General features: G+C 38.1%; 1 protein-coding gene across 2 annotated transcripts; it reads left to right on the forward strand.

Annotated features, from left to right (window-relative positions):
* Nucleotides 1–225: 225 nt before the first annotated feature.
* Nucleotides 226–38,131, forward strand: TERB2 (telomere repeat binding bouquet formation protein 2). 2 transcript variants are annotated; one of them, XM_058541480.1, is made up of 8 exons: nt 226–343; nt 2,897–3,214; nt 4,003–4,025; nt 4,108–4,232; nt 15,271–15,635; nt 29,188–29,273; nt 34,041–34,129; nt 37,966–38,131. In XM_058541480.1, the coding sequence occupies exons 1-8, from the start codon at nt 233–235 to the stop codon at nt 38,106–38,108; spliced, it is 1,260 nt and encodes a 419-aa protein (XP_058397463.1). In that variant the 5' UTR covers nt 226–232; the 3' UTR covers nt 38,109–38,131. The 2 variants fall into 2 exon arrangements, with proteins under 2 accessions (XP_058397463.1, XP_058397464.1); XM_058541481.1 differs by lacking the exons at nt 226–343; nt 2,897–3,214; nt 4,003–4,025; nt 4,108–4,232; nt 15,271–15,635 and adding exons at nt 21,546–21,979; nt 22,093–22,174; nt 22,924–23,063; nt 25,591–25,652.
* The last annotated feature ends 21,608 nt before the right edge of the window (nt 38,132–59,739 follow it).

The raw sequence follows: 59,739 nt of genomic DNA on the forward strand, positions 1-59,739 counted from the left end.
ATAGAGTTCTGTTACCTTTTTCAAACCCCTGTAGTTCACCCATAAGAGGGTAAAACTAAGTTTTTCTGCTACTTGTAATTGTCTTCACAATTCTTAGAAGAGACAGGAACTATGATACAGGGGACAGGAAAGACTTTTGCAGTAAGAGCTCGCTTTTTTTCCTGACACGCTGGGCTTTGGGGGAGATGTCCTTTATGGCCCTTCATATCCCAAGTCAGTGTGGGTTAATTCTATGTGGTATTCCCAGGAGGAGCTTACCATCCATCAGGGTCAACTGGAGGCAACCCTGAAGGAGCTTCAGTCCCTGAGGAACATGCAGAAAGATGCTATTGCTGCTTACAAGGTGAGGAGCAGGGTAGAGGGGTTATGAGATAGAACTGGAATACACTCTCCTTGTAACTTCAGCTATGTGAGTGGAAAGGGGCCTATACATATATTATCAATACACTACATGGCACCTGGGCTATAGAATTAGAAAACAGACATTGTCATGTAGAAAAGAATATATCAGTGGAGTAGATTCCCAATCGCTGAGCAACAGAGAGAGCAGACTGACCTGTCCCCTAATATACTGATCCTTTTAATGGTTCAATCATTAGGTGATTGTTGCGGGGTTGTGATCTGTCTGGTCTTTCCCTTTATCTATGGCAAGATAAGGAATTTATCAGAAAAATCCACTAAAGATTGCTAAGTCTAAAGAAATACTTTTCTTTCTTTGGGTTTACAACCAGGCTACCTCTGAACCAAGGTCTCTTGAATTGCTGGCTTTCCCATTTGATTTGATCTTTCCTAGCTCCCTCCAAACTAAATAAAACTATTGCCTATACTTTCAACTTCCCAGGAGTGGTAGGACAACATTAACAGTTAGAGACTAGGCAAATCAGTCCCTAGGTTGGGGGGCTACATTAGGAGTTTTTTTTCTTCACTAATTATTCTATGGCGGAAAGTCTTCTCTGGCATTTGGCATCTGGAAAAAGAAATATGTACAGTGAGGGAAAGAAGAAGAATAGGTGGAAATAATGATATCTCCAGAGAATCTTGTTCCTGGTCTAAGAGTTCCTAGTTTAGCTATTACAGTCAACATTCATTCATTCAAAAAATATTTGAGTGGGTCAGGCATTATACCTGACGCTATATTCCATTAATGTGGAAGACAGATGTTAATTAAATAGTCCCGCTAATAACAATAAAATAACAACTGTGATAATTACTATAAATGAAAATATAGGGTGCTATGAGAGCATATAAATGTAGAATCTAATCTAGACTGCAGAAGGTGTGTTCTCTGAAGAAGTCGCATATTAAAAATTGAGAATTGAAGGATGAGTGACTTAGCCAAGTGAAGTGGGTGAGGGGAATATGAAGGAAGTGGGCTGGAGAAGAATATTCTATAAAGAGGAAAGATTATATGGAAAAGTCCTGAGACAGGAAGTTAGTTGCTATGTTAAACAGAGAGCAGGCCAATAAAACTGGATCATGGTGGGCAAGATGGAATTGACAAGGCAGATATGGGCCCAATCATGCAGGCCCTTGTAGATAATGTTAGGATCTTGAACTTCATGCTTTGAATAATGAGAAGCAATTAAAGGGTTTAAACAGGACATGGTTTCATCTCATTTTGAAAATATCAGTCTGGTGGCTGTGTGGAGAATGGATTGGAGAGGGACAATGACAGGATAATGGTTAGAAGGCTGCTGCAATGATCCCAGAGAATGATGATGGTGGCGTGGACTAGACAGGTAGTGAAGATGGAGAGAAATAAACAGCTGCAGCATATGCTTTGGAGATAAAAATAACCCGGATGTGGTGAATAATTAGAGGTGAGGGATGAGTGAAGGTGTGAAATAGACAGTTGGATATAGGAATCTGAAGCTCAGAATTTGATCTAGGCTGGAAATAAGTCAGCATATAGACCGTATTTAAAGCTGTGAAAGGAGAGGATGTTACCTAGAAAGAGAGTGTAGAATGAGAAGGGGAAAGAGCCTGGGACAGAATATCAAGTAACTCTAATACTTAGAGCTTGGTTAGAGGAGACAGAACCAACAAATAAGACTGAGAAATAGTGGTGAACTAGGTAAAAGGAAAACTGGAAAAGTGTGAGGCAGAGGAGAGAGAGAGTTAAGACTATTTTAAGAGTGCAATTATAATGATGGACCATAAAATCCAAGCTGGATAAGAGGGGACATGAAGACAGAAGAAGTTGATGAATAGAAATGGAAGGGTAAATGAATAGAAGGTTTCAATGAGACCCCATAATTGTTGCAATAGGGGTACCTGAGTAAGTGAGCATAAAAAGTTAATTTTGGAGATGGTGCAATTGCTGGGGATGATAAAATCCTCAGTGGGACTAAGAGCATGAGTAGAGAAAGGTGGAAATCACTAGAAGTGAAGAGGACAAGCAACTGAGAAACAGGGATGTCAGATGGCTCACCCATGAGGATGTTGAGGTCATCTAAGAAAAGAGCTGCAAGTGTAGCAGTTATCAACTTCGGTGCTTCAGACATTGCCCATCTCCTGTTTCTTCTGTGTTGTCTTGGCAGCAGGAGTGGCATTCCCCCAGTTCTCATTTCTAGATAAGGACAGTTCTTTTAGCCTCCTTATGGCCCCAGTCTAACAGCATCACTTGGTAGATATTGGTTTGTACTTCTGGGTAGGAGGGTATTATCATTCATTTTAGAATGTTTGATTAACCCCACAGTCTTATTTAATATGGCATTGGTTATCACCTCAGTACTGCAATAAGAACCTAGAGACCACTTTTGACTATTTCATTCTGAACTATTAAACTAGCTCAGAAAGACGGAGTAAGTCTCCCAAAGGGCTCTTTTTTGTATAGTTGAATGTTGACACTCAGCAACCATTTTCATGCATTTTCCTATTATGGTTATTTCCCAAGTTGTGTGAATATTGGTGGTGTGGGCCCCCATCCCCAAGTGCTGGTCTCAGTAATTACCATGGTGATGATCATGGAGGTTTCCAGGAAAACAAGCTACACCTGCAGCAACACGTCTCCTTGGAGTTTCTCAAGCTGCATCAGTTCCTGCACAGCAAAGAAAAGGACATTTTAAATGAGCTCCGAGAAGAGGGAAAAGCCTTGAATGAGGAGATGGAGATGAATCTGAACCAGCTTCAGGAACAGTGTCTCCTAGCCAAGGAGATGTTGGTGAGCATCCAGGCACGGATGGAAAAGCAGAACTCCTTCGACTTTCTCCAAGTGAGACTCCATTTCAACATGACTATGAGGACACTAGATGGGGGAAGAGGGTTGGAAAGGAGGTAGAAGCAGCTTTTCCCCACAAGGAGGGAGAAAAAAAATCTGCTGTAGTGCTTTCAAGATTCTCTGGGAGAAAAAGAGGAGGCTATTTTTGCTTTACACTTAATAGAAAGCCTTACTTTCATTCTCCTAGAAAAGAAGATAAGAAAATGCCATTAATTACAATATGTATTAATATTTTAATATTTCTCCATAAAGAACTTTGAAGCTTTATTTCTCAAAAATAATTATGTTGGAACCTAAGTTCTATTGTTGACTGGCTCTTGGCAATCATAATTTGACCTGTTTGAAAAGCTGTTTGCCAATCTTTGCTACCTGAAGCTTCACCTCTAAAGTGACATTGGTTACCACCTTGGCACTCAGAAGCTTAATTAGCCAGAGTAAGGAAAAGCGGCCTTGGGGCTGGACTATGTACTGTGTTTTTCTCCTGAGACTATGTGTCAGTATAGGTAAAAATAGCTTAACCTTAATTTCTCTCTTGTTCCATGTAAGAAAGAGCTCTAGAAAATCAGAGCAACTTAAGGCCAGTTTATTCTGGGTTAGATGAAGGATGCAGATCAGAAAAGGTGCATGGAGGATGAGAGGAGCTGGTGGCAATGGGATAGGGACCATCTGCACAGGATCCCAGTATTGACGATCTAATTCTGGTGGTGGCCAGTATCACCAAAGGAAATTCTGGAATTGATGAACAGGCATCTAACTTCTCTATTTCTCCGTTCCTCTTCTAGGACATCACACCTTTCTTGGATAGGTAAGTGTTTCTGTATGGTATTAATACCCTTCTTTCAGTCCCTAGAGGATGTCTAAGAATAAATGAATTATGTCACCTGCAGCTTAGAGCAAGGAATGAAGGTGCTGACACCCAGAGAGCTTATCTCCAGAAAGCTGAACCTGGGCCTGTACAAAGGTCCCATCCAGTACATGATGTGGAGGGAAATGCAGTCTACTCTGTCTCCAGGTATCAGTGGGTAGTAGCTATTGGTTCCTGGGGCTCCTAATCTATGTTTTATCTGTGGGACCTCTTCTGTGGCCCTAATTAGTACTTTAGGGTCTGGGACAGAGGGAAGGGTAGAGTTTAGCCAAAGGACTGAATTTCTTCTGGTACCATTACGTCAGAACTTATAACTTTTTACTGGTAAATAGAAAAGAGTCTGATGTTAGAATTACTTCTCAGTCTATGATTTTGCTTGATTGTTCTATCAAATGGACAACCAATTTTTTGTCCTGTTTTGCTAAATCAGTTGTATAAATCCCTGGGGCTTCTCTGCCCTGGAGGAGGAGGTTACTGTACATACTCTTTGTATGTAATAGGGTCTTTACAGGTCCTCTTGTGTTTGATATTTATCACATGAAGTATAACATGTTAGGAGATTGTTTAGAGATCTTCAGTGCTTCAAAAGAAAACCAATAATTTCAACAGATGTGCTTAATAAGGACACTAAGTTTTTGTCATCCTGAAGATACCAAGGCCTGAGCAGGACAAAAGAACACAAATGGCATTTCAAGAACATAAAGTTTGAAATAAAAATCTTTGTAGAAATAAAGTTCTAAGTAAAGTTTTTTATAGAATTCATATAGGCTCATTATTATTATTGTTTGTAGTTACTGATCTAATGAAAATCATAAATCTATCCGTGTTAACAAGTTTTCTGGGTAACTGACATTGAAAAAAATCAGTTTTACTGAAGTATAGTTAACATGAATAAAATTCACCAATTTTAAGTGTATAATTTGATGAGTTTTGACAAATATATATTTATATGTATATGTATATATTCTTATGTAAACATCTCCAAAATCAAAATTTCTATCATCCCCAAAATTTCCTGCATGTCCCTTTGCAGTCAATCCCTTCCTTCTATCCCCAGCCCCTGACACTCACTGGTCTGCATTATTTCACTTTAGTTGTGTCTTTCCTAAAATCTCATCTAAATGGAATCATACATTATGTAGTCTTTTGTGTCTGTTTTTGTTTGCAGGGAAAGATTCACCCTATGCTAACACCTGTGCCAATCTTCCTCCTTTTTTCTCCCCCTACCAAAGCCTGAGTAGATAGTTGTGTATAGTTGTAAGTTCTTCTAGTTCTTCTACGTGAGCCACTGCCACAGCGTGGCTACTGACAGATGAGTGGTGTGGTTCTGCGCCTGGGAACTGAACCGGGCCACCGAAGCAGACGGTGCTGAACTTCAACTGCTAGGCCTGGCTCTGTGTCTGGCTTTTTTCACCTAGCATAATGCTTTTTGAGCTTCAACTGTTGTTGCATGTATCAGTAATCATGTTCTATGGATACTTCACAATTTGCTTATTCATTTATCAATTGATGGACATTTGGGTAGTTTCTAGTTTACGGTTATTGTGAATAAACTTGCCTGAACATTCATTTAGAAATCTTTGTGTTTTAATTTCTTGGGGGTAAATACCTACTGGTGGGATTGCTGCATTGTGTGTTAAGTGTATGCTTAACTGTATAAGAAACTACTACATTTTTCCTCTAAAGTGGCCCTTATTAGCACTTTCGATAGGAATGGCATCTTACATTGCCATCTGCAATGGATGAGAGTCCCAGTTTCTCTACATCCTTGCCAAAACTTGATATTGTCAATCTTAATTTTAACCATTTATTAGATATATGGCAGGTAATGGTTTTGATTTGTATTTCCCTAATGACTAATCCTGAGCATCTTTTCATGTGCTTCTTTGCCATTCATATATTTTTTTGGTTAAGTGTGTTCAATTTTTTGCTCATATTTTCAACTGATTTTTTTTTATTTTTGAGTTTTAAAGGACACAAATGCTTTATCAGACATATGTTTTTCAAATATTTTCTCTCAGTCTGTGGCTTGCCTTTTCATTTTCATAACAGGGTCTATCAAAGAACAAAAGTTTTTGATTTTGATGAAATCCAACTTACCATTTTTTTTCTTTCATGTTTTATTCTTTTTGTGTCCTAAAAAATCTTTCTCTAACCCAAGGCTACAGATTTTTTCCTATACTTTCTTCTAGAAGTTTTATCATTTGAACTCTTATGTTTAAGTCTACTATCCACTTAGAGTTAATTCTTGTTTACAGTGTAAGGTAAGGATCAAGGTTATTTTTTTTCCATATGAATGTCCAATTGTTCCCACATCATTTGTTTAAAAGACTGCTTTTTTACCACTGAAATATCTTAGCACCTTTGTCAAAAATCAACTCTTGGAGCTGACCTGGTGGCATAGTAGTTAAGTTCATGTGCTCTGCTTCAGTGGCCCAAGGTTCATGGGTTCAGATCCTGGGCACGGACCTACACACCACTTATCAAGCCATGCTGCAGCAGCATCCCATATACAAAAATAGAGGAAGATGGGCATAGATGTTAGCTCAGGGCTAATCTTCCTCAGCAAAAAGAGGAAGATTGGCAACAGACGTTAGCCCAGGCCCAATCTTCCTCACCAAAAAAAAAAAACACACACAAAAAAAGAAAGAAAAATCAACTCAAGTCTACTACAGACTCTCAGTTCTGTTCCACTGATCTGTATGTCTACTCTTATACCAACAACACAAGTCTTTATTACCATAGCTTTATGGTAAATCTTGAAATTAGGTACTGTGATTCTTCCTTTCAGTTCAGTAGTTTTGCTTCATGTATTTTTAAGCTCTGTTATCAGGTGAATACACATTTAGGATTGTTACAATCTCTGATGAGTCAATCTCATTATAATTATGAAATGCTCCTCTGTATCCCTGCTAATATTTCTTTTTCTGAATTCTATTTTGTCTAATACCAATATTGCCCCTTTGGCTTTCTTTAGATTAGTATTTGTACAGTGTATCTTTTTCCATCATCTTTTAACTTATTAGTGTTTTTATATTTTAAGTGTGTTTTATGTAGCTAACATGTTATTGTCTTGCTTTTTTATCCAATCTGACAATCTCTCTCTTTTAATTGAGATGTTCTGACCATCAACATTTAATGTTATTATCAGTATGATTGGGTTTAAATCTAGCATCTTGGTATTTGCTTTTATTCATCCCGTCTGTCCTTTGTTCCTTTGTTTCCTCTTTACTTACCTTCTTTTGGATTGAGTGCCTTTTAGTTTTCTCTTTCATCTTCACTACTGAGTTATTATTTGTACTTATTTAATTTTTATTTGTTTTTTACATTTTTGGTTGCTTTAGGATTTTACAGTATGCATATTTAACTTACCCATTCTATCTTCAAATAACAGCCCTTTACGTTTAGTGTAAAAAACTTACAAGAGTATACTTTTACATTCCTCATCCTTTATGCCATTGTTCTCATATATTTTATTTCTACACATTATAAATTCCACATATATTATTATTAATTTTGCTTATACAGTCAATTATCTTCTAAAGAGATTTTTAAAATGAAGAAATATCTTTTATATTCACATATTTACAATTCACATAGTTACAATTTCTGGCACTCTTTATTCCTTTATGTAGATACAAATTGCCATCTGATATAATTTTTCCTACTGCCTAAAGAGCTTCCTTTAATATTTTTTATAGTGCAAGTATGCTAGTGATGAATTATCTCAGCTTTTGTTTGTCTGAAAAAAAATCTTTATTTTATCTCATTTTTTTGAAAGATATTTTCCCTGATATAGAATTCTGGGATGATGGATTTATTTTTCAGTAATTTGAAGATGTCACTCCATTGTTTTCTGACTTGCATAGTTTCTGATGAGATGTCTATTATCATTTTTATCTTTATTTCTCTGTACGTATTATTTCTTATTTCTTTGGTTACTTTTTCCCCCCCCAAGCCCCAGTAGATAGTTGTATGTCACAGCTGCACATCCTTCTAGTTGCTGTATGTGGGACGCGGCCTCAGCATGGCCGGAGAAGCGGTGCGTCAGTGCACGCCTGGGATCCGAACCTGGGCCACCAGCAGCAGAGCGCGCGCACTTAACCGCTAAGCCACGGGGCTGGCCCTCTTTGGTTACTTTTAAGATTTACTTTTTGTCACTTGTTTCCATCAATTTGATTATGCTGGGTCTGGGTGTGATTTTCTTTATATTTATTTATTTCTGTATATTTATTCTGCTTGTGGTTCATTGAGCTTCTTGGATCTAGAGGTTTATAATTTTCATAGAATTTGGAATAATGCCAGCTATTATTTCTTCAAGAATTTTTCACCTACCCTCATTTTCTGGGACTCTAATTTTTCTCCTTCTGGGACTCTAATTTTTACATATGTTAGACCATCTGATATTGTCTCACTTGTTACTGATGCTCAGTATTTTTTAGGCTTTTTTCTCTCTGTGCTTCGTTTTGAATAGTTTCTACTGCTATTCAAGTTTTCTCATCTTTTCTTCTGCACTATCTAATCTCCTGTTAATCCTGTTCAAGATGTTTTTCATTTCAGATACATTTCATTTTTAGAAGTTTCATTTGGGTCTTTTTGTATCTTCCATTTCTCTGCTTACCGTGTTCATGTTTTCCTCAAGCAAATGGAAGATATTTATGATAGCAGTTTTAATGTCTTAGCTAATTCCATCATTGCTATAATTTCTGGGCATGCTTTTATTTCTTGATTTTTCTCCAGACTATGGGTCATGTTTTCCTGCTGCTTTGCATGGCTAGTGATTTTTTTTCTTTTTAATAAACTTTATTTTTAGAACACTTTTATATTTATAGAAAAATTGAGAAAATAGTACAGAAAGTTCTCATATACCTTAAAATTAATGAATGAATATTGATATATTATTATTAACTAAAGCCTACAGTTTCTTTAGATTTCTTCTTTTTTTTTTTCGCTGAGGAAGATTTGCCCTGAGCTAACATCCGCTGCCAATCTTTGTATGTGAGCCACCACCACAGCATGGCCACTAACAGACAAGTGGTGTAAGTCCATGCCTGGGCCGAACCCAGGCCGCTGAAGCGGAGCATGCCAAACTTAACCACTAGGCCATCAGGGCTGGCCCTAGATTTCTTTAGTTTTTACCTAATGTCATTTCTCTATTCCAGGATCCCATCTAAGATTCCACATTACGTTTAGTTGTCATGTTTCTTTAAGCTCTTCTTGGCTGTGACAGTCTCTCAGACTTATCTTGTTTTTGTGACTTTGACAGTGTTGAGGAGTACTGGTCACGTATTTTGTAGGATGCCACATTACTGCAATTTGTCTAATGTTTTTCTCATGATAAGACCCGGGTTATGAGTTATTGAGAGGAAGACCACAGCGTTAAAGTGCCATTTTCATCACATCATATCAGGCATACATACTGTCAACATAATTTATGACGGTTGATGTTGGCTTTAATCACCTAGCTGAGGTAGCGTTTGTAAGTTTTCTTCACTGTAAAGTTACTATCCCCTAGCCTTCCATACTATACATGTTAGAAGGAAGTCACTATGCACAACCCACACTTAAGGAGTGGGGAATTATGCTCCTCCTCCTTAAGGGTGGAGTATCTACATAAATTATTAGCCCATTTTCTAAGGTAATATCATTCTGAGTACTCTGCCTGATGTTCCACATGTTATGACATTTTTCCATTCTGGCTGGAAGGATTGAAAATTATTCCCAGTCTTAGGTGAGCTCTAGGAATTGTTCAACCTACTGCTTTCTGGAGATTCTTTTGCTAGCCCTAATGACTTTCACTGCAGATCAGTACTTAGCCACAGCCTTGAGGGAATTCCTTTGTAGATTTCGAAAGCCTCTGTGCACCGCCCTCCACTGTTACTCTACTCTGCAAATTCTAGCTGTCTTGAGATCACATTGTGTTTTTATTCCTGGACTTTGCCCTGCAAAATCAAACTTCATTTCTAGCAATCATTTAAAGCACAAACTGATTTTTCTTTATTTTTGGTATAATTCTACATCTAAGAAAATAAAATAGGATTTATTTAACATACAGCTATTTTACTAATAATTTAACTGTGGTCAAACCTTTGTAAAATATACTTCATATTTCTTATTTCTAGGACTTTGCTTATTCTGCAGTTTCATATTTTCTCTTCTCCTGCCTTATAACAGAGACTGCTGCTTTAGGGCAGGGGCTGAAATTTTTCTGTAAATGGTTAGACAGTAAATATTTTAGGCTTTGTGGGCTGTATGGTCTTTGTCAAAACTACTTCTTAACTCTGCCATTGTAGTGAAAAAGCAACCATAGATAATATGTAAACGAATGGCCATTGATGTGTTCCAATAAAACTTTATTTACAAAGAAGGCAGGGCCAGCCCAGTGGCGTAGCAGTTAAGTTCGCGTGTTCTGCTTCAGCAGCCTGGGGTTCACGGGTTTGGATCCTGGGTGTGGAACTACTCACCGCTCAGCAAGCCATGCTGAGGTGGTGTACCATATAGAAGAGCTACAACTCTACAACTATGATACACGACTATGTACTGGGGCTTTGGGGAGAAAAAAGAAAGAAAAGAGGAAGATTGGCAACAGATGTTAGCACAGGGCCAATCTTCCTCAAAAAATAAAAAAATAAATAAAAAGAAGAATTATTAAAAAAAGAAAACAAAAAAAAAAGAAGGCAGCTGGCCAGATTTGGCCTGCTGGTTGTAGTTTTACCAATTCCAGTGTAGGGAATCATTCAATTTAAAATATTTTAATACATTTCCTTTAGTTTTGTGTGTATCAGTAATCACCAAAGTTTACTCATTCATTCAACACACTCTTATTGAGGGTCTACTACCTGCTAAGCACTAAGTTGGGCTCCAAGGATATAGAAATAAGAGATGTAGTAGTTTCTGCTCCCAAGAAGGAGAGGCCAGAAGAACAACTTAGAATCTGTAGTAGCCATCTACTGTCATCTTTCAGCCATCTGAAAAATTATTCAGATCTAAGCCAAAAGCATGGGAATGGAAAATAAAGAATAGATTCCAGAGACAGAATTCCAGGAACTGAAATGTACTCGACAGTAATTGGTGGTAAGGGATAGAGAAAGGTGATGTCAAGGATGGAAATGTAGGAAATGCAGATTTTGGAGGGAGCTGATGAGTTCAATGTTGGCCGTGTTGTGTTGAAGAACCTACAGGACAACTAAGTGAATATATTCAAATAGGTAACTATTCTAATTGGAGCTTAGTAGAGAGGCCAGGGCTGGAATAATCAGTATAGAGTGAGGTAGCTGAAGCTATTGATGGAAATGAGATTTCCTAAGGAAAGTGAGAACATACAGTCAAGGAGGGAGCATCTTATAGAGAATACCAAAAGATAAAGGGCAATGAAGCCCCCAAAAGAGATTGAGGAATTCTGGCAAGAGAAATAAGAGGAAAACCAGGAAATGAAGTTGATATGGAATCTAAAGGAAGAGAATGTCAAGGAGAAGGGAGTGGTCATTCAGGCTAAAGGTGAAGATCAATTTAGAAAACAACTAGAAAAGAAATGTTTTCAACAACAATTGGTGGCTTTGGTAAGGGCAATTTCAAAAGAATGGAATGGGTAGAAGTTATATTGTGAAGGGTTCAGGAGTGATTTGGAATGAGGCTGCAGTGAAGTGAATAGATCACTCATTTGAGAAGTTTTACTAAGAAGGGAAGATATGAATTTGGGGAGTAGAGTCAAAGAGGACTTTTAAAAACATACTGAAGGGAAGTAGCCTGTAGAAAGGCAGAAATCAACAGTAAAAGAAAGGGAATAATTAGTGGAAGTAGGGAAGACGGATCTAAAGCAAAAAGAGAGGGCCGGCCCCGTGGCTTAGTGGTTAAGTACGCGCGCTCCGCTACTGGCAGCCTGGGTTTGTATCTCGGGCGCGCACTGACGCACCGCTTCTCCGGCCATGCTGAGGCCGCATCCCACATACAGCAACTAGAAGGATGTGCAGCTACGACATACAACTATCTACTGGGGCTTTGGGGACAAAAAAAAAGGAGGAGGATTGGCAATAGATGTTAGCTCAGAGCCGGTCTTCCTCAGTAAAAAGAGGAGGATTAGCACGGATGTTAGCTCAGGGCTGATCTTCCTCACAAATAAATAAATAAATAAATAAAGCAAAAAGAGGTACTGACTTTCCTGCTTCCTCTGAAACTGGAGAGAAAATAAAGATGGTAGAGGCGAACAATTATGTCAGATGGAGCTTGCAGTATGAGTGGGAAGAATTGAGGGATTCTATAAGATGTACTATAGTTTCTCTGTGAAGCAGTAGATGAAGTCTTCTGCCTGGGAGTTGGAGGGGGAAAGTGGTGGAATAGAGGAGAAAGTTGAAGGTTTGAAATTGCTGTTGTGAATAACTGGAGAGGATTTGATTTGGGAAATGTAGGAGTTCTGGGCAGTGCTGATGGAAATAATGAATTTGTAGTGGTATCTACATGTATAATTTTGTGATTTTCCTCCTGCAGTGGTCAGGAATTGGGATGTGAATTTGAATAGCTGGATAGATCCAGGGTTGGAGAGTTGCACAGCAGGTTCTGCAGATAAGAGGATAAAAGTGTTGAGGTTATTGGCAACAAAGCTACCAATGCTAAACTGTTTAGGGAAGGATTTTAAGCCAGAAAGCAGCTAGATTAGGATAATAAGGAGAAATCAGAGACTAGAGATGTTAACGAAGTCAAGTAATGGTTGTAGGGGGAGATGAGAATAAGTAAGCTCAAAAAATAAGAGAATGGGTTATCTGAGTTTCAGATTTTAGAGAACGAATAGTTCTCAATGACTACATGGTCCAGAATATGGTCATTGACATGGACAGCTGAAATGTAATGGAGTCAAAAGTCACTAGCAGTAAAGTCAAGGACCTGCAGGAATGGAAGAGCAACTATAGCCAAAGGATAGTGAAATCACTTGGGATGATTGGGCTGGTGTTGAGGTAGAGGAGTAAAGTTAACCCAAAGTGCAAGGATTGTAACCAGGAAGTTTGTATGCAATAGCATCAAATGGTAATATGAAACGGAATGACAAGAGTCTTAAATGAAGAGTAATTTTTACGTGAGGATGAGGAGTAGAGTAGGGATCTGGAAGTGGCAGTGGTGGCTACTGGATCTCTGGCATTTGAATTTAGAAAATGAATAGTCATGAACTTTTGGAAGCTGTGTTTTTGGGGGAAGAACCAGTCAGGTTTCTGTTAAAGTAGGGAGGTGATGAGAGAATTCTGTAAACTGAGGATGCAGGAGAGTTAATTAGGGAGGGAGTTCCAAAGGGCAGAGTGGAAAGGGTTGGGTGGGAGCAGTGGGAGGATGAGTGAAGGTAGAGGAAGCCAAGAACAGAATAATGGGGACAACAGTACATTAGAAGATAAATCACTGGAGGGGTCTATATGCTGGATGTTGGCTAAGGATAACAAGAATGTGAGGCATGGTGGAATTAGTTGGTGTGAAGGTTTCAAATGGAACTTTGAAGTTCATTTATTCAACAAATAGTTACTTGTACACCCAGGAACAGTTCTAAATTTTGAAGATATATGAGGAAACGAGACAGATGAAGTCCTTGCTCTCCCAGAGATTACACTCTAGTGGAGGAGATGGACAATGAACAAGTAAATAATTTCACACAGTGATGATCATTGTGGAGAAAATAAAGCAAGGTACACTCAGTAAATAATTATTCATGTGAAAAAATAAAGCAGGAAAAGAGTACAAACAGTGATGGATAGATGAACATACTATTTTAGATACAATGGACAGAGAAGACCTCTCTGAGGAGGTAACTCACCCCTCCTCTCTGTTTTATTGTGGAAATTTCCAAACATACAGAAAAGTTTAAAGAATTTTACAAAGAACATCTCCCTATACCTATCTAGATTCTATCATTAACACTTTACTGAACTTGCATGAACAATGTAAAGGAATGAACCATATAGGGAAAGAGTGGGGACAACTAAAGAAAGTGTAAACACCCTGAAGTATGAATGAGCTTGGTGTATTCAAGGAACAGCCAAAAGGCAAAGGTGGTTGGATTAAAGTAAATGGGGGCGGGGTTGGGGAGTGTGGTAGGGAGATGAGGTTGGAGAGGTGGGTAAATCATGTAGGTCTTGTTTGCTCTTTAAGGATTTTATCTTGGGTGTGATGGGAAACATAAGAGTGTGTTGAGTAGGAGAACTAGATGGTCTCATTCATGTTATGGGTGGAAGAGGTTGCAGATGAGCAAGAGTGAAACAGGACAGTTAAAAAGCTATTGCAGTAGTTCCAGCCCAGAAAATTCTAGAAATTCTTTTTCATACTGCTGCCCACTGATTTTTCTAAACTAATGCTTGTCAAATTACCTGTGATGAAGGACCAGTTTTTAAAATCTCAATTGTCATGGACTGATACATTTATAGAATACAATATACATTAATTACTTGAAAAAGTGGAATTAAAAAAAGAAAGATGACAAAGTGCCAGTTTTTTAATTATGAGATTCAACTGACATAAAATTACTCTGTGAGATTGCTATGAAAGTTTCTAAGACCTTACTCTTAATTTCTGTACTATCTTGTCCCAGCCTGGTAACCATACAGTTTGTGGACCACATTCTGATCAGCAGTGGCATAAACCACTCTAGATCTCAAAAGTCCCATTATCTATTAAACCAAATATTCTCACCATTGTCCTCTAAACTCTGCACCAGTTAGCTCAGTGTTATCTGCCTCTTACAGGCAAGCCGTTACCTTCTCTCCCATACAAGCTACCATTTTTAACCCATTCCTTTTTTGCCTCTTTACCCAAAGCATCATGAATACATCTCATAGATGTTATATCACAACTGAAATACTTACTGTCTTTAGAACGCTTTCCTAGGACAAACTTACCTAATCTCTATCCCTTCAGTGCTTGTTTTTTCTTATATTTACTAGTATAGATTTATATTATTTGTATTGTTTTCTTTTTTAGAGCATGAATTGCTTCAGAGTAAAGTTTGATTTTTACCACAAATATAAAAATATCTAGAATATAGCCACATGGACGCCAGAACAATAAAAAAGTATATAGGTTATTACCTGCCTAACAGTATACATGCATGAGGAGATATAAAGTACTGGTGTCTATGTAAATACTGTCCTTTACTATGGGAATTTGCATTCACCCCTTTTCTCCCATGCCCTGCTTTCTCTTATTTTCTTACCAGGCCTATCTCCTTTAACTCTGGACCCTAAAACAGCTCACCCAAATCTGGTGCTCTCCAAAAACCGAACCAGTGTGTGGCATGGTGACATTAAGCAGGTAATGCCCGATGATCCAGAGAGGTTTGACTCAAGTGTGGCTGTGCTGGGCTCAAAAGGCTTCACATCTGGAAAGTGGTACTGGGAAGTAGAAGTAGCAAAGAAGACAAAATGGACAGTTGGAGTCGTCAGAGAATCCATCATTCGGAAAGGCAGCTGTCCTCTAACTCCTGAGCAAGGATTCTGGCTTTTAAGACTAAGGAACCAAACAGATCTAAAGGCTCTGGATTTGCCTTCTTGCAGTCTGAAACTGACTAACAACCTCGACAAGGTGGGCATATACCTGGATTATGAAGGAGGGCAGGTATCCTTCTACAATGCTAAAACCTTGACCCACATTTACACCTTCGGTAGCACTTTCATGGAGAAAATTTATCCCTACTTCTGCCCTTGCCTTAATGATGGTGGAGAGAATAAAGAACCATTGCATATCTCACATCCACAGTAACTAGTCATACTATTGTATAAATTCAGAGTGTTATTAAAGAGGTATTGAAATAGTTTACCAGTCTCACTGGTTTCTCTTCCCAATTTGTGGGGAACTCTGGAATAATGAAAAGACAATTCACAAATTGAATTCCATTCTCAGTGTCCTAAGTGGATTTCACTGGAGCCTTTCAAGATGTCGTTCTAATTCTCTGGGGTCTTCTATGACACAGGAGCCGCTCTCGTGAGAGTGACATCATGCTGTTGTTACTGGAGCAAACTGCAACTTGAGTTAGTGGTGCTCGGGAACTCTTTTCAGATGTGCCCAGAAATTCTATTATGCTCTCATTATTCTCCAGTAAAATGACTCCTAATAGATGCATTTTCAGATGTGCACTCTTCTTCCTATTTAATTATCTTTTAATATACATTTTGCAACATTTCTTTTCTAGAACTTGTTATTGTAGTTTAAAAAAACTGCTCCAGAGATTTAAAGGAAAAAAAAAAAAAGGAAATGGTCTGGGCTAGTTTATAATCTTGTCTTGAATTCTCTCAAGATACTTGTTAGTATGCTACTAAAAAGTATTCTAATAGTAGAATACTATTTAGTATTCTTGCTTTATCTGTCTATGGGGGGGCACTTGTTTTTCTGTATTCACATACCTTTATGTATTTCCATCTACTTTTGACTATGTCCTTTTCATCATTCCTGCCTATAATTTAAATATCAGTATTTTTCTTCTTGTCCCCTCCAGTATACTCGTCCTCCAGCTTGTTCCTTCTAAGTCTAAAGTTCTTACCATCATTGATCTCAGCAGCACCCTTGATGAACCATCCCTATTTCCTTTCCTTGGAAGAACCATCTAACTGTGCTTCATGCTCTATAACTGACAGGTATTTTTTTGCGGGGGGGAGCGTTTAGGACCTGCAACACTGACCCTCTATAATTACAATTAGCACAGCTCTTTGGCAGGGTCAAAGCCCCCTATCTTATCTGTCATAATGGAAGGATACACACATACCACAGGTAATATTCATGTAGCGTTGGCATATTCAATATACATAGATTTATAGCTGCTGATTTGGGTAAATGGCCATGACATGATTATGGCTATGTTTAAGAAATTACTTTTTTGTTTTTTAATGAATTCACTTCAATCAGAATGTAATGAGGACTTGTTTTGTGCGTGGAACCTTGCTAGACGTTTTGAAGGATAAAAAAGAAGCATAAAAAGAAAAAAATGGTTCATCTAGGGAGATTTAAAAGAAATTCAGATGCTTGGACTCCACCCAAGACCAATTAAATCAAAATATCTAGCAGGTAGGGCCCAGGCATTTGTAGTTTCTAAAAGCTCTCAGATGATTCTAATGTATGGCTAGGGCAGAGAACCACTGAACTAAAGGGACATGTTTCCTTTTTTTAAATCTTTTTTTTTAAATTAAAACTTACAGAAAAATTGCACATTTGTATGATAAACTCCCATATACTCTCCACCTAGATTTGCCAATTATTAACATTTTGCCACATTTTCTTATTCTCTCTCCCCCACATCCACCGCATATGATTTTGTGTGTGTATAATTATTACTAATGTTATTTTTGCTGAACCACTTTAGAGTAAGTTGCAGGCATTATAATTCTTATACCTAAATACTTCAGCAAGTATCTCCTAAGAACCAAGATATTCTCTTACATAATCACAGTACTAAATTATCAAATTCAGAAAATTTAACATCAACACGATACTACTTACTAGCTAATATACAGTCCACATTCAACAAGCAAATATTTCTAATGGTGGGGTTTTTAGGCACTATGGTAAAGAATTTCAAGTAGTATGACAAGGAGTTTGGAGGATAGAAGAGGGCCTAGTTGCTACCTCTTAAGTCATATACGGAGTTCTAGATAACTGAAGTCTAAAGTCTGTCCTTGGGGACAGATAAGTACTACAGAATTTAGAGAAAGGGGAGGTCAATATTCCCCAGAATAGGAGGAGAAAAGTCTATGGAAAAGTTGAGATTAAGTTGAAGATAGTAAAAGATGAGTAGGAATGAACAAAAATTCTAATCTGAATTTGGAAAATATACTTCTTAAAAACGAATTTTTTTTGTGGTGATGGTTGCATAGCTATATAAATATACTAGAAATTAGTAAACTGTACACTTTTAATGGGAATATTTTATGGCATGTAAATTATACCACAATAAAGCTGTTTTTAAAAAAAGGAAAAGAAAAAAATGGATATTATATTCAAATCACCAGGGGAACAAGGAGAGACCGCAGGTGTACACATATTTTCCACTATCTGTCGCTGTCTACCTTAATACTTTCTCCGATATACTACGTCAGCTGTCCAGCATTTGTTTTAACATAGAATGACACAAATTTGTTTTCCCAGGTAATTAGTTATTCTATACTGAATAATTTGAATAATCCTTCTACTTAGAACTCAGATTATAATTAAAGGCAGGAATCCTTCTCATGAATATGAATTATAAAACACCAATATGGACTTCTCTGCTGGAAATAGACTCTGACTGGTATTCACTAAGAAGTGTGACTGAGGCTATCTTATATATTGTTTTATCTCAGGCTACAGGAGATGAGGCTGATAGTAAGAAAAATATCCTTCTATGAAGCAGAAGGTAAAAGAGGCCCCTGTCATTGTGTTAGGATTCACTGAGGTGAGAACCTTAAAGGGGGAATGTTGTGTCATTTTCTTTGACTAACTGGACTTTTAGTATAGCAGTGGTAATATCACTGCACAGTTGTAGAATATAACTGAGACACAGGAGAAGAAAAAGATAGTAAAACTGGATTACCAGGTATTTCCAGGGAAACAGATGCTCTGGATAAATTAATTTTTCAGATGAGTAAAGACGGTTTATTCAAGGCCAAATTTTTGTTTAACTACTTTAGATAAAAATCCTCCTAAGTTGACATACTTTCTTGATTATTTTTTAAAAAATTAAATTGTAGAATACACACAAGTGTTTGTAATGTATATGTACAGTTTAGAGAATAATACAAACAGCAAACACTCATTAATTGACCATCCAGCTTTGGAAATAGAACAGTATCAAAACCTTTGAAGGCCCCTATGTGCCTCTCTCAGCCCTGAGATAATCACTATTCTACATTTTGTATCTGGCTTTTTCCTTTTTGAAAAAAATTCATAGGTATGTTTTTCCAACAAATGTACTATTTAGTTTTTTCTATACTACACATGTATGGATCCCTAAGAATATAGTTTCATTATGCCTGTTTTTTGAACTTTACATGAATAGAATCATGTTGTATGTCTTCCTTGGCTTTTTTAAAATTCAAAATTATGTTGTATTCCATTGTATGAAAATACAATTTAAATATCCAAACTACTGTTAATAGGTAAGTGGTTGTTTCTAGTTTTTTTTTTTTTTGGTTGTTCTTGTTGCTATTAGCAACAATGTTGCCATAAACATTATTGTATATGTGTACTAATAAAGGCAGCAAGAGTTTCTCTGGGTATATATCTAACAAATGCTGGGACATAGCATATGCACATCTCCAAGCAAGTAATGCTGAATTGTTGGTCAAAGTGACTGTGCCGATTTACATGCCCACTAGTAGTGGGAGTTCCCATTAATCCATGTCTTTGTCAATTCAATTTTTACCAGTAAGGTGAGATAATGGTATCTTATTGTAGTTTTAGTTTGCATTTCCCTAATTACCACTGTGGTTGAGCATCTTTTCATAAGTTTATTGGCCATTTAAGTTTCCTCTTCTGTGAAACGCCTATTCAGGTTGTTTGCCCATTTTTCTATTGGGTTATTTGTCTTTCACTGATTCATAGGGTTACTAGTATGTTCTGGATACCAATCCTTTGTTGGTTATTTGCACTGCAAATATCTTCTACTGGTTAATACTTGTGTCTTGTTTAAAAAATTCTTCTCTATTCAGAGGCCAGATAGATATTCTCCTGTGCTTTATTCATATATTTTAAAGTTTTGCCTTTCATAGTTAAGTGCCTAATAGTTGAGTCAACTAGAAAGTAACAAGTATACATTTGCATGCACTTAACATAATTTCAATATATATAAAGCAATAGTTAACAAGAAGAAATTAATAAATCCACACATAAAGTAGGATATTTTAACATGCCTTTTTCAGTAATTGATAGAAGAATCAGACAATATCATTAACTTGACCCGGTGAACATATGTAGAACACTGCACCCAACACCCCAGAACATCCAACAGCCGCAGAACATTCTTTGTAAACACACACAGAACACTGACCATATTCTTCAGTCAGTCAGAAGGAAAATTTCAACAAATTTTAAAAGATTATAGGGGCCGGCCCAGTGGTGCAAGCGGTCAAGTGCATGTGTTCTGCTGCGGCGGCCCGGGATTCGCCGGTTCGGATCCCGGGTGCGCACCGACGCACTGTTTGGCAAGCAATGCTGTGGCGGTGTCCCATATAAAGTGGAGGAAGATGGGCGTGGATGTTAGCCCAGGGCCAGTCTTCCTCAGCAAAAAAAAAGAGGATGATTGGCAGATGTTAGCACAGGGCTGATCTTCCTCATACACAAAAAAATTAAAAATAAATAAATAAATAAAAGATTATAATTACACAGGCCATATTCTTTGACCTCAATGCATTTAAACCACAAATCAATAACAACAAAACTAAATAATCACATGTATTTGGAAATTTTAAAATATTTTAACCCATGGATCAAATAACTCATATTGGAAATCTGAAAATATTTTGAATTGAATGATAACAAAAAATGACATCTCAAAAACTGTGGCACAATTTAAAGAAATTTATACCCTTATATGCACATATTAGAAAAACAAAGGCCGAAAATCAGTCATTTCTTCCAAGAAATTAGAAAAAGAATAGCAATTTAAAACCAAGAAAATTATAAGAGCAGAAATTAATAATATAGAAAAGAAATATATAAAAGTATCAACAAAGCCAGAAGTTTGTTCTTTGAAAAGGCTAATAAAATTGACAAACCTCCAGTGAGACTATGAAATAAAAAGAAGGCACAAATAATATCAAAAATGAAAAAGGAAACATTGCTACAGCGCCTGCAGACATTAAAAAAGATAATAAAAGGTTTTATACCAATAAAACATATAAATACAACTTTATACCATTAAATACAATAAAAATATAAATACAACTTTATACCAATATTTTTGAAATTTTAGATTAAATGGATCAAACAGCAGAAAAATATAGCTTATCAAAACTGATGTAAGGGGGCGGTGGAGGTGAAACTGTAAAAGAAAAACATACTTTTGAGAAAACTGGAAATTTGAACACTGGTAATATTTGTATTACAGAATTATTATTTTTTTAAGTGTGATAATGGTATTGGAGGCAGAGCAACCTGTCAGAAAGTTATGTTATGGTTATGTTTTTTAAAAAGTCCTCATCTTGGGCCAGCCCATGGCTTAGCAGCGGTTAAGTGCGCACACTCCACTACCAGCAGCCTGGGTTCAGACCCCGGGCGCGCACCTACGCACTGCTTCTCTGGCCATGCTGAGGCCGCATCCCACATACAGCAACTAGAAGGATGTGCAACTGTGACATACAACTATCTACTGGGGCTTTGAGGAAAAAAAGGAGGAGGATTGGCAATAGATGTTAGCTCAGAGCCAGTCTTCCTCAGCAAAAAGAGGAGGATTAACATGGATGTTAGCTCAGGGCTGATCTTCCTCACACACACACACACACACACACAAAAGGCCTCATCTTTTAGCAATTCCAGTTGAGACATTAATAGATGAAATGATAAAATCAGTTTTGCTTCAAAATAATAGTCGATGCCACAGAACCTGTGCCCATGCCTGTACAACACAGCACAACAACTTTGTTAATACTTCGAGTTTAAAATTTACAAGCATGATTGACCTTCCTCCCACGTATCAGGAGAAAACTGAGAGGCCTCTCCACTATCCCACGAGTTGGTCTGCCCAGTCTTCCAGTGACCGGATCCGTCTTCCTCCTGCCTCAGGCTTTTCCCGCCCTTTACTCTGAGAACCAATCATCGAGCGCGTCTTCGGACCTGGGACCAATCAGCGATCTCTGCTAGGCCCCCTCCCCCACGTCCTCGAATACAAGGCGGCGCCATGTTTCAAGGGCAGCGGGGTTGGTTCTGCAGCAGCGTCAGCCAGGACCTGAGGCGGTTCTGGGGTAGGAAGCTGGGTGGAAGGGGTGGGTGACGTGGTGAGGGGAGCACCCCTCCTCCTTCTGGTGCCTCGGCCCCAGGCTACTTGCTAGGCTTACCTCTGCTCTTGCCTCCACAGTGGCCGAAGGGGGGACGATCAGTGACCTGAGGGCCGCCGACTTCTTGTTCAGCTGTGATGCGTCCCACCCAGACACGCTGAGGTATTGAAGGCCACCTGGCAGTGCCTCTTGGGTCATGATGAGCCAGGAGTTGGAGATGGAAGTTGCAGTCTACTAATAAATATTGACGATAGGAAGAGACTAGAAACGAGCACGTTTCCAGTGCTAGATGGTGGGGGGCAGGGTAGGGGAAGAGATAACATTTCTCCTCTGCTTTCTGCCACAGTGGCATGGCCTCCTATCTGCTCCTCAAGTCTCTTCCCGAGTTCTAGTCGTGTATTTCCAGCTGTCTCTCCCACAACTCCACGTGGTGCCTTTGAGGCCCCTCATATGAAACCAAATCTGATTGCCCCTCATACTAGCACCAGATCCTGTGTTCTCAAACTTAAAACCTTCGTAGTTTCTCTTGAATAACAACCCCTACCCCCTTGATCAGTCAGTGGCCAAACACCATGGATTGTACCCCTGTAAGTGTTCTTCATACCCACTGCGGCTATCTTAGTACACATCCTAATTACCTCTTGCCAGGACCGTCACAGTACCTTTCTGACAGGTTGCTCTGCCTCCAATCTGTCCGCCTGCGATCCCCCTTCACGTTGTTGTCCGATAACGTTTACAGCTGAGGACTAATCACCACCCTGGCTGCCCCCCTCCCCACCCCCTTACTCCCCAGTCTCCTGATTGTCTTACAGATAATTCTCTCTACTTCCATTCATTTATTCTTTTTTTGGAAAGATTGAATACATTCTTGTTTGTTTCGTAACCTAAAATATTTCCTTTCTTTCTCCTAGAATATATCAGAGCCTTGATTACATAGAAGATAATGCTACAGTTTTTCATGCCTACTATCTCTCTGCAGTAGCCAATGCTGAAATAAAAAACTCGGTGGCTTTGGGTCATTTCGTTCTTCCTCCTGCATGCCTGCAAAAAGGTTAGCAAAGATCATTCATCCAATCCCTTTTAGACAGCCAAGTCCAGCTAGGTCACCCAACTTCACTGATCTTTTTTCTCAATCAGAGATTTTTGTGTTGTATCTTTTAATATAAGTGGAAAAGCAAGGACTTTGGATCGGATTGCCTTAGGTGTATATTCTAGCTTTGTTTATTGTGCATTCATGCATTCACTGAGCTCCTACTGTGTGCCAGGTTTCAACCCAGGTGCTAGAGATTCGGTGGTGAATAAGACAGATGCAGATCTTGCCCTCACAGTGCTCGGTGGCTAGGATCCAACACTTACTACAACACTTGTAACCTTTAGCAACTTCTCCCAAGTTGTTTTGAGGATAAAATGAGGTAATATATTAAGTAGTCTGACATGTCAGCATTCAATAAATGTTCTTTGCTAGTTTTGAATCTCTTCATTATTTTTCTGAAAGTTTTTTCTTAAAGATTCCTCATGATAATAAACCCGTATATTTCTATTGTTCTTTATACTTTTGAAAGTACTTTCACATTAATTATTTCAGTAACTCTGTGAAGTGAAGGGCAAGTAAATAAACTGCTTCTGAGATTGGTTGTTTTAGTTTTCCCTGCTTGGAACACCCTTTCTTATCCTGTTCTGTTCAAATTCTAGCTAGTTTTTATGGGCTAACTTTAAATATTCCATTTTTGTAGGTCTTGCATTATTATCCAATTCTTGATGTATATATCTTGATGTGTATGTGTCCATCCCTAGAAAGACAGACTGAAGCTAGTACAGATTCCCAGTGAGCAGATATTTAAAAAAAAAAAAAAAGCTTGAGAAAGATTTCTATACAAGAGCTTTAGAAACCCCAAAGATTGGGTTCCTTCCATAGTTGATGCCTGGTGAGACCTAGTTATAACTTGTAACAATAAATTGTTCTAAATGGTTATGCAAATAAATTAATGACTAGATAGGAGAATTGATTTATTCAAAAACTGTGCCAATCAGTGAATACCCACCTTCAAGGAACTTATATTGTAGAATGACTGATCTGCTTTTAAATTATCATTCCTATTCTGTCTTTGAGTTTAGCATCTTACATTAAAATGTATTTAAATTTTTAAAAAGTCTGTTTTAAATGAAAATATACTCCTTTTTAAAAATAAAAAGTATACATTATTATCCACCTGGACCAGTATTGTCTAGTAAAGCGTGAGAGACAAATGTGAGCTGCATATTAATTTTTTTTTTTAAAGATTTTATTTATTTATTTTTTCCCCCCAAAGCCCCAGTAGATAGTTGTATGTCATAGCTGCACAGCCTTCTAGTTGCTGTATGTGGGACGCCGCCTCAGCATGGCCGGAGAAGCGGCACGTCGGTCCGCGCCCAGGATCCGAACCCCAGGTCACCAGCAGCCGAGCGCGCGCACTTAACCGCTAAGCCACGGGGACGGCCCAGCTGCATATTAATTTTAAATTTTGTAGTAGCCACATTAAAAAGAATAAAAAGAAATAGGTGAAATTAATTTTAAGAATATATTTTATTTAACCTAATATATTTAAATTTTTACCATTTCAATATATAACCAATATAAAAATTATTGAGATATTTTACATTCTTTTTTTGATACTAAGTCTTTGAAATCTAGTGTTTATTTTTCACTTGCAGCACATCTCAATTTGGACTAGCCACGCATTTCAATATGGTACCCACATGTAGCTAGTCTAGGGGCTACTATATTGGACAGCATAGGTCTAAAGAACTGTTACCTTTTTGTCCTCGAGTAGGGTACTATGGAAATTTTTGAGATCATTGAGTTAGGATGATGACGTGGTCCTTTGACATGCTGAGCATTGTAGAATTCCTTATACTACCATGCCTACTAGACATGTTGCTCTCCCACCCTTCTTTTAGCAAAGTAAATTATTAAATTCTTGAGAACTTCTACTCTAAAAATTCAAGAATTTCATAGCTTTTATTTTGACTGGACAATTGTCTTCTTTGTTAAAGCTTGGCCTAAAGACTCTGACATCTAATGAAGATATATATTCCAGCAGAAAAAGTTTACAACAATGATTCTCATAATGCACTGGAATCATCTGGGGAATTTGTTAGAAATGCAAATTCCTGAGCTCCTCCTCAATAATCTGATTCAATAGGAATCTTCATTTTAATCAAGTATCTTAGGTGCTTTTGATGCAAGCAGAGTAACACTGGCCTAGAAATTTCATACTTCAAGCAAAATTCAGAAAATTCTAGGGGCCGGCCCTGTGGCGCAAGTGATTAAGTGTGCGCCGCAGCGGCCCGGGGTTCGCCCGTTCGGATCCCAGGCGTGCACCGACGCACCGCTTGGCAAGCCATGCTGTGGCGGTGTCCCATATAAAGTGCAGGAAGATGGGCATGGATGTTAGCCCACGGCCAGTCTTCCTCAGCAAAAAGAGGAGGATTGGCAGATGTTAGCTCAGGGCCGATCTTCCTCACAAAAAAAAAAAAAAGAAAATTCTCTAGTAGTTACTTTTTAAAAAATAGTATTGGATTTGTTTTTCTTACCACAGAAATAAGAAGAAAAATTGGTAGTTTTATTTGGGAACAAGACCAACATTTTCTAATAGAAAAGGTAAGATTAAATTAAGGTACTTGATTAGAATCTACAGTTTCAAAAAGTTTTGAAGGCAATGTAATCTTAAAAATGTTTACTTGTGACATGTTAACACCAATGATCCAGATTAAGGAATTTAAAGGGCATGCTTTTATTGAACATTATCTAGTTCAACATTGTTTTTACACTAGTACATTAGTAAAATTGAGATATTTTTGTATGAATAAAATTATTCACATAAAAAACTTGAAAATTTGCTTCTGTCAGTAATTTAAGGGAGTAATAGGTGCACGGTATTTACCAGTTCTTTACTGCCAGTGTAATATTCCGATTGATTAATTCCCATGTTGTGCCATTTGTTAAATGTTTTGAATAACACCCCTCAATAAATGTGTACAATACTGAAAATTGACTGTTTCATAGCTTTTGCCATCCTGCCTCAAATTTGCCTATGCTTTTGACTTACTTCAAAATCTTTATGCATAGCCAAATTTAGGATAATTTGAGCATCAAAAAGAATAATGAAAATAATGGATTTTAATATATCAAATTAAAAAGAATCAATGATTCCATAGTGATACTCCAAAAGCATAAAGAAAGAAGAAAAAGAACAGAAGGAAGGGAGGAAGGGAGGAAGAAAGGAAGGCAGGAATGAGGGATGGAAGGAAGGAAAAGTTGGGATAAGGGAAATTTTCCTTACAGAATAGCAGCTAATAAATATAGAAAGGATGATAGACTAGGAAATCCCCCTCCTACCACCCCCAATAAAGTAATTGATTTAGGCAAGGATCGTTAATGGATGTTAAAACCATGTTCTCAAATTATCACCCCACAGATTGCTTATTAATTACAAAGGTGAGCAATGTACCTTTACAATGGAGAGATCTGGTGGACATCACCTTAATCAAATGATTAGATTTTGCATCACCAGTACTGGAACAACCTCTCGTTATGTTCAGCTTTATGTGATATAATAAAAAGTACACAATATTATCTGTAGGGTTCTTGTTCAAAATGCTTAACTTGAATCTAATTATAAGCAAACATTCAGACAATTCCAGAATATGGAGCATATCACACAACAACCGATTGGCTTAGACTCTTTAAAATGATGTCATAAAAAACAAAAAGGCAAGAAGACTGTTCTAGATTAAGAGATATAACAACCAAATGTGATATATAAACCTTGGTTGGATTCTTGATTTTTTTTAATAAAAAAGATAAAAAAGACATTTTGAGAACAATTGGGAAAGTTTAAATATGGATTGTATATTAGGTGATTTTAATGTTAATTTTCTGAAGTGTGACAGGGGTATTATAAAGATAAAAGAATGGTTTTTTAGAAAATGCATGCTAAAGATTAAGACGTGAAATCTCATAATATCTGCAAATATTTTCAAATGGTCCAGCAAAAATAAAAAGTGAGAGAGTGAGGGCATGCACAGTGGTAAAAATGTTAACACTTTGTGAATCTAGGCAAAAAGTATATAGTACTTATTGTATTATTTTTTAACTTTTTGGTAAGTTTGAAATTTCTCAAAATAAAAAGTTAGGGAGAAAATCTTTAAAATATGTCTAAAGCCAAGGAGTGAACTTATACCTTTTGTATTCCTTTCATTAATTTGTTTTTTTCTTCCCAAAGTGTCATCATCTGAAAATAATAGTTCTTTTAGTATCTTTGGCTATGTTGTACTAAGAACCAAAATATCTAATCCTTCACTTGTCACAGTGTTTCTAGGGACATGAGTGGTGATAGAATGGTTATTATTTGACAATAGTTATTGAATACATCAGAACTTTAGAGCTAAAAATGTCCTTAAAGAGCATTAATTTAATCATTCAGTTTTAGAAATGAGAAAACTGAGGTAAAGAGAGGGTAAAGACCTGTCTTAGTGGGGCTCGCCCGGTGGCATAGTGGTTAAGTTCACCAACTCCACTTCAGTGGCCTGGGGTTTGCAGGTTTGAATCCTTGGCACAGACCTATGCACCGCTCATCAAGCCATCTGTGGCAGCGTCCCATATACAAAATAGAGGAAGGTGGGCACGGATGTTAGCTCAGGGCTAATCTTCCTCAGCAAAAAGAGGAGGATTGGCAACAGATGTTAGCTCAGAGCCAATCTTCCTCAAAAAAGAAAAAAGACCTATCTTAGTTCACATAGACAGATATTAGCAATGTGGAACCAAATTTACTCAGCACCAGCCCAGTCCAATGTTTTTTCTATTAAAAAATTAGTATAACATACCTGTATTGACTATTGACTCTAGAAATTGTATGATTATATGATAAAAGATTTTGTTAGTTCTTTCAAAATATTGATTGATATTGAATATTAGCCAATTATAATAATGTAACCATAGATTATATAAGTAGATGGTACTTCATCAAATGGCAATAACAAGGGTAAATCTGGAAAGTAATTTGGGGAACGTTATTGTTGTTTGAAGTGGATTTGTGACCCAAATATAGAAATCTTTTAATGGCATATTTAGTAAATATATTATGTGATAGGTACCAGTATCTTAGTGACTTTCACATAATCTTTTGGAAAAGCTTAATATACATTTAGTTCTTTCATAACGCCAAAGCTAAATACTCCACTTTATTTTTGAAGGGGAAACATAATTTAATTCAGCTTATTTCACATTTTTGATTTGTAGCTCACAGGAAGCCTAGGAATCTTCAAGTCAATAATTTTAAGAATATTTAAATTAATAACATTTTTTTGGTTTCCTTATTTTTTTAAAACTAAAAAGTAATATGACCATATGAGGGCAAAATTTCAAAAATTGAAAAGGGAGTAAAATTAGTCAAAGTTTTACCATCTAATATAACCACAGCTGATATTTTAAAAATTTCTTTATCTCTAAAAATATATAGTTGTGTCTGTGTGTGTACAAAATTGTGTAAGTTTTTACCACCCAACTAGATTGAATGGACCTAAGTATATAAATGTTTTTATGACTTTTGATATATGTTGCCAGTTTACTTTTTTGCTTTTTTTCTAGTCACATTGATTTATAACATTATATAAATTTCAAGTGTACATCATTATATTTCTACTTCTGTATAGACTGCATCGTGTTCACCACCAAAAGTCTAGTTGCCATCTATCACTGTACATGTGTGCCCCTTTACCTGTTTTGCCCTACCCTTACTCCCTTCCCCTCTGGAGAGAATGTGGAGAAAAAGGGACCTTTGTACACTGCTGATGGGAATGTAAATTGGTGCAGCTGTTATGGAAAACAGTCTGGAGATTCTTTAAAAAATTAAAAATAGAACTACCATATGACCAGCCATTCCACTTCTGGGTATTTATCCAAAGAACACAAAAACACTAATTTGAAAAGATATATGCACCCCTATGTTCATCACAGCATTATTCATGATAACTAACACTCAGAAGCAACCTAAATGCCCATCAACTGATGAATAGATAGAGAAGATGTGGCATATATATACAATGGAATACTTTTTTGCCTTTTTAAAAAACGTTATTGATTGGATCATTGGGGTGCTGATTTTTAAAAATGTGATTTCTTTTGCTATCCACAGCATGATGAAGTAACATCAAATGAAATAAAGGCCCTTAGAGAAAGCAGTGAACTAGCAACAGATCACAAAAAAGAATTATCCAAAAGGTATTAAATTTATATACTTCATTGATATTCAATTCAACGTAGACATCTTTGAGCTCTGTGTGTGCTCATTTAATTTTCACAGACTTCTGGGGCCAGCCTGGTGATGTAGTGGTTAAGTTCGTGGGCTCTGCTCTGGTGGCCTGGGGTTTGCAGGTTCGGATCCTGAGGGCAGACCTAAGCACGGCTTGTCAAGCCATGCTGTGGCAGAGTCCCACATATAAAGTAGAGGAAGATGGGCATGGATGTTAGCCCAGGGCCAATCTTCCTCAGCAAAAAGAGGAGGATTGGCAACAGATGTTAGCTCAGGGCTGATCTTCCTCACAAATAAATAAATAAATAAGATAATTTTCACAGTCTTCTTATGAGATTGATATTATCATTATCACCATCATCATTTTACAGAGAAAGAGATCTAGGATTAGATAGATTAAGTAATTTACCCTAAGTCATATAAACTTTTATTAAGTGGGGAGAAGCAAGATTTGAACTGGGTAAGTCTAATTCCAGAGCCCATGCATTTAACTACTATGCTAGCCTATCCTTGTAGAAAAGAAACAAGAATGTTATGTATATTATGATTATTGTTACATTATTTTTAAAATATATATTTTTTAAATAAGACAGAAATATACTAAATATTAGCAGTAATTTTATTAGGATTGGAAGACTTAAGGGATTCCCCCTTTCCTTTCCAAATTGTAATGTGGTTACTTTGGTTTAAGAAATTAAATTTAAAAAGACTTGCCATTTGTTGGGGCCAATCTATGAGAGGTCCCCTTGTTTCAGGCTTATTCATCATCTAGTCCTAATTCCATATTTTCCAGTTCAGTGGTTTTCAAATATTCATAGGGAGCATTGGTTATTTGAAAGTCTGGTATTTAATGCTGAAATAAAAATGATCAAATAGTAGTTGTTTTTCTTCAATATAAAAGTTAATGGGTTTAATTTATATAGTTTTTTCAATTTTAAGTTTTTCTCCCATAATTTTTTCTTATACCTTTTGTACCTACTATTTGGTTTGTTATAATTTGATGTGAGTTGTTATCTGATTTAACACAAAGTTATATATTTAATTATTTTAAGTTTAGTAAACCATTGCTTCATGGTCCTGTGACTTCTAGATATTCTACCACTTAAGTTTGAGAATCCGTATTCTAGGTCTTTGGAATCTTCCTTTGACCTTACTTGTTATGCTTTTTGAGATAAGAAGCTGGTAAGGAGAGGAGAGAAAAACAGAGAATAGAAGAAATAAGACCATGGAGATATTCTTAAGAGATTAAAAGAAGAGAAAATGGTTATCTTAAGTGATCTTGAAGAGAAGGCTGGGAAATAGAAAATAAGTAACTCCCAGTGATTTACTTGACTAGAAAAGATATCAGATATATAAATTCTTTAAGAAATGGTTGTCTTGCAAAATACAGAAGGCATAAAGGACAAAATTGATAATATGACTACCAAAAATATATATATGTATATTTTTTGTTGAGAAAGATTAGCTTTGAGCTAACATCTATTGCCAATCTTCCTCTTTTTTTGCTTGAGGAAGATTAGCCCTGAGCTAGCATCTGTGCCAATCTTCCTCTATTTTTTGTTGTGTGGGTCGCTGCCACAGCATGGCTGACGAGTGGTGTATGTCCACACCTGGGATGCGAACCTGCAAACCTGGGCTGCCGAAGTGGAGTGTGCTGGACTTAACCATTATGCCAGGGGGCCACCCCCCCCCAAATATTTTAAACTTGTACGTGGCAATAAAAATACCATAAACCAAGTCAAAATAAAAATATACAGTGGGAAAAAATTTGACAAAGGCTAGTTTCCTTAATATACAAATAAAGCATACAAATCTGGGGAAAATATGTCCAATCAAATAACAACAACAAAAATAGACAAAAGATACGAATAGACACCTTAGGTAGGTGTCTACCTAGAGCCTTTTCTTTGTGAAACCACCAGAGGGTGCAGTGTGAACACAGATAAAATATACTTTGACCCTACTCTTGAAGCATTTATTTTGTTGGCATACTACTGGTGATATTGAACACTAAGTGGGGAACTAGTTATTGAATACTTGCTAAATACAAGACACTTGTGAGCTAAACAGTTTACAGTATTTCACAGCCTTATAGGATAACTACTATTCGTCCCATTTTACCATGGAGGAAACAGGTTCAGAGAGCTAAATAATTCACACAAAGCTATTTAAATAGTGAAGCTGAATTTGAAACCAAGTCTAGCTGATCTAGAGTCCAAAATCTTAATCACTGTGCTCTTTTCCCTTCCCAATATGTTCCCAAAATCTTCTTAAAATTGCATGAATTTTTGTATATTTTTCTTGTTTTTAATTATTTTATTATTATAAATGTAATGCATGTAATTTTTTAAAATGGAAAATACAGAAAAGAATAAAGAAAATTTAAATTATAAGCAACCCCACCACTCAGAGATAACCACCATCAACATTAGTACATTTCTTGCTAGTTTTATACAAATAGACTCACTAAATAGAGTTAAGGTCGGACTGCATATATGGTCTGTCTCTTGATTTTCCATTTAGTATTCTCTGAGCAGTTCCCCATTTTGAAAAACCTTATTTGATATTTTGATTTGTAATGGCTGTATATGGTATTTCATCTTATTGTTTAACACCTTCCTTTTTAAAAAATATATTTTAATTTTTTACAATTTGTTACTCTTGTGGTACCTTCATAAACATCTTTTTAAAAATAAATATTTCTCTACTTTTTGATAATTTTCTTAATGTAAATTCTCAGATGTGGAATTTCTCTCTCTTTACCTCAGTTTTCTCATTTCTAAAACTGAATGATTATATTAATGATCTATTAAATTAGCACAAGACTTCTTATTAATACTAATTGATGAGGATGCGGTGAGAGCAACACTGGTGGTAGTTTAAATTTGTGCTTTTGTAGGAAGCAACTAACAGAAGGCATTATGGCCTTTAAAAATATCCATATTGTCCTTCTTTTAAGATTATTCCTAAGTTTTTTTTTCATTCTGTTATAAATTTGCCCACTATTAGATATAACACATTGCTGTTCAGGTGAATTTTAGAATTATTTTTTTCTTAAGTTTTAAAATCCCTTTGGGATTTTATTGAGAACTGTGTTAAACTTAAATCTGAGAAGAATTGATGTCTTTATAATTTCCAATATTTCTAACCAGGAGAATGCTTTTTGTTTTTCTTTATTTTTTTTTTCTATACCTCAGTAAAGTTTCCTATTTTTTTACACATAAAATCACAAATTTCTTGTTATGGTTATTCCTAGATTTTTGTGAATTTTGTTGCTATTGTGGATTGGATCAGTTTTTCCATTTATTTTTTATTAGTTATTGCTATTAAACAGGAAAGTTTTGATTTGGGGTATTTATCTTATATCTACCCACTTGGAATCTTTAAGATTCTAAAGATATTTCAGTTGATTCTCTTGCTTTGCAGGGTGTAGAGTCATATTAGTTAATAATGAGAGTATTGCTGCTTCTTTTTCACTACATATCTCTTCCATTTCTTTCTTTCCCCTCCTCCAATTCTTATTGCTTGGCCAGAAATTTTAGAACCATGATAAATAATAGTAATGATAATGGATATCCTTGTTTAGTCCCTTACTTTTCTGGGAACACTATTTTGCTACTATAGCCTAACTGAGCTATAGTTTCTTTTAGAAAAGTTTATATGAAATCTGATTTTCAAAGAAATTGAAAATAAAGCCTTTACTATCACTCAGTATAATTTTAGATTCTTTAGGAAAATAATAAATTTAAGGATGACCTCAATTTTTGATTATTGAAGTTTTTATTTTCATACAATTGTATTATCTATTGGTTATACATAGTCTAAATATAGTACACATTGTTATTTGGCACAGTTAGAAAACAGGATATTTTAGTTGAAAGTTGCTTAGTTCTTTAAAAATTAGAATATAATTAATTATACTATACAACCACACTCAGAATAATTTAACTTTTTTCTTTCTTTTTTTTTTTTTTTTATGAGGAGATCAGCCCTGTGCTAACATCTGCCAATCCTCCCCTTTTTTTTGCTGAGGAAGACGGCCCTGGGCTAACATCTGTGCCCATCTTCCTCCACTTTATATGGGACGCCGCCACAGCATGGCTTGCCAAGCAGTGCGTCGGTGTGCGTCCGGGATCCGAACCAGCGAACCCCCGGCCGCCGCAGCGGAGCGCACGCACTTAACCGCTTGCGCCACCGGGCCAGCCCCAACTTTTTTCTTTTTTAAATTTAGAAGTCACTTCAAAATCTTATTGTACTTCTTGATTTTCCCAGACATCATTTTTTACTTATTTTGAAGTATGGAAGTACTGTTTAATAGAGTTCCAATTATTTGAACACTGAATAACAAAAAATGCTGTGATCATTTAAAATAGAGTCTACTATGCTTTTCTTTTGTCATATTTAAGATTACATATGTATATATGTATTTTATCTAATTATAAAGTATTATTGCATTATTATGCTTTCAAGAATTTTGAGAAAAAGACCCAGCCCTCTATATACTCAATAGATATTGGTTTTGTGAAGTGGCCAAGGAAACCAAAAATATCCATATGGACCCTTGTATTACTTAGAAACACAAAAGAAGTTCACACTTAACATTTTTACCCAATAAGACTAAAGTCTGATCAAAGAGCAATTAGATTACTATATATTGCCTAGAATAATTTCTCATTTGTAAAACAAGTCCAAAAAAACAAATATAAATATGATTTTCTGTATGTTTCATTTTACAGCCCAGAAAAGCATTTTATAAGGACTCCAGTTGTAGAAAAGCAGATGTACTTTCCTCTTCAGAATTATCCAGTGAACAACATGGTAACAGGTAATTTAAAATAAAATTTAAAGTAAACCCAAGTAGGGAAGAAACGAGGGAATATTTTGTACAATAAAGCTGTTGTACTAGCCTAGCAAGTAGAGCCCCCTCTCTTATATATGCTAATAGAGGAGACGTCATTTGCACATTAAATAAATTAATCTGCAGGATTGACCCAAAGATAGGCCCCATATTTTCTGTGATAAAATGCTGGTCTATAGGTGGAGTCCCTGTCTATACAAGACAGTCCCAGTTTATGCCTCTTGTCCTGGCATCAGTTTTTACTCTCAAGTGGCTCAATTTGGAAGATAAATTATATGGGCAACTCTAATCATGGTTTCCTTTGAGAATCTGATGAAACATAGGCCCCTTTCCCTAGCATACACTCATACAAACATAACATACGAACTTTACATATAATTTAAAGAGGCTCACATATGCCCAGAAGCCCATTCATAGATCACTCAAGTGTCCATGGTCTCCATATTTGGGTTTCCTAGTACCCAACATAAAGAGAAGACAGCGAACCGAGGCTGACATTGAGAGAGTGGAACCAAGGGAACCAGTTGAAAAGTGGCTCCTGGGATTTGGATAGTGCTGAGTGAGGTGGATATTTGGATACTTTGATCTGGGTAATATTCAGTAAGGTCACTGATAATTTTAAAAATAGAGGTTTTTAAAAAATTGTTTTTAAAATACAACAATTTAAAAAGTATGGGTTTTTGAAATTGCATTTAAAAAATAATTTGTATATTTATCATTTTCTCTTTATTTAGCAGTGTCAAAATTACCTCTTGCAACTAGTCCACAAATTCCTAGATGTCAGTGGCCAGCCTGGTGGCATAGCGGTTAAGTTTGTGCGCTCTGCTTCCACGGCCCTGGGTTTGCAGGTTTAAATCCTGGGTGTGGACCGAGGCACTGCTCATCAAGCCATGCGGTGGTGGTGTCCCACATATAAAAAAGAGGAAGATGGGCACAGATGTTAGCTCAGAGCCAATCTTCCTCATCAAAAAAAAAAAAATTCCTAGATGTCTCCTCTCATATTACTATCCCATCTAGCCATTTGTTTTATTATTTTTCTCTTATGTTCATTCGAGTAATATAAAATAATCTTTAGAAAAGCACTTTTTAGGGCCGGCCCCGTGGCGTAGCGGTTAAGTGCATGTGCTCCGCTGCTGGTGGCCCGGGTTTGGATCCCAGGCACGCAACGGTGCACAGCTTGTCAGGTGGTGGCATCCCATATAAAGTTTAATGTCACTGGTAATCACCCATGATAAGAAGTTCTGATTGACAGCTTCATGTATGATTAATAAAAGAAAAAAAAAACAATTACTACTAATTGTAAATATCTTGCAGGCAAAAATTTTCAAACCAAAAAGTTCTGATAATTAAAAGTTTGGGCACCTATAATAGATACTGTATTAGTTATCTATTGCTGTGTAAAAACTTGCTCCAAAACTTAACAGCTCAAAACAATGAACATTTATTATTTCGTAGTTTTTGAGGGCCAGGAATCCAGGAGCATCTTAATTGGATATTTCTGTCTCAAAGTTTTTCGTAGGTTGCAGTCAAGTTGTCAGCCAGGCTGCAGTTATTTCAAGGCACAGCTGGGGCTGAAAAATCCATTCAAAGCTTATTCATGTGGTTGTTGGCAGGCATTGGGTCTTGGCCAAAGGTTTCAACTCCTCACCGAGTGGGCCTCCCTATAAGGCCTGTTCACAACATGATAGCTAGCTTTCCTTGGAGTGAGAAATGCCAGAGAGAGAAAGAGAGTGCCCAAAACAGAAGCCACTGTCTTTTTTATATCCTACTCTCAGAAGTGACATACCATCACTTCTGCCATGTGCTGTTGGTCATATAGACCAATCCAAGTACAAAGTAGGAGGAGACTACACAAATTTGTGAACACAAGGAGATAGGGATCATTCAGGGCCATCTGGGAGGCTGGGTACTATAGTCATATATGGAATAGTTCACCAAGAATACCCTTCCTAGGAAGTCTCTTTTCTTCCCCCCAATTCATCTGGATTACACAAGAACAGGCATTTTCTAAAACATGAGCTTGCTCCTCACCCCCAACAGTTGCTTTGGTAGTGAATACCTGATTTGAACTGGGCCAATCACAGCTCTTTCTCTGGGTTTTTAGAAATGGAATGCAGCAAGTGAAGTCAATCTTATTCAGGTGACCATAGCTCTAAGATATAAAACTTGGGAGTTATCAGTGGCCAAGTTTTCTAACACGTAAAGAAAGCCAACTTGCCTCAAGAGAGGAAAATGAAACTAACAGACAGAGAAAAACTGGAGAACAGTGAGACAGCCATGAGAACTGGTTCTAGTTACTTTTTCTTTTTTAATTTTATTTATTTATTTATTTATTTTCCCCCAAAGCCCTGGTAGATAGTTGTATGTCGTAGCTGCACATCCTTCTAGTTACTGTATGTGGGACACGGCCTCAGCATGGCCGGAGAAGCGGTGCGTCGGTGCACACCCAGGATTGGAACCGGGCCGCCAGCAGCGGAGCCTGCGAACTTAATCACTAAGCCACGGGGCCGGCCCATGGTTCTAGTTACTTCTGAGGCCCAGCAATATGTCTGCCTTCCTCACATCTTGGTTGATATGGCAATGTCCTTCCAGTAAACTCCCCTTTTGTTTAAGCGAGTTTCAATTGGGTTTCTGTTGACTTCAGCCTGAAGTCCTTAGTACTTCAAAATTGCTACAGTAACATATTTCTGATGCATAACTGTCCTATCCTTCTTATACTTACGGGAATATTTTTATTAATGTAGTAATTATTTTTAAAATTCTTGTCCTCATATATATCTTTAGAAACTTCATATAGTGTCTATGGGCAATTAACTAAACATTAATATTTTTCTGCACTAGTTTATTTTACACAGAAACCTAGCCATTATGCAAAGATCATGAACCATATGGAGTATAGTAATAGTGTTTCAAGAGATTTTCTGAAGTAAATGACAATGAATAAAATATCTTTAAAGATACTAACCAATTTTATATAATTAGATTCAGTTAATTTATTAACTGTCAATTCATTATCTATTATTAGAAACAGTCAAACTATATGCATAGATATCCTGTTGATGGTTGTGGTGTTCTAAATTCAGTCAGCCTTGAGCTCTACCAGAATTTTTTTCATAGAGTATTTACTTTCAACTTAGGTTTCAATTTTAGTATAAACCACAAATACACATAAAATATAATCACTCAGATAAGCAGTTGCTATCAAGGTAATATTGCTTAAAGTCATTGGGTCCTTGAGCTCTCCCCATTGTAGGTGTTCTTTTTGATACTCATATCTGTTTCAGATTATTAGTGACATCAAAATTACTCATACCCGTAACCTTTGTTGACTAAGCAGTAATATTGACTTTCCCATTAATTTTTAATTAAAGCATGTTATCCCAGTGTTAGCAGCGCGGGAAAGTGTTGCCTGCTCTACTAGGGAAGATGAGGTGTTTGTGCTGTTAGTAGCTTAGTTGGACAAATAGTTCTAAGTGATTACACTCTAAGTCAAACACACTTCCCAGTTATTTTGGTCCAGGTACTTTTATGTTCCATCCCTAATCTAGACATCACACTCTCAGTAGTCAAAGTGGCTAATCAAATATCTGCGTTTTAAAAGGAGGTAGAAGATTTAGGGGAGTGAAGGAGGGTGTTCTCTGATAATTATCAAGTTTCATGGAGAATCTTCTCACTGGTATTATTTCTTCTTTTTACTTCTTTTCTAAAAACATTCTTTAGAAATCTTAATTCTAATAAGTCAAAGACACTGAAAAGCAAATCGTATGATAGGATTTCAAATATATATATTTTTTATTTTGTAGGTTATATATCAATTGATGCCATGAAGAAATTCCTTGGGGAGCTACATGACTTCATTCCTGGAAGCTCAGGATATTTGGCATACCATGTTCAAAATGAAATTAACATGTCTGCTATAAAAAACAAGTTGAAGAGGAAATATTGAATTAAATTGTCCTTATAGCTGGGCGTTTATTTTCTATTACCATAGATTACAAAATATTACCAAAGATGTGCATAATTTTAAATTCTCCTCTTTGGGACAGGGGGATGAAGAAATGGGGAAGAATTCTTCTTTCTTCCTCAAAATGTGTCTTTAGGAAATTCAGAATGATTTTGTCTTTGTCTTTTGGAATTTGGGCTGTACTTTTTCCCCAGCTTGTAGCATTATGTCCACAAATTCTGAGTGCACAGTTGTTATGGAGTAATTGTCATTGAAACATACTTCATAAGAAGTCTCACTCGGGGCCGGCCCCATGGCTTAGCAGTTAAGTGCGCGCGCTCTGCTGCTGGTGGCCCGGGTTCAGATCCTGGGAGTGCACCGACTCACCGCTTCTCCGGCCATGCTGAGGCCGCGTCCCACGTACAGCAAGTAGAAGGATGTGCATCTATGCCATACAACTATCTACTGGGGCTTTGCTGGGGGGGAGTCTCAATCTCTCTCTGCCAGATATTCTTTTGGCTTTAACATTCTATTAATTATATATATTTTTCTACGTTCAATGCTGTGAATGCTAAGTTTTATGATTCTGGTCATCTTATTTTGATTTTAAAAAAATCAGAATGCTATAGTTGAGTTCTGAATTATAGTTTCTGACTTGAAAAATACAGATCCAATAAAACGTTTTAATAATTCAGACTTCGTGTGTGGACAGTTTCTGATAATAAATCTATATGAAGTGATTTAATGTAAACAAGTGTTATATCATCTGAAACGAACCCTCAAGGTGCCTTAGAATCTCAGTGCTGGAAAGAACCTTAGAGAACATGTCCAATCCAGTGATTGTTTCTAATGAGGAAATGAAGGCCTTGAGAGGGTACCTTGCCTAGAGTGACTAACTGGGGGCTGAGCCAGGACTGGAACACAACCCTCTTGATTTTCTAGGCCAGGGCTTCCCCACTCTCCCACGTGGTGTATGCTGTAGCCTGTGTCAGATATAATAGACAGCAGGTCTGCAGAGGAGACCCAGAAACAAGCCAACATGCTTATCTTGTCTTTTAAAAAAGCTGAAATAGTATTGAGATGTAGTGATTTCAAGAAGGTAACTTTTTATCTTTATTCATATGGTCATGCTATAGAATCTGGTGGGTTTATTACGTTTTGGAGATTTGTAAATTACATATTATTTGTGAAGCTATCATCTTGTTAAAAACTATACTTTCTCCTTGAAATGCATACCAGTTGTAGAATTATCTAAAGAAAATGCACTTTTTTTGGTGTTTGGATCATTTGGATGTATGTGGGCCCTGGCCTTTCTCCCATGACTCAAATTTCATAATACAAAATTTTAACACTAATCAGCATTTCAAAGTTCTATTTTTCCCATATGGTAACTTTTAACTTTTCCTTATTTATATTGACATTTGTGATTAAACTCTTTTGAACTTGTAAATTTAAAAAGAAACCTTAATGTTAATGATCTTTTCCTGAAACGTATTAAATATTATCTCTCCTGAACAATTTATCTTAGTTACATTCAGTTATTATGTTTCTTATATAGAAACCAAGCCTGTCTGTGGATCTTAAATTAATTGTTAAAAGGGTTAAGTAAATGTACACCAAGCTGTGTACATTGGGATTTCTTGGGAGTGTTCAAGTATTTTTCTGACATATATCGTGTGCATGTGTTGATACAGTAAATCAAAAACTACAACAAAACAAAAATGATTCCCGAAGAAAGGGATTATATCTTTAGGTGTATATAAAAAAGGCCAAATGCAGTATTTATCCTTGAAATACTTCCAGAAGCAATAAAATCAGTTGATAACATAAGCCTTTCAGGAATTGGAAGCATATGAACAAATAAAATAGGCAAAGATAAACTATTCGTTTTGTTAAAAGGCTATTGTCTTAAAGGGAAGTGAAAAGCAGTATGATTTTACTTATTGCTCATTTAAACTGTTTCTTTTTATTTGCTTTGGTGTAACTGATGGATATTGCCTCTGGCCCTCATCTTATAAAAAATGCTCCCCCCACTTTAGAACTTTCGGTTATTTCTCTACCCTTTTGCAAAAATTTCTCCTCTGATGCTTTTCACTATTAGGCATAGTCATTTCTCATACTGCTTTAGTGCGTGGTTCTTAGTTCATCTTATTTCTTTCATCCTTTGTGACCAGATTATTTTTCTTTCTAGCTTTCGGTAGGGTTTTGTGTCATTAGATAAGTTTTGAGTTATTGGCAGAGTCTGCTAGTTTTTTCTGAATGTCTGTTTCCCTTTGTTCCATGATGATAGAACTCATTTCTTTCTGGGCACATGCTACCTAGAATAAAGAGTATATTCTCAGTCTCACTTGAAATTAAGTACGGCTATGTCACAATATTTTGGTCAATGGATGCACAGCAGAAATGGCATCTGGGAACTTTTCTTAAAGACATCTGACTCGTACCCTTTGTCCCCCTTTTCTTCCACCTCCATTCTTTCTGTTTCTTTCATCCTGTTGCTTGGAGTAGGGATGTGATAGCTACCATTTGAACCATAAGAGCAATAACTATATCCTAAGGTTGGCAAAGCAGGAGACTGAAAGGAGCCTGGGGTCCTGAGGGCATTGTGGAGATACCTGCCATCCTAGCCCTGGGTCCCCTACCTCTAGGCTTTTATGTGACAGAGAATAAACTTCTGTTTTGTTTAAGACACCATATTTTGGGTCTCTTACTGCAAAACTTATCATAAGTGAGGCTTAAGAACAGGCTACTGACCTTGTTCTATGGGAAAGAATTGTGTGGAAGATACTAGTTCTTTACATCTATAAAGTATTGACAGATTTGTGACCTTGAATTTGTATAGGTGACCTTAGTGACATCACATGTCTATTAGATTTATAGCAGCTTTAGTAAAAAATAGTTCTTTCAAATGGAATGTTTGGTTACATTGTTACTTAGAAGTGTGAAAAACTGAAAATAACCTCAATGTTTAATAGATGAATAGAATGGCACCTTAAATCAAATTCCATCAATTTAATGGAATAGTCATTTTTTAAATAGCTTTATTAAAATATAATTATGTACCATACAATTCACCCATTTAATGGGTACAATTCAGTGGTTTTTAGTATAGTGACAGAGTTGTGCAACTGTCACCTCAAACTGATTTAAAACGTTTTCATAATCCCAAAAAGAAATCCCTTGCCCATTAGCAGTCACTGCCCATGCGCCTCCCTTATACCCCCAGCCCTAGGCAACCACTAATCTACTTTCTGTCTCTATAGATTTTCCCATTCTGGATATTTTATTTCATTTTATTTTTTGGTGAGGAAGATCAGCCGTCAGCTAACATCTGATGCCAATCCTCCTCCTTTTTGCTGAGGAAGACTGGCCCTGGGCTAACATCCATGCCCATCTTCCTCCACTTTATATGGGACGCCGCCACAGCAAGGCTTGACAAGCAGTATGTCGGTGTGCGCCTGGGATCTGAACCTGCAAACCCTGGGCCGCCACAAGGGAGCGTGCACACCTAACTGCTGCGCCACCGGGCAGCCGCTGGATATTTTATATGAAGGAAAGCATATAATACATGGTCTTTTGTGACAGACTTCTTTCACTTAGCATAATGTATTCAGAGTTTATCCATATTATATCATGTATCAGTACTTCATTCCTTTTTATTGCCAAGTAGTATTCCATTGTATGGACATACCACATTTTACTTGTCTACTCATCAATTGATGGACACTTGGGTTGTTTCCACTTTTTGGCTATCATGAATAATGCTGCTATGAACATTTCACGAACAAGTTTTGTGTGGATGTATATTTTTGTTTCTCTTGGGTATATATCTAAGAGTGGAATTGCTGGATCATGTGGTAACTATGTTTAACATTTTGAGGAAATTCCAAACTGCTTTCCAAAGTAGCTGCATCATTTTTCCATATCTACCAGTAATGTATAGGGGCTCCAATTTCTCCACATCCTCACCAACACTTGTTATTATCTGTCTTTTTGACTATAGCCATTCTAGTGGTTGTGAAGTGGTATCTCATTGTGGTTTTGATTTGCATTTCCCTAATGGCTACTGATGTTGAACACTCTTTCACATGCTTATTGGCCATTTTTTATATCTTCTTCGGAGGAATGTTTATTGTCGGAGGAGTTCATCAAGAGAATGTGACTACCAGTTGACCTATGAGCTGGACCAGGGCAATTGGAGGCTCTTTATCGCCTTCCCTGTCCTTGGAATGTGCATTCTGCCTGCTGTTGCTGCAGTGGGAACTGTTTTCAAGGACTGAGCCTTGAGAGAGCAATGTGGTGCCAAGACCGTCTGGATGGTATATGTGATTGAACCCAGTAAAGGCCTCTACATAAACTTTTAAGATTCTGGTAGGTGGATGTGGAGAGCTACTCATCCTGTAGCCGCCTAAGACAAGCCTCATATATAAGTTCCTTTGCTTATTAAACCTTCCATCTACCAATCTGGAATGGTCTGCCTCTTTCTTTGGTCTCTCCTTACCCTCCACGTACGGGAGACAGTTAACAGATTTTACCCAGGAAGCTCCTGAGTTTGCAAACCAACACCTATTCAAGTCCTATGCCCATTTTTAATTTGGGTTGTCTTTTTATAATTGTGTTGTAAGAGTTCTTTATATATTCTGGGTACAAGTCCCTTATCATATATATGATTTGTAAATATTTTCTCCCATTCTACGGGTTGTCCTTCACTTTCTTGATGGCATTGTTTGCAGCAAAAAAGTTTTAAATTTTGATGAAGTCTAATTTCTTTCTTTTGTTGGTTGTGCTTTTGGTTTTATATCTAAAAAGTCTTTGCTTAATGCAAGATCATGAAGATTTAGTCCTATGTTCTCTTCTAAGACTTTTATCATTTTAATTCTTACATTTAGGTCTGTGATTCATTTTTGTTTGTTTGTTTTTTGTGAGGAAGATCGGCCCTGAGCCAACTTCCAATGCCAATCCTCCTCTTTTTGCCGAGGAAGATTGGCCCTGGGCTAACATCTGTGCCCATCTTCCTCTACTTCATATGGGATGCTGCCGCAGCATGGCTTGACAAGCGGTGCATCGGTGTGCGCCCAGGATCCGAACCTGTGAACCCCGGGCTGCCAAAGCAGAGCGCACACACTTAAAAGCTACGCCACCGGGCCGGCCCCTGTGATTCATTTTGAGTTAGTTTTTGTATATGGTGTGAGGTAGGAATACAAATTCATTCTTTTGCATGTGGCTATCCAATTGTTCCAGGACCATTTATTGAAAAGACTATTGTTTCTCCCATTGAATTTTCTTAGCAGGAATAACCATTTTATTTTTCTGATTATGTGTGATGTGTTCTTACAATAAATTCAACAGCATATAAATAAATAATGTAAAAAGTAAAAGGCCCTTAGAATGCCACCTCCTTTTAATACTATAAATGAGTAGTCTGGAATAATTGATCTCTAAGGGATCTTCCAGACCTATGAGTGTATAAAATTTTACTAGGTACAAGTTATTCCCAGAAATACTACTTAGCATAAATTCTTTTGCATGAGTGATTCCCTGAAGTACTCAAATGAAAGGCCTAGTGGCCCAGTAGTATATCTATCCTCCTGTTACTGCTATATGCTGGGAGAACCCACTTGAAGCTATCGATAATTTTTTAAAAATATACAGATCTTTCCTGGAGTACCTATCTGGTTTTTTCTATTTACTTTGCATTCTACATTATGCTGAATCAAACACGCTCATAGATGATACTTGGATTCACACCCTCTGCACTGGAGAGAGCATCACATCTCAGTAGCAGTATAAGGAGTGGCTAAGAGTACAGAGTCAGACTGTCTTGGTTTAAATTCCAACTACAGTGCTTATCTAGGTGTGTGACCTTGGACCAGTTACTTAACCTGTCTGTGGTAAGTGGGGATCATAATGCCAAAATTATAGGGAAATTGTGAGGATTAAGGAGGTAATACATGAAAGTGCTTACGACAACACCTGTCCACTTAGTAAGTACTCAATGAAAAAGCTACATAGTTTCATTACCATTATTACTAGCATATTCTGGTTCCTGTCGCAAAATAGATGATGAATGATCATCGAATTAATACTTTTTTTTTAATTTTTTTTTTGTGAGGCACATCGGCCCTGAGCTAACATCTGCCAATCCTCTTTTTGTTTTGCTGAGGAAGACTGGCCCTGGGCTAACATCCATGCCCATCTTCCTCTACTTTATATGGGATGCTGCCACAGCATGGCTTGACAAGCGGTGTGTGGGTGCGTGCCCAGGATCCGAACCCGCGAACTCCGGGCCACTGCAGCAGACCGTACGTGCTTAACCACTTGCGCCACCGGGCTGGCCCCCAAATTAATACTTTGTAAACTCAAATTGTGGTTACTGGGTACGGGGGAATTAGGTAGACTTAGGGGGCTATATATTATCTCCTGTAAGACACAAAGAGTTCATGGCAGCTACATTTTTTTCCTAAAGTGTTGGAAGACACAAAAGTCCATGAGTAGATGAAGGTAAAAAATGTATTTATCCAAGACAGTTACATAGTTGAGACCTTGAAGAAAAGCTTTAAAAAAGCTTGATTGAGGGGCCTGCCCCGTGGCTTGGCAGTTAAGTGTGCTCGTTCTGCTACTGGTGGCCCAGGTTTGGATGTCGGGCGCTCATTGATGCACCGCTTGTCTGGCCAGGCTGAGGCGGCGTCCCACATACAGCAACTAGAAGGATGTGCAACTATGACATACAACTATCTACTGGGGCTTTGGGGGAAAAAAAAAGGAGGAGGATTGGCAATAGATGTTAGCTCAGAGCCCGTCTTCCTCAGCAAAAAGGGGAGGATTGGCATGGATGTTAGCTCAGGGCTGATCTTCCTCACAAAAAAAAAGCTTGATTGACAAAAACAATGTATCTGGAGTAGTTTTTTCAGTAAACAGCATCAGTGTAACACCTCTCATTTTTTCCAAAGGAAAATTTTTTCCCTCTTTAGAGGAAGAGGAAGAGAAATGTTAATTATTTACCCTACATATACCAATAATTACCTTAAAGGCATGTGGACTAAAGGCTTCAATTAAAAGACCACTATTGGCAGTTTGGGTTTTAAAAATAATTATATGCTATTTATAAAAGATATTTAAAATATAAGGATATTGAGGAGCCAGCCCAGCGGCATAGCGGTTAAGTTCGCGTGCTCCGCTTTGGCAACCTGGGGTTCGCGGGTTCGGATGCCAGGTGTGGACATACACACTGCTCATCAAGCCATGCTGTGGAGGCACCTCACATACGAAATAGAGAAAGACTGGCACAGATGTTAGCTCAGGGCCAATCTTCCTTACCAAAAAAAAAATAATAATAATAGTAAAAAATTAAATTTAAGGATGTTGAAATGTTGAAAAAATACATATATATTTCACACACAAATATATGTGTATATAGTATAGACTATAAGGATCTTGAAATGTTGAAAGTAAAAGGACAATGACGTACCGTGCAAATGCTAACCAAAAAAAAAGCTGGTATAGCTATATTAATATCAGACAAAATCAACTTTAAGGCAAAAGCATTACTAGAGATAAAGAAGAATAAAATAGGGTGCTCACCAGGAAGATACACAACTCTAAATTTGTACTCACTAATAACTTAGCATCAAAATATGTAAAGCAAAAATGTACAGAACTAAAAGGAGAAATAGGCAAATACAGACTCATAGTGGGAGATTTCAATATACCTCTCTCAGTGATTTATAGAAAGCAAACCAAATTATTAAGGATATAGATTTGGATATATATTAATGAACTAGACTTAGTTGACACATATAGAACATCAGCCCCAACAGTTTCAGTTGTTAATTCTTTTTAAATATGCACAGAACATTTAAACAAATTGACACATTCTGGATAACTATTGCTGCATTACAAATTACGTTTAAGTGTAGAGCTTAAAATAGCCATTTATTATTCTCTCTCAAAGTTCTATGGGTTGGCTGGGCTCAGATGGGTGGTTTTCACTTGGAGTCTCCTATGTGACTGCAGTCAGAAACAGCTGGGTCTAGAGTCATCTGAAGTCTTGACCAGACTAGATATCCTAGATGGCTTCTTTAGTCACATGTCTTGGCATCTTGGTGCTCCTTGGCCTCTCTCTCTCTTCTCAAGATATCTCATCCTCTAAGGTCTTTCTACTTGGCTTGAGTCTTTTACAGCATGGTGGTCTCAGGGTAATCACACTTCTTACATAGTGGCTATCTTCCAAGAAGCTGGAAGCAAAAGCTGCCAGGCCAGCTATTTTCTGTTGGTTAGTTACAGGGCCTGTTTTAGAGTCAAGGGGATGGAAACAAAGATTCCCCCTTGATAGGGAAGTGGCAAAGTTACATAGGAAAAGATCACGTGGCATTGGAGATATTGTGGTGGCCATATTTGGAAAATATAATCTACCACAGACCATACACTAGGCCATAGAGCAAGTCTCAACAAATTTCAAAGAATTGAAATATTCAAAGTATCTTCTCTGACCACAGTTCAATTAAGCCAGAAATCAATAAAAAATAATAACTAGAAAACCCTTATATCTGAATAGTAAGAGATATACTTCCAAATAACACATGCATCAAAAAAGAAATCATAGGGGCTGGCCCGGTGGCTTAGAGCGTGTGCGTTCCACTTCTGGGCCCGGGGTTCACAGGTTCGGATCCCAGGAGTGCACCCACGCACTGCTTCTCAAGCCATGCTGTGGCAGCGTCCCATATAAAGTAGAGGAAGATGGGCACAGATGTTAGCCCAGGGCCAATCTTCCTTGGCAAAAAGAGGAGGATTGGTATCAGATGTTAGCTCAGGGCTGATCTTCCTCACACACACACACAAAAAAAACAAAAGAAAGAAAGAAATCACGGGCGGCCCCGTGGCTTAGTGGTTAAGTGCGCGCACTCCTCTGCTGGCGGGCTGGGTTCGGATCCTGGGGGCGCACTGATGCACCGCTTCTCCGGCCATGCTGAGGCCGCGTCCCACATACAGCAACCAAGAAGGATGTGCACCTATGACATACAGCTATCTACTGGGGCTTTGGGGGAAAAATAAATAAATAAAAATTATAAAACAAACAAACATTAAAAAAGAAAAAAGAAAGAAATCACAATGGAAATTAGAAAACATTTTAAACTAAGTGATAATAAAATACAAAAGTTGTGGGATGCAGCCAAAGACGTGCTTTATGGGAAACTGCATAGTCTTAAATACACGCTTTAATAAGGATGAAGGCAAAAAATCAATCAGCTAAGCATCTATCTCAGGAAACTAGAAAAAAAAAAATCCCCAAAACCACCCCCAAGAAAATAGAAGGAAGGAAATAATATAGATAAGAGAAGAAATTAATGAAATAGGAAACAAATTTATAATAGAAAGAAACAACAAATCAAGAAATTGTTTCTTTTAAAAGACTAATAAAATTGATACATTTCTGGCAAGACTCCAACCCAGTCAATTGCTGTTTCCACTCTCCTTCATCTCCCCACCCAGGGCTAATTTCCCAGGCTGGCGTCTGATTTCCTGTTCTGACTGCTTCTGCGATCTCCAGGGTATGCAGTACTGGCTAGCCAGAATATCACCCGTGTCTCCTGTGTCACATAAAGTTCTTTCCAGCTTGTCTGACCTCTTCTCATCGTTTCTCTGTCACTCTGGGGCTTTGCCCAAATCTGGTTGTGTAACATTCTTTAAGAGATTCCCCCTTCCTTGATGAGAGGCTCATTCCTCCAGTCCCTGCCTCTATGAGGGTGTGACACAGACCTACCTTACCTCCTCCTGGAATTCCCAACTTGGCTCTGGCAAGCTCTTCTTCATGGCGTTGCCTTCTTAAACAAGGGTGCCTGCCTGCTGTGGAGCCCTCACCCCTCTAATGGAGTTTGTTCCTCTGACTCCCTGTTGTGATTTTTTCCACTCTGCTCTTTTCTTTGGAGTCCATTTCATTTCCTTGTCTTAATTAGTCTCTTTACCACACCTCCTCTGTATTGTGTTTCTTCCTCACTTGTCCGATTTTTAAAGCTGTTTCTTTCCCTCCCTCCATTCCCACCTATCTAAATCCTGTCCCACCTTTAAGCATCATCCTAAAGGATAAGTCTGAATGAAGTCTTTTTTTCAAGTCCCTCTTCTTGCCCCCTCTCCCCACAGGACTCTTTATTCCACTTACAGCACTTAGGTTACTCAACCTAAAATTATAATTATTTGTGTATACCTATCAAAAGCCCCCTATTAGACAGTTAGGGACTTGAGGGCCAGGATATTTCTTACTCATCTTTGCAGCTCCCACAGCACCCAGCGTGGTGCGTGGAAAGTGGGAGTTGTTCAGGAACCATTTGTTGAATTGAAATCATGAGTGTGAGACCCCAGAGGATAAAGGCAAGTATATCCCTCAGTTTCTAGGCTGGGACCAACAGTGCCCTGACTGGTTTCACTCTTTATCAGGAAATGGGTTGTGTGGACCTGGAGGTACCAGATGAAACAAAAGCTTCTATAGCACATGTTCATCAATCCTGTAACGGTTGTCTCATTCATTTATTCAACAAACACTTATTGATGACTAAGTGCTAAACCTACTGTGAGGAGAGATGACAGGGAGTAGGGCAAATGCCATTAAGGCATTAGCAATCTAGTTTGGGAGTTTGAAACATAAACATCTGACTGTAAGGCAAAGTTAAATAGGTGCTATAATAAAGTATATATTTTTTTATTTTTTCATTTTTTTGTGAGGAAGATCAGCCCTGAGCTAACATCCATGCCAATCCTCCTCTTCTTGCTGAGGAAGACGGGCCCTGGGCTGACATCTGTGCCCATCTTCCTCCACTTTATATGGGAGGCCGCCATCGCATGGCCTGACAAGCGGTGCATCAGTGCACGCCGGGGATCCGATCCGAACCCGGGCCGCCAGCAGCGGAGCGCGCGCACTTAACCACTATGCCATGGGGCTGGCCCTGTAATCAAGTGTAGACTGGATTCTCTGAGAGCCTTAGTCCTTGATTTCAGGAGGGGAAAGAAAAGGGAGATTGAAATAGATAATTGAACCATCTTCTGTTGGTTCAGAAGAAGAGCGACTTTGTTTTTCCCAGCGGACTCAACATCAGCATGACAACAAGGCCCTTGAACTTTTCTGGCCTACCCCTCAAATCCCTGCGCCTAATGGGAGGTAGAGTGGGAAGGAGGAGGCAAGTCAAGTTACTCTAGCCCTGTGCTGTCTAATACAGTAGCCACCAGCCAGACATAGCTATTGGGCACTTGAAATACGGCTAGTCTGAATTGAGATGTGCATAAGTGTAAAATATGCACTGGATTATGAAGATTTAATACAAAAAATAATAATTTTTATATTGATTACACATTAAAATAATATTTGAATATATTGGTTTAAATAAAAAATATATTTTTAAAATTAATTACACCTCTTTCTTTTTACTTTTTTAATGTGACTATTTGATAATTTAAAATTAGATACGGGGCTCGCATTATACTTCTGCTGGATAGCGCTGTTCTAAAGGCTGTTCCCCAAGTTCAGGGAGCCTAGAAAACCTGGAAGACACTTAAGGGAAACAGATAGATTTTGATACTGAACCAGAACCCAGGCCCAGTGGTATTTACCAGTCCTGACCTGGATCAAAACTCCTAGAGACTTTAGCCATCACATGGGTCTAGTCTGGGACACAGTCAGGCCACAGATAGGAAACTTGGTTCTCTCCCTTCTGCATTTCCCTGTGACTCAGGCCAGGGGGACAAACGTGACAGGGAGTTGGTTTGTTCTCTGTGTTTCTTTCAAGCAGTTTCCTTGAAGACAGATAGCTTCTGAATGGCAAAGATAAGGGGCCCATCTGATGGAGTCTTCCATAATAACAGCTAGGCTTTTGATCATTAGTCAGTTAGTATACTGCTTGCCGGGGGGCACTTATTATATCAAATTGTTGGTTGATCTTTAAGATGTTAAAGATTGTATGTATTACTAAAATAAAACCCTGAGGGTGTGAGAATAACAGAGCCTCAGTGGAGGAGCTCCAGCCCCTGATAACACAGTAAAGCTGTCCATCTTGGGGACCTAGGTTCCCAACTATCCTACTCTACCTACTGCCCTCACTCTTTGGTTCTGGTCTCTCACAACCCACTGACTAATGCTCTCAGATTCTGCCCACCCACCAGTGCCCTTAATGCTCTCTCCTCCACCCTGTGACTCTTGATATTCCCTTTGGCAGGAATATTCTCCTTCCTCTCTTATGTCCCACTGTTTCAAGATCCATTTAAAAAATGAGATGAAACTACCATGCATATTCTTTTGTTTTAATTAAGCTCTCTTACAAGAAATAAGGATTAATAGACTAGCTCAAGTAATGGGAGTTTATTTTAAGATGGCATGTGGCAATAAGGAAGATGAGCAAACCATATAAATCCAAGGACAGGAAGTCTTCTGAATCCAAAATGGCTCTAGGAATCTCAGTGGCAGAAGTTAATGGCTCGTCCCTGTACTGTTCTGCCACTTATGTGACTTAGCTACTCAGACCTTGCTTACTAGGGGAGTTCCCCACTTCTGAATTCCTCACCATCCATTCTGTATCTTTTCTTAACCTCACTACTTTTGCATATTCATAGTTTCTGTTTCCTCATAGCTTAGCCCTACTCAAGAACTACAACTTGCTTCTGTCCCCACTTCTTCCTTCTGAAGTGGGTACCTGAGGGTTACTGTAATTATTCAATAAGATTACTTTGCGGCCTTGTTATGAAAAGAAGTTAATCTTGTCAATTTGCTGTTTTACTGTTTAAGCTGAGGGGTAACTCACGGGTGACAAGGATTTATGAGCTTGTTTTACAAAGCAAAGAGAATGCCTTCAAGGATCACCAGATAACCAGCTCCCAGCTGCCATTGATGCCCAGAAATCAGATTGCCCATGGGCTTATTGGGAGTGAAAGAAACACTATTACCACTTTATTTCTCTGAAACTCCTCCTGCCACCCCCCTTAGCTCTATAAAAACTCCTGCTTTCTTTTGTTAAGGCAGATTTGAGAGAACCCATGCTTCCACCTTCTCCTCTTGGCCAATTTGAATAAACCTTTCTCCATCTCCAAGTACCCGATGTCTCAGTGTTTGTCTTAGGGCACATTGGGCACACGAACTTGAGATTAAGAGGTTCAGTATAACTTCCTCTTTACATCTTTTCAGTGTCAATTCTTGCCCCTAATTGCCTGAGTCCCTTCTTATTTCTCATTTCAGGTTCTAGAGAGTAAGCTGCTGCTACCTTACTTTTTAGGCAGAACTTTTCTCCACTAAGCTGCGTCATTAGTATCAGGTCAGCCTATGGATCTGGCTGACTTTGCGTATCAGATGCCCACACATGGTCCAATCAACTGTGAACTAACATGGCTGCCCAAGTTCCCTCTTAGCGGGGCTGTGAGCATGCCAGGCGCCATGATTGCCACGTCCAGGACACTTTCACTTACATCATCTCATTTTTTTTTTTTGTGAGGAAGATCAGCCCTGAGCTAACATCCGTGCTAATCTTCCTCTTTTTGCTGAGGAAGACCGGCCCTGGGCTAACATCTATTGCCAATCCTCCTCCTTTTTTTCCCCAAAGCCTCAGTAGATAGTTGTATGTCATAGTGGCACATCCTTCTAGTTGCTGTATGTGGGACGCGGCCTCAGCATGGCCGGAGAAGTGGTGTGTCGGTGTGTGCCCCGGATCCGAACCTGGGCCGCCAGTAGCGGAGCGTGCACACTTAACCGCTAAGCCACGGGGCCGGCCCACATCATCTCATTTTAATCCTTGTAACAATCCTGACAATAGATATCATCCTATTTTCTACAGATGAAGAAACTGGGAAGTGAGAGGTTACCCAAGGCAAAGCCATCATGCAATCCCAAGTCTGCCATCAGAAATCACCAGGCAGCAGCCTCAATGAAGCACATTAAATGAATTCTCTTGAAACAAAATTACAAGACAGAAAGATGTCAGAGGTAGGACAGCACTACTGCTGCTCTCTGTTCCTCCCACAACTGCATAAAGGACAGATTTTCCTAGGAGAACTCACCCATGGTTGGTGTGTGTGTGTGTGTGTGTGTGAGAGAGAGACTGTCCTGGGGGTTCAAACCAGGGATATTACCTAGAATAAAGCCTAAGGGATGAAGTCTAATACAGATCCATCTTGTACCATAATCCACCTTAAGATAAATATGGATGCATCATCCTAACTTAATGTAAAAATCCTGATTTATAAAACAAGTCAATAAAAATATAATTATTTTTCCCTGTTGCAACTTCTTTCCATCTTACTCCAGACTCTGGGTTGTGGGATTGGTGTGGGAGTGGTTTGAGAGAAAGCTTTAGGCTTAAGGCTCTTCAGATTCCTCCCTGTCCCAGAATAAAGTGGGTCAGGAAGATTCTGCACATGTGGGTACAGGATGTGTGTGGTGGGGGCAAATGAAGATGGTAAATTAGCAAATATTGTTAGAAAAGAGATGACAGGGCCGACCCCGTGGCTTAGCGGTTAAGTGTGCACACTCCGCTACTGGTGGCCTGGGTTCGGATCCCGGGCGTGCACCGACGCACTGCTTCTCCGGCCATGCTGAGGCCGAGTCCCACATACAGCAACTAGAAGGATGTGCAACTATGACAGACAGCTATCTACTGGGGCTTTAGGGGGGAAAAAAAAAGAGGAGGATTGGTAATAGATGTTAACTCAGAGCTGGTCTTCCTCCACAAAGAGGAGGATTAACATGGATGTTAGCTCAGGGCTGATCTTCCTCACAAAAAAATAAATAAATAAAACTGTTTAAAAAAAAAAAAAAAAAAAGAGATGACAAACCCAAAATGGGATCCCTTGTGCTAAGGCCCATGCCAGCAAACCAAGACTTAATACCTAACTTAATTTCAGTTTCAGCTTCTCCTAGGAAGGAAATTTTAAGCCAATCAGTCTGGAATTTCCTGATCAGCACTAGTGAGGTAATCTGCCTGATAAGACCCCTGCCATCCCCAGCCCCTAAGGGAAGGTGATGGTGCCTGAAATAATCCTTTCTTTTGTTTCCGTGTCCCACCCCCCTTCTGCCTATAAAAGCCTTCCAGGGGAGTGACGTCAGCATCATGGCGGAGTGAGCTTTCCCGTGAATTCTTCCCCCACAAGATACAATAAAAGCAACAGCCACAGACCAACAACGGAATCCCAGACAGTGAAAAGCTAGAGCAGAGGGATCCACACTGCCGCACATCTGAGAGCGGAACGTGCTGGGCCCCCGGAGGAAGTGGGGAGAGGTAAGGATAACTCCACTCCCTCCCCATCAGATCAGCGATCCGGTCCGCGTGGCTCCCAGAGAGGGGGGAGGGGCGGCCCTCGGCGGGAAACTGTAGCTCTTCGGGCTCTCTCAGCCAGTGGGAAACTCCCGCACAGAGGGCTCAGAGGAGCCACAGGGCTACCATCAACATCTGAGCACCCCAGAGAGCGGATAAAGAGGGGCAAATGAGAAGCCTCCCACGTCAGGGACCCAGAGGGCAAAAGAGAGAGCTCCCCCCTCCCCGCAACCCGGAGTCTGCAGCTCGACCAGATCTAGCGATCCGAGGCAGACCTGAACAAACTGGACTGGACCCGTGGATCGCAGTGGGGAAAAAAAACAAAACAAAACAAAACAAAACTGCGGATCGCAGCAGAAAAACTGGGGCAGAGCGCAGGGGGCTTAGACTACACAGCCCTTTACCACCAGACAGTGGCGGCAGGTGGAAATTGCAACCAGAGACTTCCAGGATGAGGAAAATCAAAACCAACACAGGAACCACAATGCAAAAATATATGAAATCACCAGACCAGAAACAAAATGACAAGCACCCAGAAATCAACCCCGAAGACACAGAAATCCATAAACTAAATGACAGAGATCTCAAAATAGCTATCATAAAAACACTCAACGAAATACGAGACAACACAGACAAATAATTAAATGAGATTAGGAGTTTCTTCACAAAAGAGATTGAAATCATAAAGAAAAACCTATCAGTGCTGATGGAGATGAAGAACACAATGGAGGAGATAAAGGAGAATCTGGAATCTTTAAAGAACAGAGCTGACAATATGGAGGAAAGAATTAGTACTTTAGAGGATAGGAATACAGATATACTCCAGATGGAAGAAGAGAGAGAACTAAGACTAAAAAGAAATGAAGAAAGACTCCGAGAAATATCGGACTCTATTAGAAAATGTAACATAAGAATTATAGGTATTCCTGAGGGAGAGGAGAGGGAAAGAGGAACAGAGAGCCTATTCAAGGAAATAATAGCTGAAAATTTCCCAAATCTGGGGAAGGAGCAGGAAATACCAGTAAGCGAAGCCAACAGGACTCCTATATATATTAACAGACAAAGGCCTTCACCACGACACCTAGTGGTAAGGCTAGCCAGGGTCAACGACAAAGAAACAATATTAAGGGCAGCTAGACAAAAACAAAAAATAACGTACAAAGGAACTCCCATCAGGCTCTCAGCGGATTTCTCAACAGAAACTTTTCAGGCTAGAAGAGACTGGAATGATATATTCAAAATACTAAAAGGCAAAAACTTTCAGCCAAGAATACTCTATCCAGCAAAAATATCCTTCAAATATGATGGAGAAATAGTAACTCTCCCAGATAAACAAAAGCTAAGGGAGTTCATGGCCACGAGACCCCCACTACAAGAAATACTCAAGAAGGCCCTCAGGCCTGAAAACAAGAAGAGAAAGGGAACACAAAGCTTGGAGTAAGGAGAAAAGTAGGTAGACAAAATCAGAGAAATAGTAGATCTTTACCGGAATAGGTTAGCAACCACTTAAATACTAAACTCAAAGATCAAAGGAAGAAATTCACCAAAAATAAATTTAACCTCATCACTGTAAACACACAGCCACAACACAAGATAGAATAAGGTATAACAAGAGCAACTTAGAAGGGGAAGAGGAAAGTGACTGAATTGACTTAGTATAAGGAAATAGGAGGCTATCAGATAATGGACTATCTCATACAGAAGATTTTTTGCCCAAACCTCAAGGTAACCACTAAACAAATAATCAAATTAAAACCACATATGATAAACAAAGAGAAAACTAGAAGAATCGTAAGACAGAACAACCAAACTGAATTGGCAGTCCAAAACAAATGGGACAAGAAACAAAGGAAATGCAAAAGAACCAGAAAATAAGTGACAAAACAGCAACATTCAGCCCTCATATTTCAATAATTACCCTAAATGTAAATGGATTGAACTCTCCAATCAAAAGATACAGAGTGGCAGGATGGATTAAAAAGCAAGACCCAACAATATGCTGCCTTCAGGAAACACATCTTAGCACTAAAGACAAGCACAGGCTCAGAGTGAAAGGATGGAAGACAATACTCCAAGCTAATGGCAAACAAAAGAAAGCAGGTGTTGCCATACTCATATCAGACAAAGTAGACTTCAAGATAAAACAGGTTAAGAAAGACAAAGAAGGGAAATATATAATGATAAAAGGGACACTCCATCAAGAAGACATATCACTTATAAATATATATGCACCCAACATAGGAGCACCAATGTACATAAAACAACTATTAACAAACCTAAAAGGAGAAATCAACAACAACACAATAATAGTAGGGGATCTTAACACCCCACTTACAGCAATGGATAGATCATCCAGACAAAAAGTTAATAAAGAAATATTAGACTTAAATGAAAAACTGGACGAGATGGACCTAGTAGACATATACAGAGCACTCCACCCAAAAACAGCTGACTACACATTCTTCTCAAGCGCGCATGGAACATTCTCTAGGATAGACCATATGTTGGGAAACAAAGCAAGCCTCAATAAATTTAAGAAGATTGAAATCATAACAAGCATCTTTTCAGACCATAAGGCTATGAAACTGGAAATGAACCAGGAAAAAAAAACTGGGAAAGTGACAAAAATGTGGAGATTAAACAACATGCTACTGAACAACCAATGGATCATTGATGAAATTAAAGGAGAAATCAAAAACTATCTGGAAACAAATGAAAAGGATAATATGCCATATCAAACCATATGGGATGCAGCAAAAGCGGTCCTGAGAGGGAAACTCATAGCGATACAAGCCCACCTTAACAAACAAGAAAAAGCCCTAATAGGCAACCTTAAATTACACCTAACAGAACTAGAAAAAGAAGAACAAACAAAGCCCAAAGCCAGCAGAAGGAGAGAAATAATAAAAATCAGAGCAGAAATAAATGATATTGAGACCAAAAAAACAGTAGAAAGGATTAATGAAACAAAGAGTTGGTTCTTCGAGAAGATAAACAAAATAGACAAACCCTTAGCCAGGCTAACTAAGAAAAAAAGAGAAAAGGCTCAAGTAAATAAAATTAGAAATGAAAGAGGAGAAATTACAACGGATACCATGGAAATACAGAGGATTATAAGAGAATACTATGAGAAATTATATGCCAACAAATTGGACAATCTAGAAGAAATGGATAAATTCTTAGACTTATACAACCTCCCAAAATTGAACCAAGAAGAAATGGAGAATCTGAATAGACCAATCACAAGTAAAGAGATTGAAGTAGTAATCAAAAACCTCCCAAAAAATAAAAGTCCAGGACCAGATGGCTTCTCCAGTGAATTTTACCAAACATTCAAAGAAGATTTAATACCCATCCTCCTCAAACTATTCCAAAAAATAGAGGAAGATGGAACACTTCCTGAATCATTCTATGAGGCCAACATCACCCTGATACCAAAACCAGACAAAGACAATACAAAGAAAGAAAATTACAGGCCAATATCGCTGATGAACATTGATGCAAAAATCCTCAACAAAATATTGGCAAACCGAATACAACAATATATTAAAAAGATCATACACCATGATCAAGTGGGATTTATACCAGAGACGCAGGGATGGTTCAACATCCGCAAATCAATCAACGTGATACATCACATCAACAAAACAAAGAATAAAAACCACATGATCGTCTCAATAGACGCAGAGAAGGCATTTGACAAGATACAACATCCATTTATGATAAAAACTCTCAATAAAATGGGAATAGAAGGAAAGTACCTCAACATAATAAAGGCCATATATGACAAACCCACAGCTAACATCATACTCAACGGGGAAAGACTGAAAGCCATTCCTCTGAGAACAGGAACGAGGCAGGGCTGCCCACTCTCACCACTCCTGTTCAACATAGTACTGGAGGTTTTGGCCAGAGCAATTAGGCAAGAAAAAGGAATAAAAGGAATCCAAATAGGTAACGAAGAAGTGAAACTCTCACTATTTGCAGATGACATGATTGTATATATAGAAAACCCTAAAGAATCTGTTGGAAAACTGTTAGAAACAATCAACAACTACAGCAAAGTTGCAGGGTACAAAATCAATCTACAAAAATCAGTTGCATTTCTATATGCTAATAATGAACTAACAGAAAGAGAGCTCAAAAAGATAATACCATTTACAATTGCATCAAAAAGAATAAAATACCTAGGAATAAATCTTACCAAGGAGGTGAAGGACCTATACAATGAGAACTACAAGACATTATTGAGGGAAATCCACGATGACATAAAGAAATGGAAAGATATCCCATGCACGTGGATTGGAAGAATAAACATAGTTAAAATGTCTATATTACCTAAAGCAATCTACAGATTCAATGCAATCCCAATCAGAATCCCAATGACATTCTTCACAGAAATAGAAAAAAGAATACTAAAATTTATATGGGGCAACAAAAGACCCCGAATAGCTAAAGAAATCCTAAAGAAAAAGAACAAAGCAGGAGGCATCACAATTCCTGACTTCAAAACATACTACAAAGCAATAGTAATCAAAACAGCATGGTACTGGTACAAAAACAGACACACAGATCAATGGAACAGAATTGAAAGCCCAGAAATAAAACCACACATATACGGACAGCTAATTTTCAACAAAGGTGCTAAGAACATGCAATGGAGAAAGGAAAGTCTCTTCAATAAATGGTGTTGGGAAAACTGGACAGCCACATGCAAAAGAATGAAAGTGGACCATGTGCTATCGCCATTCACAAAAATTAACTCAAAATGGATCAAAGACCTGAAGGTGAGACCTGAAACTATAAAACTCATAGAAGAAAATATAGGCAACACACTATTTGACATTGGGTTTAAAGGAATCTTTTCGGATGACATGCCTACCCAGACTAGGGAAACTAAAGAAAAAATAAACAAGTGGGACTTTATCAGACTAAAGAGCTTTTATAAGACAAATGAAACCAGAATCAAGATGAACAAACAACCAAGCAGCTGGGAGAGAATATTTGCAAAACATACATCTGACAAGGGGTTGATCTCCATAATATATAAAGAACTCACACAATTGAACAACAAAAAAACAAACAACCCGATCAAAAAATGGGCAGAGGAAATGAACAGACACTTCTCCAAGGAAGATATACAGATGGCCAATAGGCACATGAAAAGATGCTCAACATCACTAATCATCAGGGAAATGCAAATCAAAACAACACTAAGATACCACCTCACGCCCGTTAGAATGGCTATAATCACCAAGACAAAAAACAACAAATGTTGGAGAGGATGTGGAGAAACAGGAACCCTCATACACAGCTGGTGGGAATGCAAATTGGTGCAGCCTCTATGGAAAACGGTATGGAGATTCCTCAAAGAATTAAAAATAGAGATGCCCTATGATCCAGCCATCCCACTACTGGGAATCTATCCAACGCACCTGAAATCAACAATCCAAAGAGGCTTATGCACCCCTATGTTCATTGCAGCATTATTCACCATAGCCAAGAAGTGGAAGCAACCTAAGTGTCCCTCGACTGACGATTGGATTAAGAAAATGTGGTATATATATACAATGGAATACTACTCAGCCATAAAAAAAGACAAAATCGTCCCATTTGCAACAACATGGATGGGCCTGGAGCGTATTATGTTAAGTGAAATAAGCCAGAAAGAGAAAGACAAACACTGTATGATCTCACTCATATGTGGAATATAAACCAACACATGGACAGAGAAAACTGGACTTTGGTTACCCGGGAAGTGGGGGTGGGGGGTGGGCACAAGGGGTGAAGGGAGTCATATATGGGGTGATGGACAAACAAAAATGTACAACCCAAAATTTCACAATGTTAGAAACCATTAAAACATCAATAAAAAAAAAAAAAAAAAAAAGCCTTCCATGTTTTTTTTTTTTTTTTGTGAGGAAGATCAGCCCTGAGCTAACATCCATGCTAATCCTCCTCTTTTTGCTGAGGAAGACGAGCTCTGAGTTAACATCTATTGCCAATCCTCCTCCTTTTCTTCCCCAAAGCCCCAGTAGATAGTTGTATGTCATAGTTGCACATCCTTCTAGTTGCCATATGTGGGACGCGGCCTCAGCATGGCCAGAGAAGCGGTGTGTCAGTGCGCGCCCAGGATCCGAACCTGGGCCGCCAGTAGGGGAGTGCGTGCACTTAACCACTAAGCCACGGGGCCGGCCCAACCCTTCCATTTTGTATGGCTCCTTGGAGCTCCCTTTTATTTGCTAGACAGGATGCTGCCCAATTCATGAATTGTTTAATAAAGGAAATTAGATCTTCAAATGTACTCAGTTGAATTTTGTTTTCTAATAGTACCTACTTCCTAATACATCTCT

This window comes from Diceros bicornis, chromosome 5 (genome assembly GCF_020826845.1).
Source record: "Diceros bicornis minor isolate mBicDic1 chromosome 5, mDicBic1.mat.cur, whole genome shotgun sequence".
Taxonomy (NCBI): Eukaryota; Metazoa; Chordata; class Mammalia; order Perissodactyla; family Rhinocerotidae; genus Diceros; species Diceros bicornis.

Excerpts from the sequence above, each read along its gene's own strand:
- TERB2 (XM_058541480.1), top strand. The coding sequence starts at position 233 with ATGTGGTATTCCCAGGAGGAGCTTACCATCCATCAGGGTCAACTGGAG. Across the intron at positions 15,636-29,187 it reads TGACTAACAACCTCGACAAG|CATGATGAAGTAACATCAAA; the intron begins GTGGGCATATAC and ends TGCTATCCACAG. Across the intron at positions 34,130-37,965 it reads AGTGAACAACATGGTAACAG|GTTATATATCAATTGATGCC; the intron begins GTAATTTAAAAT and ends TTTATTTTGTAG.